This window comes from Leptidea sinapis, chromosome 12 (assembly GCF_905404315.1).
Source record: "Leptidea sinapis chromosome 12, ilLepSina1.1, whole genome shotgun sequence".
NCBI classification, from domain to species: Eukaryota; Metazoa; Arthropoda; class Insecta; order Lepidoptera; family Pieridae; genus Leptidea; species Leptidea sinapis.
Window position 1 is genome coordinate 3,375,212 of NC_066276.1, and position 72,089 is coordinate 3,447,300.

The following is a 72,089-nucleotide window of genomic DNA, read 5'->3' on the forward strand; positions in this document are numbered from 1 at the left end:
GTTGCAATATTATAATGTGGATTATGATCAGTCCGAGCAAAATTTCTGTACATATATTAATCAATAACTATCGTTAATAACTAGCTACAGTGCTCTTTAGACCGAAACACAGTAACGTCAGAAAGAGGGCGCCGTTGTGGTACCTATAATCTAGCAGGCATCCTATGCAAAGGAGCCTCCCACTTATAGTTCGTTGTAACTTTGATCGATGTTTTCATAATATAATGTATTTTTTTTAATTAAGTTATTTATGACGTATCAAATAAGTACTTATTAGATCTCGTCCAAACCAATTTTCGGTGGAATGGTACTGTATATTATATTTTTGTTAATTTTATCATTATCTTACCTTAGAAGTTACATGGGGAGGGGGGGGGGACTCATTTTATTTCGGAGGAGTCCCTTGCGCAAACCTCCAAAATTTATTGTGTTTTGACATACGGATGGAAAGCCAGACAGACATGACGAATCCATACGGGTTCTGTTCTTAGCCATTTGGCTACGGAATCCTAAAAAACATCAGTATGTGAAAGCTAAGCTGCTGATCCGTGGGCCGATGTTGCTGCTAGCGGTTTGGTGACAATTGATATATCGTAGATGGAATGTAGAACGTATGCGTTAGACAATAAAGATTTAAATATCAAAAAGCGAAAAAGTCTGAGTGGAACTTGTACAAAGAGGGTTCTCTACTCATGAAGCTACCAAAAATACTTCAAAGTTAACGTTTCAATGTTAAAAAATACAATACACTTTTAAAACCACTCACACTCACATAACAAATCACACACCTACAATAACACTACACACAAATAGTCACACACTTATACACATACATTCACACAGAATTACAAACACACATACATATATCACACATACATATATACTCCTCAAACGTAAGAGTCCTAACATATATGAGCAGGCGGTCCGAGGTTCGAGTCTCCTTCCGAGACGCCCCACGCCTGTAAGCTACATTTTCGGCCTCCAACGCCTCCGCGCGCCCTATAAAAGCCTTTAGGGCTATCAGCTCAGAGGAGGTTTTTAGTTGGTAGGTGCTTACACCCAAGCTCGACATATGGGCCCCGTTTCGGGGACTTCAATACGTAAATGTTTTTGCCTCCTCTCCAAAAAAAGAATGTCATTATTGTAGGCGGTAAAGATTATAATAAAGATTTAAATAAAACACTTTAAAGGATTAAAACGCGTGTAATTGTAACTGTGTCTATACATTAGATTTTTGCGTAAAAGTTACATTTTTATTTTAGTTAACCCGACGTTTCAAGACTTTTCCAGATCACGTTTTCAGGGGGACTGAACGAACTTTACACCCGTCATTATAAAGTGCAATCGTAAACGTATTCACTGTTGGTTTTTTAAGAAATTTTAGTTCAATTTTTTTGTGGTAGTTTACCAGTTAAGAGATTACTATTCATTTGCACAGGAAACTGACTAGATGGATACCAGAGCGGGACTTGTTTCTGCTGCAAAGCAATATAGTCAAAGTTGAACCTATATTGGTTTATTGTCCTGAACGTTTTAATAGATTCTTGACAAACGATTTGCTAAAGACATATTGATAAATAATAATTAGATAATTATTTATATTTATAATTTTTATTAACTATATTTAAACTAAGCTTACCGGTATTTACTTACATAATTAAGTTATCAAATTGTTTTCTCTAAAAGTCAATTTGTAAATTCTTATAAGAAACAAATTCTTTAACCGTTAACCGTTTTGATAACATAATTCATTTCTTGACAGAATATGGTAAGGATATTAAAACTCGCCAAAAAGGATTAAATTTATTGAATAAATATTTGAAAAACCTAATGAACTATTGTGTAGGTAATACATTTCTTAGACAATAGCTGAACTCTTAAATACTAAAAACATAAAACTTATTTTTTATTTTTCTCAACTATATGTTTCTATTATTTATTAGCAAATCAATATGTCGACCTTGAATTGCAAAATTTTCATCTCGACAGTCACCTTCGCAAGGAGTTCCATTACAGACATAAGTTGTGTGTAGATCTACATCTGCCTTTTCTTTCTGTATTTCTGTTACACTTCCTTCTATCAATTGTTGTATTTCTGATAAAGACCTGTCTTTTGTTTCTGGTAAATATTTATAAACTAATAGAACAAGAATACATGTCGCAAATCCAAAAACCAAAAAAACTATATACATTTGAGCATATCTAAATAAAAATGGTGCAATTTTTATAGTACTTCCAATTAAAATAGATAAAATAATTGAATTTAATGTGAAATAAATGCTTCTGTATTTAATTGGTGCCAATTCTCCGTAAATACATGGCACTAATACAATTGGACCGATGCTAATTACGGTTGAAAATATCGTGAGCAACGTTATAGTTAGATATTGATTCAAAGTAATAGTTGAGTATTTAACTAGATACAAATAACATGACAATATAAATAGACTCATAGCTCCTATTAAACTTGTATATATAAGTACTGCTTTCCTCTTAAAATATTTGGAAAGAGCGCAACCAACATACATTCCAAGGACAGCAAAAACATCTAATATTAACATTCCGTTATATGCAGCCTTTTCGGAAGTTGTTATTTTCTTAAATATTGGAATTGCATATGCAGAACATGCTAGTTTACCAGAACAAATAAGCAGAAGACTTGTCAAACTCGTAAACAGAATAGGCTTATAAATTGTTTTTCTTTTTATGATTTGTATAAATTTCATGAAAAAGTTGGTTTTCGATTCATTTCGATTAATATTTGATAGCTTAATTTTATGCAGTTTGATAAGACATAATAACTCGTTTTCAGAAACAGCATCTTGTCCATTCAGCCAACGATGTACTTTAATACATTCATCAAATCGTCCTTTACTGGCAAGCCACAGTGGAGATTCAGGGCAAAAGAAAATAGTGGAACTCATCGCGCAACATACCAACATAAGAATTACAATATTTTTCCAATAAAAAAATGTTCCAATTGCATTGGCGACTAAAACACCCCAAAAGTATGTTGCAACTTTCAGTGTCAGAAAAACTCCTCTATATTTAGGTGATGTATATTCCGTAAATATCATAACTGATATTGTTGAAATAGCGCCTGGAAGAATTCCAACTATTATTTGACCGCAGAGGATTTCGATAATAGTGGTGCTGTAGAATATTATAACGGTTCCAATCAATACTAAAGTCCATAAAAGAAACGCAGGTGCCCGTCTTCCAAAGTAGTAAGCCATTATTGGTAATATTATAGTCCATGGTATAGATGCATAGGCCGTAGCAGACGCTGAAATAAATGCCATGCCAAAATAACTGTTACACAATAATTGAAAAAATGATCTAACGTAAAACTATAAATAATGATAATCCATGCATAATATAAATAAAATTTAAACAACAATACTATGCTAATGGAGAATGAATATTTGATGCTTCATTTTAAGTTTAAACACTTGTACAAGAAAATTATTTTTTTAGTTATGTAAATATTATTAAATTATTAATCTATAAATAGAACACTTGCATAGAAAACACAACTTACTTAACCAAGACTCCATTTGTAAGGTAATAATTTCAGTTGTATTAGCCTCCTTTCGTATTTGTGGAATGAAAACAGTCGGGGATCCAAAATAAAGGCCATAGCAAAAATGTAATATTGTTTCCCCGGAACAAATGTAAAACTGAAAAAAATAATAATGGTAGTAATGTATGATGATCCGCTGGTGGCCGATCCGATTGACCAGCTCTTGCTACATAAGATTGTCCATCTTATTTTCCATTTTTTAATTTCATTTTATTATAAAATTAAATAAAAAAATTCTACCGTTCGATCAAATTAATAGGGCTGATTTTCTGTCGCGTAATTGTGAAATAGAAAAAGATGATTATATTGCATTTAGGCATAAGTTAGGGCTAGATACGAACATATATTTATTTCTATAAAGTTCTAATGAAGTCCATTCTAGATGACTGTGTACTAAAGTAGGAGCAGAGTATAAAAGTCAAGGTAGTTATGCTTATCCTGAGTTGTACACTAGAGAAACATTTCGAGATATAAAACTTAAGGCGATGCATTAGAAGCGTTCAAAGACGAGTAAATCACAAACAGACTACGACGCCTCAAAAGTTAAATACGCTGTTGAATTGACCTTTGTGAAATATACAAAAAAAAATTATAACATTAAAATTAAATCTCTGACTAAAAATGATAGAGAGGTCATAATAACTGTACAGCAAAGCATAGATGAACTTGCTGAGCACCTTAGATCGCTTTATATCCCATAGAATCTAATTTATATGTAAACTTAGCAATAAAAGGAACAAACTTTGAGAATGTAATATCAAGAATTCACATTGGACAGTTACAGCTTAGTGTCGTACAGAATTCGCTGACTTTGCACCGAGACTTCTCCGACTTATCGCAGACTACTTTCGTGACCGTCAACAATATACCCGGCTTGGCCTGTTCGAATCCCATCAATACCACACGCGATCTGGGGCTAGTCAGGGTTCGATACTGGGGCCTCTTCTGTCTCTCCTAATGATTAATGGGCCCCGTTTCGGGGTCTTTCATACGTAAATGTTTTAACCTCCTCTCCAAAAAAAGAATGTCATTATTGTAGGCGGTAAAGATTATAATAAAGATTTAAATAAAACACTTTAAAGTTCCCCAAATTTCCACTAAATATTCTATATGTGGCTTTATCATGGAATTATATACTAAATACCGCACCTTTTTTGGGAGGCATCGGGCCATTCCACGAAGTGCTCCTGTTAGGGATGTAAGTTTGCTCCGTACACTTTCTATATGCGGTTGACACTTTAATTGAGGATCAAGAATTAATCCCAAGTATTTCTCTTTGTTAACATTGTTAATAACTTGACTGTTTATAGTCAATGGGTTGTAATGACCAATTTCTTTATTTTTTGCAGCGAATATAATATAATTTGTTTTGCTTGTATTTATGGTTAGTAAATTTGTTTGCAACCATTCATGTAGAAGATCAAGGTCATGTTGTGCTTTTTTTACTATGGTATTTATTGATTGACCCGTGTAGAATAAACTTGTGTCATCAGCGTATAATGTTATATCTCCTTGTAAACCGATTTCATGAATATCATTTATGTAAATTAAAAATAATAACGGTCCAATAATCGTAATAATCTTATTTTTATAATTATTATTTAGTTACATAAATAATACGAAACTGCATTTAAAAGTACATATTAATAAATGTAATTTAATACACAAAAAATAAAAATAAAACGGTGTAAATCAAATAACGTAAGAAAGTTTCTTTCATGTTCAGATGTTTTTATTAAAATCGCGGCAAACGCTCGGTAACTGTTTCGTTTCTTAGCACGCGCGAACGAATACGAATTTATTTTTCAGTGTCTGCTAAAAGGCAGTTTCTGGAGTAAACTAGTGTGAATATTCCACGTACCAGCCACGGCAGCTGGATACGTGATGAGCATTATGATATCCTAACATACTGCTTCTAATAGTCATCATCAATTTAACATGTGGAAATAGAATCAAAGCGGTACAGAAACTTAAGAAATGTTTTATTATACATTCCTATCAAGTCTATCTATTTCTATATCTATCAATTCTGCAGTTATCACGATTACTTCTACGCCACCAGTAAAGAAGGGAGGCTGCTTTGGTAAGGATACCGGCTAGATTATGAGTACCACAACGGCGCCTATTTCTACCGTAAAGCAGTAATGTGTAATCATTAATGTGTTTCGGTCTGAAGGGCGCCGTAGCTAGTGAAAGTACTGGGCAAATCAAACTTAACATTTTCTGTCTCAAGGAGACGAGCGCAATTGCAGTACCACTCAGTTTTTTTTATTTGTTACACTTCAAATATGTCATTTTAGTAAAAATTCGTAATTTTCAAAATTTATACGTTTAATCAAAAGTAGCACGATGAAATAAGTTCGTCTCTGTGAAAAGTGTCATTTGAAGTTTTTATTCTTAATTATTAATAGTATTGATAAATATTTGTCATAAAATAACTTTTTTTTCCCCACCTCAATGAAAAGCTGTCTTTGTCCCTGGTACGAGATTTTCATCCAGATGGGGAAAAAAGTCGAATACGCACCACGTGAGATAAGTAGGCCACTGCCAACCGCGAATGTCACCCTCGTCTTCCGCTCGAGTTTCAATATTCCGCGGGTGAGAAGACCTTTTCTCCCTAGGTGCGTAATATACTATTCATCCTTTTAACTGATAAGTGAAGGTGATTTAATAATCGGATGTTACACTTGAACAATTATACAAACCATTATAGGACTGACTCTATTATTTTTAATTGTGCTTGAACATAAGGACATTTATTTCCTTACAAAGATTAAAACTCTTTAAAAGAATTCAAATTTTAAGAACCTCATAGTATTCGTCATTATAAATAATATTTAAAAATATATAATAAATAAATGGTATATTTATTTAATTATATCAACATACTCTGAAGTTGCAATATTATAATGTGGATTATGATCAGTCCGAGCAAAATTTCTGTACATATATTAATCTATAACTATCGTTAATAACTAGCTACAGTGCTCTTTAGACCGAAACACAGTAACGTCAGAAAGAGGGCGCCGTTGTGGTACCTATAATCTAGCAGGCATCCTATGCAAAGGAGCCTCCCACTTATAGTTCGTTGTAACTTTGATCGATGTTTTCATAATATAATGTATTTTTTTAATTAAGTTATTTATGACGTATCAAATAAGTACTTATTAGATCTCGTCCAAACCAATTTTCGGTGGAATGGTACTGTATATTATATTTTTGTTAATTTTATCATTATCTTACCTTAGAAGTTACATGGGGAGGGGGGGGGGGACTCATTTTATTTCGGAGGAGTCCCTTGCGCAAACCTCCAAAATTTATTGTGTTTTGACATACGGATGGAAAGCCAGACAGACATGACGAATCCATACGGGTTCTGTTCTTAGCCATTTGGCTACGGAATCCTAAAAAACATCAGTATGTGAAAGCTAAGCTGCTGATCCGTGGGCCGATGTTGCTGCTAGCGGTTTGGTGACAATTGATATATCGTAGATGGAATGTAGAACGTATGCGTTAGACATTAAAGATTTAAATATCAAAAAGCCAAAAATGTCTGAGTGGAACTTGTACAAAGAGGGTTCTCTACTCATGAAGCCACCAAAAATACTTCAAAGTTAACGTTTCAATGTTAAAAAAAACAATACACTTTTAAAACCACTCACACTCACATAACAAATCACACACCTACAATAACACTACACACAAATAGTCACACACTTATACACATACATTCACACAGAATTACGAACACACATACATATATCACCGCGCTCGCCGGCGAGAGCGAAGTCTCCTCAAACGTAAGAGTCCTAACATATATGATCAGGCGGTCCGAGGTTCGAGTCTCCTTCCGAGACGCCCCACGCCTGTAAGCTACATTTTCGGCCTCTAACGCCTCCGCGCGCCCTATAAAAGCCTTTAGGGCTATCAGCTCAGAGGAGGTTTTTAGTTGGTAGGTGCTTACACCCAAGCTCGACATATGGGCCCCGTTTCGGGGTCTTCAATACGTAAATGTTTTTGCCTCCTCTCCAAAAAAAGAATGTCATTATTGTAGGCGGTAAAGATTATAATAAAGATTTAAATAAAACACTTTAAAGGATTAAAACGCGTGTAATTGTAACTGTGTCTATACATTAGATTTTTGCGTAAAAGTTACAATTTTATTTTAGTTAACCCGACGTTTCAAGACCACGTTTTCAGGGGGACTGAACGAACTTTACACCCGTCATTATAAAGTGCAATCGTAAACGTATTCACTGTTGGTTTTTTAAGAAATTTTAGTTCAATTTTTTTGTAGTAGTTTACCAGTTAAGAGATTACTATTCATTTGCACAGGAAACCGACTAGATGGATACCAGAGCGGGACTTGTTTCTGCTGCAAAGCAATATAGTAAAAGTTGAACCTATATTGGTTTATTGTCGTGTAGTGTCTGAACGTTTTAATAGATTCTTGACAAACGATTTGCAAAAGACATATTGATGAATAATAATAAGATAATTATTTATATTTATAATTTTTATTAACTATATTTAAACTAAGCTTACCGGTATTTACTTACATAATTAAGTTATCAAATTGTTTTCTCTAAAAGTCTATTTGTAAATTCTTATAAGAAAAAAAATTCTTTAACCGTTAACCGTTTTGATAACATAATACATTTCTTGACAGAATATGGTAAGGATATTAAAACTCGCCAAAAAGGATTAAATTTATTGAATAAATATTTGAAAAACCTAATGAACTATTGTGTAGGTAATACATTTCTTAGACAATAGCTGAACTCTTAAATACTAAAAACATAAAACTTATTTTTTATTTTTCTCAACTATATGTTTCTATTATTTATTAGCAAATCAATATGTCGACCTTGAATTGCAAAATTTTCATCTCGACAGTCACCTTCGCAAGGAGTTCCATTACAGACATAAGTTGTGTGTAGATCTACATCTGCCTTTTCTTTCTGTATTTCTGTTACACTTCCTTCTATCAATTGTTGTATTTCTGATAAAGACCTGTCTTTTGTTTCTGGTAAATATTTATAAACTAATAGAACAAGAATACATGTCGCAAATCCAAAAACCAAAAAAACTATATACATTTGAGCATATCTAAATAAAAATGGTGCAATTTTTATAGTACTTCCAATTAAAATAGATAAAATAATTGAATTTAATGTGAAATAAATGCTTCTGTATTTAATTGGTGCCAATTCTCCGTAAATACATGGCACTAATACAATTGGACCGATGCTAATTACGGTTGAAAATATCGTGAGCAACGTAATAGTTAGATATTGATTCAAAGTAATAGTTGAGTATTTAACTAGATACAAATAACATGACAATATAAAAAGACTCATAGCTCCTATTAAACTTGTACATATAAGTACTGCCTTCCTCTTAAAATATTTGGAAAGAGCGCAACCAACATACATTCCAAGGACAGCAAAAACATCTAATATTAACATTCCGTTATATGCAGCCTTTTCGGAAGTTGTTATTTTCTTAAATATTGGAATTGCATATGCAGAACATGCTAGTTTACCAGAACAAATAAGCAGAAGACTTGTCAAACTCGTAAACAGAATAGGCTTATAAATTGTTTTTCTTTTTATGATTTGAATAAATTTCATGAAAAAGTTGGTTTTCGATTCATTTCGATTAATATTTGATAGCTTAATTTTATGCAGTTTGATAAGACATAATAACTCGTTTTCAGAAACAGCATCTTGTCCATTCAGCCAACGATGTACTTTAATACATTCATCAAATCGTCCTTTACTGGCAAGCCACAGTGGAGATTCAGGGCAAAAAAAGATTGTGGAACTCATCGCGCAACATACCAACATAAGAATTAAAATATTTTTCCAATAATAGAATGTTCCAATTGCATTGGCGACTAAAATACCCCAAAAGTAAGTTGCAACTTTCAGTGTTAGAAAAACTCCTCTATATTTAGGTGATGTATATTCCGTAAATATCATAACTGATATTGTTGAAATAGCGCCTGGAAGAATTCCAACTATTATTTGACCGCAGAGGATTTCGATAATAGTGGTGCTGTAGAATATTATAACGGTACCAATCAATACTAAAGTCCATAAAAGAAACGCAGGTGCCCGTCTTCCAAAGTAGTACGCCATTATTGGTAATATTATAGTCCATGGTATAGATGCATAGGCCGTAGCAGACGCTGAAATAAATGCCATGCCAAAATAACTGTTACACAATAATTGAAAAAAATATCTTACGTAAAACTATAAATAATGATAATCCATGCATAATATAAATAAAATTTAAACAACAATACTATGCTAATGGAGAATGAATATTTGATGCTTCATTTTAAGTTTAAACACTTGTACAAGAAAATTATTTTTTTAGTTATGTAAATATTATTAAATTCATAATCTATAAATAGAACACTTGCATAGAAAACACAACTTACTTAACCAAGACTCCATTTGTAAGGTAATAATTTCAGTTGTATTAGCCTCCTTTCGTATTTGTGGAATGAAAACAGTCGGGGATCCAAAATAAAGGCCATAGCAAAAATGTAATATTGTTTCCCCGGAACAAATGTAAAACTGAAAAAAATAATAATGGTAGTAATGTATGATGATCCGCTGGTGGCCGATCCGATTGACCAGCTACATAAGATTGTCCATCTTATTTTCCATTTTTTAATTTCATTTTATTATAAAATTAAATAAAATAATTCTACCGTTCGATCAAATTAATAGGGCTGATTTACTGTCGCGTAATTGTGAAATAGGAAAAGATGATTATATTGCATTTAGGCATAAGTTAGGGCTAGATACGAACATATATTTATTTCTATAAAGTTCTAATGAAGTCCATTTTAGATGACTGTGTACTAAAGTAGGAGCAGAGTATAAAAGTCAAGGTAGTTATGCTTATCCTGAGTTGTACACTAGAGAAACATTTCGAGATATAAAACTTAAGGCGATGCATTAGAAGCGTTCAAAGGCGAGTAAATCACAAACAGACTACGACGCCTCAAAAGTTAAATACGCTGTTGAATTGACCTTTGTGAAATATACAAAAAAAAATTATAACATTAAAATTAAATCTCTGACTAAAAATGATAGAGAGGTCATAATAACTGTACAGCAAAGCATAGATGAACTTGCTGAGCACCTTAGATCGCTTTATATCCCATAGAATCTAATTTATATGTAAACTTAGCAATAAAAGGAACAAACTTTGAGAATGTAATATCAAGAATTCACATTGGACAGTTACAGCTTAGTGTCGTACAGAATTCGCTGACTTTGCACCGAGACTTCTCCGACTTATCGCAGACTACTTTCGTGACCGTCAACAATATACCCGGCTTGGCCTGTTCGAATCCCATCAATACCACACGCGATCTGGGGCTAGTCAGGGTTCGATACTGGGGCCTCTTATGTCTCTCCTAATGATTAATGGGCCCCGTTTCGGGGTCTTTCATACGTAAATGTCGTTACCTCCTCTCCAAAAAAAGAATGTCATTATTGTAGGCGGTAAAGATTATAATAAAGATTTAAATAAAACACTTTAAAGGATTAAAAAGCGTGTAATTGTAACTGTGTCTTTACATTAGATTGCTGCAATAGAAGTAAATACCGGTAAGCTTAGTTTAAATATATATGATCTTCCAGATGTGCTTGATAATTCTCGGTGCCTCCTTTATGCTGATGACCTAAAACTCTTCAAAGAGATCAAGTCTGATTCAGATTGCATAGCACTCCAAAATGGGATGTTCCAGTGGAGCTCGAGGAACCGTATGGCATTTAATACGTCCAAATGCTATGCCATGACTTTCAGTCAAGTCAGGTGACCAATAGAGTTTGATTATAAAATTGGTTGTGATTCCATACCTCAACCAGAAACTATTAAAGACCTGGGTGTCACATTCGATCGAAAGTTAACCTTCCATGACCATATTACCACTCTGGCCAAGGAATCCTATAGAATTTTAGGCTTTGTTTTGAGGAATTCTGGGGATTTGACATCTGAACCGGTCATATGGCTTTTATTTGGTGCTTTAGTGCGCAGCAAGCTAGAAACAGCTATGTGTGTGTGGAATCCGCATGAAAGTACTTATGTATGTCCTTCTCGAAAAGGTACAAAAGCTTTTCTTAGTTACCTTTACAAACGTTGTATGGATTCTACCGCTATATGTATCCAACAAAATTTCTTCTGGGTACATAGGCTACAACTCCCTCAAGGTTAGGCGAAAACGACAACAGCTCACAGTTATGTGCAGAGTTCTCAGAGGGTATATAGATGCGACGAGTTTGCAAGTTGAGCTATGTAGAATCTTTGTACCGGACAATTACTGTTCGAGGCGCAGGCATAGATTATTCGCGAGTGCAACACATCGCACTGTGGCTCACACCAACTCACCTATACCGAGGTCTCTCTCTGCTCTCAACGCTCTTCTCGAAGCCAGCCCTGCTTGTGATTTATTTGCGGATGGATGGCAGACGATTTAAACAGAGTGCTTTTGTTTTTGTGAGAGGAATGGATGAACGGTATTTGGATGTTATTTAATTGTTAGTTAAATAACTGAAAATACATTAAACTTTGTATTTATTAACTATTATTTGTGTAATATGTTTAGTTTGTAATTTATTATTTACATTAATATTGTTATTGGCTTACGCCGTTTTATTAAATTATATATAAATAAAATAAAATATAAATGAAATGTAATGAACATGCAAAAGAAAACGTTTATTGAATTCTTAACATTGGATGACAATGGGTTAAGTTCATTCATACATTTAATTTGATAATAAAAATAAAATTATCATATTATAAATATTATCTTGCCAGTTCCAGCGAAGATTTGTAAGTCTGCAATCCAAATCGCATCTTAGCACAGGTACGATCCCAATCGTCAGATGCTCAACATAAGCTTAGACTGCAACGAAACACCATATGAAATCAATATATTTCTTGTGGTGTTTGGTGCCATATAGTAACAGTGGACAGGTTGATGTGGACCACTTTTATTTAAAAAAGAGATTTGAACTTCTTTGATTATAATTGCGTAACGCACTGATTGGACTATATTAATGTATTATTAGTATTAATAAGTATAATGCCATTTTCGCCAAAAATGGCATTTCAGTTCTCTAAGTATAACATCTTGTTTACCTTGTTGTTGATTGTTTGCCTTTTGATTTTTTTCTTGTTATATGATTAGGTTAGGAGTTTGCTTTTGTTGGGAATTTTAAATTTGATTCTTTATCATTCATTTCTGTCAAAAAACACAATACACATGCCAGGTGCAGGGGTATTCAACTTTTTTGATTTTAGGAGCCGAGAATAATATGTTTCCGTGGGCCGCGACACAACGTAAAATATGTAAGTCTATTATCTATAAATTCGTAAGTAAAATATAAAAACAGTTATAATGAATGTTTTCGTAGTATTTTTATTTTACCATTAAGAGCCTCGATATTTTCGACTTAGTTGCCCTTATAGCTAATGAATAAGTTTAAAAAATAATGAAATACTCAGGTTGAAATACATTGGTTAAAATTAAGTATGTTTAGGATAAGTAAGTCATTGTGTTCGCATCCATAATATGATTCTGTAAAAATCTGTAATATACTTCTATGTGCACCTTGGTATTGAGACGTTTAAGACCTTAGAATGTACATAGTATTATTTACGCACCTCAATAGGGCTACTGGAAACCCAAGCACTAGAAGCTATTTCGACCAACGGATCATTCTATTCAACGCGGTAATGCTGCCAGTATTCTTGGCAAATATATTTTTGAATTAATTTCTTGAAAAATATATTCTATTAGCTATAATGAATTGGTAAATGTATGTGTAGTTTATATATATAATATTAAAATATAAAAATCATACTTGTCTTAAAAATGGAAGCCAGGACACGTCTTTAATATGTTTCACGTGATTTCTTTCCATTGCAATACCAAAAATTGATTTCTTAAAATATAACTTCACATAGAAACGGTTTCCAGTTTCAACTGGTTATAAATACAATAAAAGACTGTACCATCCAAATGAATAAGTACATTTACAATTATTATCAAGTGTTGTTTGCAAGTAATTTAATGCTCACTATACTAATTACTTAATTATAATGATTACAATAAGTTTTAAATTTATTTATCTAAACCGGTCTGAGAAATGACTACTTAACATAGAAATGAATATTTTTGACTAGATTAGTGGTGGTTTAGGATTCTGTTTGATAAGAAATACTTCTTTTTTAAATAATTATTGTAAGGTAAGAAATTGTAAGCAAGCCTGCCCTTTCGGACATGCCCTAAAAGCAGACGATGAGCAATAAATACGTTTTCAATCTGACCATTACATAAAACTTTTGATAACAATTTTGGAAGTCTTGTGACTTGCTTAGAAACTCAAAGTACATGACGGCCAGTGAAAATCTCATAAATATCAGTCAAGCCTTCTCAGAGGTTAGGTTATCTATTGAGATGTGGGAGGCTCCTTTGCAAAGGATGCCGGCTAGATTATGGGTACCACAACTGCGCCTATTTCTGCCGTGAAACAGTAATGTGTAAAAATTACTGTGTTTCGGTCTGAAGGGCGCCATAGCTAGTGAAGTTACTGGGCAAATGAGACTTAACATCTTATGTCTCAAGGTGACGAGCGCAATTGTAGTGCCGCTCAGAATTTTTGGGTTTTTCAAGAATCCTGAGCGGCACTGCATTGTAATGGGCAGGGCGTATCAATTACCATCAGCTGAACGTCCTTTCCGTCTCGACCCTTATTGTTATTAAAAAAAAATTTTATTGGATCCCTAGGATAGCTCAGGCTATATTTATGATTCGAAAATTAAATCTTTTGTACAGATATCTTTCTTTTATGCGATGCGGTGATGGTGACCGTTTTCAGATGGAAATTTTTACTTAGATAATTTATACGTCCAGATAGAGGTCTCTTGCTGTTAGACAACCGATAAAAACAGACCAGAGGGGCTACCATCAACTTTTAATAAGCGATGCGATTCCGATGCAGTTCGATTTAGGTACCTAAACTGAATCGCTAAAATTCGTACCATGAAGTGCCTTTTACTGAATCGCGTCTGGATCTCTTAAGAAGAACGAACGAAATAAATTTGTCCATGGTGAGAAAGAGATGACACTGTTAGAGATGTCTCTCTTACTCGAACCAACGACTGGACCGAACCATATGCGTTGCGTTTCGAAACCTAAAATGATCGCTTTATAGCGTCAAATTATTTATCATTAAGCCTATGTATAGTATATAGTATGTTTTCACTATTTTTAAAAGTTATTAACAACACGATTCACTTTCCTCTAAGGAAGTAGGAACTTTTTCGAATCGCTCACTTTGACACATAAGCTATCCAGTTTAGGTTGAAATATTACCTCATGGTAAGAATGAATGACAGAACTAAATTAGATTGCGATTCAGTTGATATCATTTTTGACATTCAATTGACATCATTGCGCTTTAATCAGTTGATTTGACGTCAACCTAAATTAGATAGCTCTAATCACGTCGTGGTACGAAATAGCAAAGCAGTTAATTTTAGGTTGTCAATTGAATCGCAAAAAGAGTTCATGGTAGGCCCGCAGGAATAGTTTAGTGTGCGTGACAAGCTATATCTTACACTCGCGATTTGTATGTTACTTTTTTTTTATTTTTACTTATTTAGTTATGAACTACCAAAAGAATTAGATGTGATACATTAACATAAAATAAGTTTTAGGTGCTAGGGATACACATAATTATATTTATAGGCAGCTACAGCATGTACCTACACAAATACAAGTCGTACAATAAGTTAAAATTTATATAATAAGTAAAGGCTAAATAAAGTTATGTAAATGTTAAATTTATACATTATAGTTATATAGTTATAGTATATAAAAAATAAAAATACAAGAATAATAATAAAGAAAAAAAAAATATTCACAAATTTTGTATCTATTTGATATCTACCGTTGCAGAATCGAGTGTCTTAATTAATTAATTACTAATCACTTTGTGTTACACCGTCTATCTAGAGTCTAGATGCGGCCGTTCGCAATATACTATATACAGATAGAGATAAATTATTACCTTCTACTGTCAGTAATTAGCTGTCCATAATCTGAAGCTTTCCCAATATATCCAATAAGTCATTCTTATCGCCTTATATTGGGACGCGTGAATTGTAATTTCCATACAAACTTCTATCGCTGGTAAGCTAAAAGTACTTCCATTGACAGACAGCGTGTACGGATAAGGTGAGTTACCGTCGATAAGTTTATTGGGACAGAAAAGTCAACGATAGTTCCGATTTTCATCTCCAGTAAATGATCTAAGAATTTTTATTTTTAAGCCATCCATCCATGTCATTTTGATTTAGAAATAACACACGAAGGAGTTTATTTTACACTTTGCTTACGAAGACAATTTAAATTGTTTGTGGTGTGATGCTAGGTTTCGAAGGAACCAAGTAAAATAGCTCTTCGGCACTATCTCTGTTATATGTGCGAATTCTATGATGGTTTTGTAAGGAATTTTACTGCGAGTTTTGGTCGTAGATAAACACGTTGCTGTATATACTACTGGTCGAGATTATGTATTTATTTAATTATTAGTCTACCAGCGATTTTACATAAAAATATTTCTTAAACAATTAACAATTTAAATTACATGTGCAGGGTATGCAAAATCATTTAAAGGTAAACACTACATGCTAATTTCGCTTATAAATACATTATTACAAACCTAGAAGTGAGTTAAAAACTAAAACCAGCGAAAAAAATTATAAAAAATTTAAGGTCTGCAATAATCAATTGAGAATTGTTTAAAGGATAGTTAGGGAAACAAATAATAAGTGTTTTAATTACCTACAACTAAGTATATCAAAAATTTAAATCTAAGCTAAGTAATTATATAATAAAATAAAATGAACCAAACTAAAAAAAAAATATATTACCAATGTTATTACTAACAGAGCAAATTAATCTATCAAACCCATAACTGGCTGACTAGATTGCTGGTAACTAATTTACGAATAGTGTAAGGGGAATCAATATTTATATCAATAATTATTGAACTGAATTTATTATATACTTTACACAAGCGAGGGATAGTGCCAAAGACTGTTCTAGTGCGTGGAGGCATGACCGGAGTAATTGCAGTACAGGGATATCTGCGTGGTACTCGGAAATTAATTTTACGTAGTAAATTATTATATTGAGACACTTTAATAAGGATCTGTTATATACTACACTCAACAGTCATATAATACATGAGGCACACTAAAAGTTTTGCACTTCGAGCTAATCGGAACTATTTGAATTTTGAATGTTATATTATTTGAAACGTTGCAACCTTCTTAGTAATAAAAAAACAATTGGCAGGAAATCATATCTCAATTGTTTTTATCACACATCAAAATTCTACATACGCAACGAAAATGGAATTAAGTTGAAAAGATTTTAGAACAATGATTTTTTTATGATTTTAAAAGTTCTCTCTCTCCGCAAGACTGTGCACCTCGTCTTCAAAATGCTTTTGGGAGAGAAGCACCTTTTTATATGACGAATCGTGTAGGGCGGCCTTCAACTGCCGTCAACGAAAATAATGTGGATACTGTTAAGCAGCTAATTAGCAATTTAAATTGAAGAAAACCCGCGGATTGCCTATGAGACAATTCTTGACTTTGTTGTCGTTGGATATCTCATGGACTGACAGCGGAGCATTTTCCAATAAAAATGAATCATCGAAATCGGTTCTTGATATTGAGTAATTCGTAAATTTGTCACGCACATACTTAAAGAAAATTTAAGACATTTATGGTTTTCTCATGGATGCCATTGTCAGATAAATTTGTCGGACTAAATAAGATAGGGCCCACACGGGAAGCACCAGCTTTAAAATAAACCCAGTCAAAAGTACGACGCATTGAGATCCTCCTGCTTTTTCGAAGTCGGTTTAACCTTATGTAAATCTAGCTAGCTAATAATAACTAGCATTTTAGTAAATTTGCTGTAACTATACGAAAAGGCACACAAATAGTAATAGCACCAAAATGTAACGTTTTTTTTAAATAATTAAAATAATTTAATAATAATAATTTAATATATTAATAATTTAAATAATTATAAAATCCAAAGAATAACCAACCACAAGATTTTTTTAATGGAATACGAGGACAAACGAGCGTACGGGTCACCTGGTGTCAAGTGATCACCGAGGCCCACATTCTCTTGCAACACCAGAGGAATCAGAGGAGCATTGCGAGCTTTAAGGAAGGTGTACGCACTTTGTTTGAAAGTGTCGACCCATGTCGTATCGTCCCGGAAACACCGCACAAGGAAGCTCATTCCACAGCTTTGTAGTACGTGGAAGAAAGCTCCTTGAAAACCGCACTGTGGAGGACCGCCACACATCCAGAGGGTGGGGATGATATGCTAACTTGTGGCGTAACGTGCGAAAGTGGAATTCGGCGGCAGGAATCAGGTGAAACAGCTCTTCAAAACACTCCCCGTGATAAATGCGATAGAAGAGACACAATCTCTCCGCAACGCCAAGTTATCCAGCCGTTCACAGAGCACTGGGTCCCCGACAATTGGAACTGCTCTGAGTTGGACGCGGTCAAATGGATAACTAGAGGAGGCTTCAAGGCGTGTAAACCTGTCCTTTTCTGGCCATCATTGCGGTTATCATTATATCGTCATATCAGCTATCACAAAGGATAACCGAAGTAAATAATGTTCTCGCGCACGTAGTTGTAATCGTCACTCACAAAGATAGAACGTTGCACACCTTGTCTAAAGTATCGGTCGACATATGGTTGTCAAATGTCAAATATTATGGTAAGGTTAAGATATTTCATTTGTGACATAAATTATGATTTATCAATCTACTTAAAAATATTCTGATAGACATTTTACAACTGTAGTTCTACCAACTATAGGCAGATAAAATTATGTTTGTTTTTTACCTCCTGAGAAAATTAGAAAGATATAAATATTCTAATTAGTTATACATTTTATTTGATTATTTCAATTTAATTTACAAGAAAAACATGATTGTTGTTTTTATTTAATTCCTTTAGCATTTTCGTATTTATTTACCTTATTAACCTTGTCTGGACATCCACAAATATTCAAGAACAAAATTAGCCCAATCGGTCCAGCTGTTCTCGAGTTTTAGCGAGACTAACGAACAGCAATTACATATTACAATTATACAATTACAATACACATCGATATATAGATTATTAAATTTTGTATTTATATAAGTAATATTAAATGTAGAAGAATATAGTATTAGTCATGCCAGACAAACCTCTGTGATTTCAACTTCAACAAAATCACTCTTCTAAGACAATGATAGTTGGAGTTTCTTATTTTTGGTTAAAAATAAAAATATACTATCAATCTTTCGTAATTGTGAATATTTGATTTAGTCGACAAAAAGGGTATGATGTTTTTGTATTAATGAGTAAAAATAAAAGTTCCACTAGAATCTAGAGTGTTGATTCTTAAAACACTCTTGACTTGTGAAACATTTTGTTTTGTTAGCTTCGTCAATTAACCGCTAGGTCTTGGTATACGTAGCTAGTCACTGCTTGATCAATGACCGACAGAAATTCTTTGGCGATGGTTGATCAGCTGGCGATCTTCTGGTATACCACATGAATAGGCTGCGGCTGTCGAAAGCAAGGTAGAAGGCCTGGCAGTAAGTCACGATATCTAGACTAACTGTGACAGTAATATTAACACGAGGAACAAACATAAACTTTTTATGTCTACTAATTGCTTAAGTCGAGTTCATCATCCTCACCCTCATCATCAGCCGGAAGACGTCCACTGCTGCACAAAGACCTCCCCCGAAGATTTCTATGACGATCGGTCCTACGCTGCTCTCATCCAACGTATTCCGACGATCTTGACCAGTTCGTTGGTCCATCGTGTGGCCTACCAACACTGCGTCTTCCGGTACGTGGTCACCATTCGAGGACTTTACTGCCCCAAAGGTCACTGTCCTAACTATCTACCCTGCCCACTGCCACTTCTGTTTTGCAATTATTTGGGCTATGTCAGTGACTTTGGTTCTCCTACGGATCTCCTCATTCCTGTTTCGTCTTGCAGGGAAACTCGAGCATAGCCCTTTTCATTGCCCTCTGAGCGACCATGAAATTTCTCATAAGGTCTATAGTTAACGAATACGTCTGCGTTCGTAAGTCGAGTTAGTAAGTCTTTTATATGCTTTTACAATACGATCTCAGAAAATGTACAAAACAAATGTGTTACGAAATTTAAAATAATTTTTAAAAAACGTTTGTGTGGGAAAGGTTATTAAACGTTTAACGTTTAACTTAAACGTTTTTCTTAATGATACCACAGACTGGCAATGAAGCTGATGTCGGCAGGCTCTTTAATTATAAATGTTTAATGTACGATATTACATTGTAACCCATATTTTATAGAAAAAAATAGCCCGCTGAGTTTCTAGTGCCCGGTGTGAGGCAGTCTTTTTTGAATGAGTGGTAGTTTTTGACGTTCAATTAGTGATTTTGAATTCTAGTTTGAAAAAAATATTTGAATTTAAATAATATATCAAATATATATCAAAGGTAAAGTACAAGGCGCTCCTTTCGAAACTACTATCATTTGGGATTCGTGAGAGTTTATGCAAATGGACATCCAGCTACCTCACTGGACGCAGCATAAAGTCGTTTTCGATGGATATTGCTCGACAAAGCTTGGCAAAGCTGGAGTTACCCGTGGCTGTGTGCTTTATCCAACACTGCTTCTTCTGCAAATCAATGATATGTTGGATGCCTCTAACATGCATTGCTATGCAGATGACAGTACTGGAGATAGCGTATACGCAAGTCGTGTAAGTCTCACAGAAAGTCTCACAGAAAAACTCATGTTTACTATCCAGTCCTCCCATGAGTAGTCAAGGAATAGGGTAAAATAAACTTGTTCATATTACTTATACATATTCTATGTATATACCTAAATATAATATAAATTATACAACAGATTTTTGTACTCAAAACAGCCAAATTCCATTTTTACAACACTAGTTCAAGAAAGTGGTGTTTTTGCTGATATTAAACCAACAGCACACAAAAATTAACTAATTAAAAAAATATTATGCGATGGCCGATTGTCAAAATATATTATGACCGACACTATTTATTGTATGTACAACATTTAATGTTCTAATTACACTTTCATTAAAACAAAAATCCTCCGAATTCCACCTTCGCACGACACGTCACAAGTTAGGATATCATATCCTCACCATCTGGATGTGTGGCGGTCCTCCACAGTGCGGTTTTCAAGGACCTTTCTTCCACGTACTACAAAGCTGTGGAATGAGCTTCCTTGTGCGGTGTTTCCGGAACGATACGACATGGGTACCTTCAAAAAAAGGGCCAACACCTTCCTTAAAGGCCGGCAATGCTCCTGTGATTCCTCTGGTGTTGCAAGAGATTGTGGGCGGCGGTGATCACTTAACAACAGGTGACCCGTACGCTCGTTTATCCTACTATTGCATAAAAAAAATTACTTGTAAAGATTTTGTATGTTTGATCGACGAGTTTATATGTGTATGAGTGCATGTGTGTATATGCCTATGTTTTAAGTCGTTATCAACTACTTGATTACAATATACTTAAAATGAATTGCTCTTTGAGACAGGGGTACGGCAGACCACCGAATTCTGGGCATAAATAGAATGAATAATTGGGATATTAAAAAGGGCATGCCTTGTACGTTTATTCGGGACTCTTAATTGCATGATAAAGATTTAAGTTCGGGGTAGTCAATTTCGTTATTGCACAGGTAACACAGAAATAACATATCGAGTAAAGTTCGCCGGTGTTTTTAACCGACTTCAAAAGGGAGGAGATTCTTAATTCGATCAGTGTATCGATGTATGCACACCGTTTACTCAGAGATTTATGATCCGATTTACGTAATTCTTCTTTTGTTTGATGCGAAATACATGCCACTTGGTCCCATGAAAATTTTACATAGTTTGGCCCAGTAGTTTTCATTTTTTGAACATTTTTTATGAATATTTTTGTCTAACTGGGTGATATAATTGTTTTTTTTGTGTATGGCTTTTTTAAGAGTTTTCCTTCAGGTTGATGATATATTGTTATTATTAACTGCCACTTAAAAGTAAAAAAAAACTACGTTTAAAAAAACCGACATCAAAAACTGAAATGTATCAAATAACTTAAAATGTAATATAATTAATCTCTTATGCAAACCTTTACCTTTAATATTAATAACATACCATTATTTGTGTGTGCTACATATTTATAGCTTTGAAGTCGGTGCCAAGCCAAAGGTAATAGTAGGTACCTACACTCGCTACGCGTGACTGAGCGGGATAGCTTCATCTAGAACAAAACAACCCAAGCGGACAGACACGTAAGTAAGCTGACTATAATATAAGTTTTATTTTGTTTAGGGCTTGGCACCGACTTAAAACCTATCTAAAGATAGCAAATATAAATAATAATATGCTATTAATATTAAAGATAAAAGTTTGTATAAGAGGTGTATTATATTACATTTTTAGTTATTTAATACTTGTCAGTTTTTGAAGTCGGTTTTTTTAAACGTAGTTTTTTTATTGCATTTATTTATGGTGGCTACAGGATTCCAAATAACTAGAACCATAATGCCGAAGGCGATATTCTAATTTCGTCACTATATTATGTCCTATAATATGGGTTTCAGATATTACTGCAGTATTCTAAGACGCTACGAAAATATGCGAAGTAAAGAAAATTTATGTGCGTGAACATTAATGCTCGGGGAGGGTTTCTCCGACTCTGGTAGAGTCGTTACCCTCCTGGGGTAAAATCTTTTTAAGTTCCGCTGTCATATTAAAGTGGAGTAGGGGGAATGGACTCGTGTCCTCGACACTTACCTATGCGAAACATAGCGGCACTAGACCGCTATTTCACGCCGGTATTCTGTGCGATTGTGGTAAGTAACCCGGACGAGTCTGCTCCGATTGTGCTGACGTCATAAGACGGCAGCGTGACTCTCCCACTTTTAAAAAGCCCCTAGTCGCCTCTTACGACATCCTTGGGCCTGGGTCTCCCCTATTCTTTTTATGCCCCGGGGAAGCACAGGGTAAAAATAGAAGTAAACGAAATATAGTGTAAACATAGAACATAACAAAATATATGGAACACATAAGCCAGGATAAATAAGACAAGAGCTTAAAATTTAATTTTTGTAGTTCGCTACGCCCTGTGTGCTAAAAGGCATTACTGGCATTTATTTTCTCAAAATTAATTTAAATATTATACAGGCATAATAGCTATTGCTATAAAATAATCATTATCTTGTCCCAGACTGTCCGATCACTTAGATATTTAGCTTTGGAGTAGTAGGATTTACGTCAGAGCCATTTTGAATAGAACACAGAACAGTGACTGGGACTATATTATATAAGTGTCTACATTTTCCCCCTTAAAGCTTTTATGTATTTTATGAAGCCAACTAGAATTAGTTACAGGCAATCCCTTATTTATAGTGTTAAAATGTCTTAGGTAATAGGGTTTATTGTATCTAATTTGATTTGCAAAATTTCCTATGTAGGTAAGACAGACTATATTAGTACGAGTGAAGGAATAAGTATTTTTAAGCGATAAATTCTTTACGTCTGCTGAACATTTTATTTCAATTGAGCTGTTAGGGTGAAGTTAGCTCAAGTTCAGTTGAATATGTCGAATAAAAGCACATCAAAATATGGAATAGTGATTTGAATTTATCCAAAAAATATTTGAACAACATAACTATTGTTTATGTAAGGTCATACATTTCTTTGACAAAAGCTGAACTCTTAAATACTGCTAACATAAAACTTTTTTATTTTTCTCAGTTATCCGCTTCCGTTATCTATAAGCAATTCAATACGTTGATCTTGAATTGCAAAATTTTCACCTCGACAGACATCTTCGCCAGCAGTTCCATTAAAGACATTAGTTGTGTGTAGATCTACATCTGCCTTTACTTTCTGTATTTCGGTTACACTTCCTTCTATCAATCGTTGTATTTCTGATAAAGATCTGTCTTTTGTTTCTGGTAAATATTTATAAACTAATAGAACAACAATACATGTCGCAAATCCAAAATACAAAAACACAATATACATTTCAGCATAGCCAAATAAAAATGGTGCAATTTTTATAGTAGTACCCATTAAAATAGATAAAATGATTGAATTTAATGTAAAATAAATGCTTCTGTATTTAATTGGTGCTAATTCTCCGTGTATACATGGCACTAATACAATTGGACCGATGCTAATTAGGGTTGAAAATGTCGTGAGCAACGTAATAGTTAGATATTGATTTAAAATAATAATTGAGTATTTAACAAGATACAAATAACATGACAATATAAATAAACTCATAGCTCCCATTAAACTTGTACATATAAGTGCTGCTTTTCTCTTAATATATTTCGAAAGAGCACAACCAACATACATTCCAAGGACAGCAAAAATATCTAATATTAACAATCCGTTATATGCAGCCACTTCGGAAGTTGTTATTTCCTTAAATATTGGAATTGCATATGCAAAACAGGCTAGTTTACCAGTACAAATAAAAAGAAGACTTGTCAAACTCGCAAACAAAATAGGCTTATAAATTGTTTTTCTTTTTATTATTTGAAAAAATTTCATGAAAAAGTTTGTTTTCGATAGATTTCGATTTAAATTGGATTGTTTAACTTTATTTAGTTTGATAAGACATAATAATTCGTTTTCAGAAACAGCATCATGTCCATTCAGCCAACGATGTACTTTAATACATTCATCAAATCGTCCTTTACTAGCAAGCCACAGTGGAGATTCAGGGCAAAAGAAAATAGTGGAACTCATCGCGCAACATACCAACATAAGAATTACAATATTTTTCCAATAAAAGAATGTTCCAATTGCATTGGCGACTAAAACACCCCAAAAGTATGTTGCAACTTTCAGTGTTAGAAAAACTCCTCTATATTTAGGTGATGTATATTCCGTAAATATCATAACTGATATTGTTGAAACAGCGCCTGGAAGAATTCCAACTATTATCTGGCCGCAGAGGATTTCAATAATAGTGGTGCTGTAGAAAATTATAACGGTACCAATGAATACTAAAGTCCATAAAAGAAACGCAGGTGCCCGTCTTCCAAAGTAGTAAGCCATTATTGATAATATTATAGTCCATGGTATAGATGAATAGGCCGTAGTAGACGCTGAAATAAATGCCATGCCAAAATAACTGTTATTCAATAATTGAAAAAATATATAATATGTAAAACTATAAATGATGATAATCCATCCATAATATAAATAAAATTTAAACAACAATAATATGCTTATGTAGAATGAATATTTGATGCTTCATTTTCGAAAACTGTTTAAGCACTTTTACAAGAAAATTATTTGTTTAGTTATGTTATTATTATTGATTTAATAATTTATAATTAGAATTCTTGCATAGAAAACACAACTTACTTAACCAAGACTCCATTTCTAAGGTAATAACTTCAGTTTTATTAGCCTCCTTTCGTATTTGTGGTATGAAAACAGTCGGAGCTCCAAAATACAGGCCATAGCAAAAATGTAATATTGTTTCCCCGGAACAAATGTAAAACTGAAAATAAAATAATAGTAGTAGTGTATGATGAGCGCATGATGCGGTGACCGTAGACGCGCGCTATCGGCCGCTGCAGTTGTAGGCGCACTGTCTTATGCCCGATTGGCTAGCGCTTGCTACTTAAGATACAAGTAAGCATAAAATATAAAGTGTCGGTTGCGCAGTAGGTTGAACCGTTGACTCTCACCACGAGCCACCGATTCGATGCTGGCCTGCCACGTACCAATGCGTTTTCGGTTTTCGAATTCATATGAACGTTAATTCGATGCTTAACAAGGTCGGCAATGCTTAGGTGATTCCTCTGGTTGTTGTTTGGAAGTATGGGCTGCATTAATCACTTACCATCAGGTGATCCGTATGCTCGTCTGTCCACCGTTTTCTTTTTTTTAAATTTATTTTCATAATAAAATAAAAAAAAGAATTCCACCGTTTGATGAAATTTAAATAGGGCAGATTTTGCTCCACTAAATTGTTAAATAGGTAAAGATGAGTATATTGCATTATATGTGCAATTTAGGACCAGATCCGAACATGAAATTTTTCTATAAAGTTGTAATAAATTCCATTTAAGCTGACTCTGTAAGAGCAAAGGACAAACTCAAGGTATGCTTATTCTGAGTTGTACACTAAAGAAACCATTCGAGATATAAACTTCAGGCGATTTACACAAGCGTTCTAAGGCGAGAATACCACAGACAGAATACGATGCGTTAAAAGTTAAATACACTGTTAAATTTGCTTTTGATAATTAGTGTCGTGTGCGGTTAGAATTAAACGTAATAGAATCCAGTAATATTACAAAAGTACAAAAATTTTGTAAACAACATTACAATTAAATCTCTGACTAAAAATGATACAGAGGTGACTGAGTGCCGTACAGAGTTCGCTAACTCAAGGCGAAAAAATAATTGGCAGGGACAGAATCACATGTCTACTGTGACAGAATAACTACTTATATAACTATACTTGTTTGTGCACCTTGGTGTCGAGACATTTGGCCCTTGAGGGCCTGAGAATTTACAAAATACTATCTACGCGCTTCAATAGGGCTGCTGGAAATCTAAGCTCTAGCAGCTAATTCGACCAACGGATCATTCTATTCAACGCGCAAATGCTGGAAGAATTCTTGGTAAACTTCCCCGTATTAAAAGTTTTAATTTCAAATAATCACATGAAGTGCTGTAAATATATTTTGAAGCAGTGTTTAGTTTTGAATTAATTTCTTAAAAAATATATTGTATCAACTATAATGAATTGGTAAATGAGGAGTAGCTTATATTGAATTTATATAATAAAAAATAAATATGAAAAACATACTTGTCTTAAAAATGGAAGCCAGGACACGTCCTTAATCTCATTTACGTGATTGTTTTCCATTGCAATACCAAAAATTGATCTCTTAAAATATAACTTCACATAGAAATGGTTTCCAGTTTCAACTGGTTATAAAAACAATAATAGACTGTACCATCCAAATGACAAAGAACATTTACAATTACTATCAAGTGTTGCCTGCAAATATAATTAAATGCCCACTATACGAATTATTTAATTATATCGATTACCATAAGTTTTAAATTTATTTATCTAAACCGGTCTGAGAAATGACTACTTATCATAGAAGTGAATATTTTTGACTAGATTAGTGGTGGTTTAGGATGCTGTTTTATAAGAAATACTTCTTTTTTAAATAATTAGTGTAATTTATTCACATAGGTATAGTTGTAAGGGAAATCGTGAGCAAGCCTGCCCTTGCGTCCATGGCCTAAAAGCAGATAATCACCTATCAATACGTTAACAATCTGACCATTGTATAAAACTTTCATAAAAATTTTAGAAGTCTTGTAATTTGTTTAGAAACTCAAAGAAAAGGTTGCTTTAATTTAATGGGTCCCTAGGATGATCAAAGCGTTCCGAACTGCAGGAAGAACGGGCTGCTGTTAGGTATAAAAAGACATAAAAACATTTATTTTCACAAAATTGATTCATTTAAAATTCTTTTTGATGTCATTTTTTATACTATTACCGCTACCGAAACAAATAGCACTCTGATAAAGAAGAAGCGGCGCAAGAAACTCTTCCAGGATTCTTTTTTTTGCAGTCTTTTGAATAAAATAAACAATATTGTACTGTCATTTCTATTGCTATAAAATAATAATGATCTAGTCCCAGGCTCTCAATTATTTAGATATTCATCTGTTAATAAACATTTAAATTTATTTACAGATAATGCCAATAAACAGTGGCTGCGATTTTATTATAAAAGTGTATACAATTACCTTTAAAGCTATTATGTATATACGCTTAATAAGGAAGCCAACTAGAATTAGTAATAAGCAATCCCTTATCTCTTGTGTTATAAAAATTAAAATCACTATTAAGAACAAAAAAGTGTTTATAGCATTTATGTGTCCCTCTTGTTAATTCTGAAAACCAAAGTCATTCAAAAGGTAGGAAGTGATCAACAGTTGACATTGTTTACGTCAAGAACCTCTAACAATGCAATTATTAATGTTAGTTGATCATTCTAACTGCAAAAGTATCTAATTTCATTTACTGACATGCCTCTGAATATACTCCCGGTCTAGTTTATACCGGATATTACAGTCAACGTTTGCTACATTTCTCACTCGATATTCTTGATATGCATACGTATTGGGGTCTTTAATAAATAAACTTTAACTGACATTTCCTAAATTCTTTAGTTTTTTCAGACGAACGGTCTAGTCATGATATAATCAGCAATATTCAAATTACTCTTGATGAGGTAAGAAAATTACTAAAAACTCTTGATACATCAAAAGGCCCTGGTTGTGATAAAATTCCACCAGGTTTTCTGGTCGTTTGTTCTGCATCACTATCAGCGCCTATAACAACAATTTTAAATCGCTGCTTTCTTAAAGGATATTTCCCAAAAATATGGAACACTGCTAATATTATACCTATTCATAAAAATGGATCTAAAGCATCCGTTGAGAATCACAGGCTTATATCAATTCTTGGATTGGATGGATGGATGGATGAGGTTTTACTTGTACAATCGGTTGCAAGCTGTGGTCTTGGCTGGGCATCGTTCTGACCTGGTGGATGTTCATTCTGGAGTTCCGCAAGGGTCAATTTAAGGACCATTATTATATTTATCCTACTTATATTATATTGATTGACTGACTGTTTCCAGTTTGTTAAGTTTCTTATGTATACTGATGACATTAAAATTTACGCTCATATAAAGACTGAAATAGAATCAATAAACCTTCAGAACGATTAACTCAGACTGTGTGACTATTATCATAATAATCGTATTAGAGTCGATGCATCTAAATGTTTTCAAATCAACTTTACGCGAAAAATAAATAAAATTAGAATAGCAATAAAAATTACTTGATGATCCTTTAACACGAAGAAATAGCATTAAGAACTTATGAATATTGTTAGTTACAAAAATATCAATATCAGATCACATTGCTACAATAACTGAAAAAGCTTACAGTAATCTAGGTTTCATTATACGTGTAAGTCAACCTTTTTTAAGTTTAGAGTGCATAAATGTTCTTTACTCCTCATATTTTCGTAGCGTCTTAGAATACTGCAGTTATATCTGGAACCCATATTACAGTACATAATATAGTGACGAAATTAGAATATCGCCTTCGGCATTATGGTTCTAGTTATGGGGAATGCTGTAGCCACCATAACTTAATGTAATAAAAAAAACTACGTTTAAAAAAACCGACTTCTAAAACTGTAACGTCAAATAACTAAGACAGTAATATAATACACCTTTTATGCAAACCTATACCTTTAATATTAATAACATACTATTATTTACATGTGCTACCTATTGATAGGTTTTAAGTCGGACCAAGTTAACAAAACAATATGTTTCACAAGTCAAGAGTGTTTTAAGAATCAACACTCTGGATTCTAATGGGACTTGTTATAGATAACTCATGCAATGAATTAATACAAAAACATCATACGCTTTTGGTCGACCAAATAAATATTCACGATTACAAAATATTGATAATGTATTAGAAGTGTGATTTTGTTAAAGTTAAAACCACAGAGGTTTGTCCGGCATGACTACAACGCATTTAGGCATTTATTTCTCAAAACTGATACTATTATCGTCTACAATTAAGTATTATTTCTTATAAATACATAATTTAATAATAATATACTATAAAAATACTTAATAATAAATTTTACAAGAGCATTTTTGCTCATAGATAATGGCAAAGAATATGTAATAAAGTCAAAGTCAAATAAACTTTATTCAGTTATGCTTAATTTAAGCGCTTATGAAACGTCACTATAAAAATTTCTTTTAATTAGTAAATAAACCATTTGTTCGGAAAAAGTAGAGCACGTGAGAAGAACATAGAAGACACTCGTTTCAATCATAAAAGTATTTTACAATGTGAAATATACAAAATAAATTAGTTTGTAAGGCGCTGCATCAAATAAATGAATTGTGTTAGTTAAAAGCGTTTTAAATACCAAATATTTCATAAAAAGAAATAAAGAATAAACTGTATAAATATAAAGTATCCTATATTAGATGCATCAACCTTTAGAGCATGAATTAATTATTTGTGTAAGAATGCTTCGTGAACATGATGGTTGTGATAACTGTCACAATCAGTAACCGCAATAGTTCAAGTAGTTATGGTACGATCATACTAAACACAGTACACGTGTATATAAGTGGTGTTGCTATTTTTATTGCCTATAATATAGTTCTTGAATTAAAGTTTGTTTTTTCGTTAAAGCCAGATAAAAATCGCTTGATATTAACAATTAAAAGTAAAACATGCTAAATTTAAATTTAATCACTAACTCTGATAATTTTATTGCTTAATGGCATGTTAATTAGAATGGGGGATGGGTATTCATTTTCAATATATTTTACTTACCTGTTTTACTTAGTAATCATATACTGAGGCTCTATGGCTTAATCTTAATATATAATATAAACCCATTGTCCTGATGTTTGGGAGTGCAGTTTAGTGCACCTTGAGAGATAGGATAGTTTTTACTTCGATTTGGGACGCATAATTTTTTTTTACTGCACGGTTTGACAGTTCTGCTGTGTTACCATTTCATTGTAACAACAGTGAGCATATTTTACGAAATAATTCTTGATGTTTTCAAATATTATTAACAAATTCATAAAAAACAGTATTTTATTTATTATATACAGATTAACGTCTGTCGGGTCTGTTAGTATTTTATTTTATTTTTTAATATTGAAGTATTTAATATATCTTAATACAATTTTACACAAAATAACGATTGATAATTTGCTTCAAATATAAACCATTTGTGTTAAATAGACAAACACCTGCCTTTGTGTTAATGTGTCAAACAATCATGTCAATTAATTTAGTTAAACGTTAGCTAATTCAATTTTCTTGTCACAACAAACGAGTGAACACGAAAGACATTGTGCAAACAGTTGAACATGTAATGTTGGATAATTCTATACTTTCTTTTTAGAATTTTATTTCAGAGTTCTTGCATATTTTTTAGATTATTCAAATTTTTTTTGATTAATGCGAATGTCACACGTTAAAAAACAGTGTGTGTTCATGACTATACGGCTAAAGTGAAAACTTCATCTAGGCTTTTTTGGATTTTTCAAGAATCCTGAGTGGCTTTTACAGGGCAGGACGTATCAATTACCATCAGCTGAACGTCCTGCTCGTCTCGCCCCTTATTACCATAAAAAAACATGCAGCAACTGTTCACAAGTCGACGAATGTACCAGTTATCGTCGGCCATAGTCAGGAATAAACACAAAATACATTGTAAGATAAGAACGAGACACAATTGGTATTGTTCTATCACAGTGAGAGAAAAATCTTCTTAATATTTAAGTAGATTTTTCATTTTTTTTTGCTCCTTTGATTGTTCAAGGCACAGACTTACAATACAGAGAAAAAGATCTCAAGCAGAGATATAGCAAGATAGAAAAAGTAGGTAAGTTAATCTTTTGTTACTGTAACCGATTGTCATTGACAAGTCCTAACCACGATCGGGCCTTGGTATTAGATTCAAATTCAAGTAGTTTTATTCAAAATTGGATTGAAAATCACTTATTGAACGTCAAAAACTACCCATTCAAAATACACTGCCTCAGACCTGAGAAGAACGGGCGCAAGACATATTATTTTTTTTTTCAGAAGAGGAACACAAGCGAGCCTACGGGTCACCTGATGGTATGTGATCACCGCAGCCCATACTTGTAACACTAGAGGAATAACAGGATCGTTGGTGAACTTGTAAAAGGTCAACGTACATATGAATTCGAAAATCGAAAACACATTGGTTCGTGGTGGGCGAAGATTGCACCGGTTCAATCTTCGCTTGGTGGTGAGAGTTATTTATTGGCGCGTTGATTTTTAAATTTGTGACGGCATCAATTAATCTTCGATTTTTTAAGTCTACGATAAGTTGATGGTGGTTGAGAAAATCGGCACCTAATATTGATTTCGTGACGTCAGCTACAATAAACTTGAATTTGTATGGTCGACGGAGGTTGAGATCGAGTTCTAATGTTTTCTCACCATGAGTTGAAATTCTTGTGTTGTTTGCAGCGTACAATTTAAATGGTAGAGGCGTTGCCTTCAGGCCTAGTTTTCTTGGTAGGACGGATATATTAGCACCGGTATCTACTAAGAATGACATCTTTGTTTTCTTGTCTGTGACAAAAAGGCGGTATGAAGTGTGAAGGACGCCGGGTTCCGCCGCAGCTAACGTCCGTTCTAGTTTCCCGATGGCTCTTTCTTGAAGCTGCAGGGCGTAGTACAACGTCGTGCTTGACTACCAAATCGGCGATGGTAATAGCAGTAAAGTGTTGGTGAGCTATTGAGTGTGCGGGAATGGTGTTTTGACGAAGTTCTATTGCGAGATGAGGAGCGAAATCGGTGGCGATGATAGTGTTGAGATGGCCTTGACTTGAGTTCGGTGACTTCTAGTGATAGTTTTCGTATCTCGTTAATAAGGAATTGTGTGTGATCTACCTGATTTGACGTCGATGATTCTGGACCTGATGCTGGTGGCTGGCTGGAGACAGCTGGTGGCAGGCTGGAGACGGCTGGTAGCTGGCTGGAGACGGCTGCTACCTCCTGGATTTGCTCCATCATCGTGTCAGCAAGCAACGCTAGTTTCTCCAGCGTGGACTTCACGCTGAATGACTCGCTGACGGCGAGCACGGAGCGGACGTGGGCTGGCAGCAGCTTACTCCACATCATGCGGAGGGTGGAGTCAGTAACCTTGTCCCTTGCAAGGTTACGCATGCGTCGCAGTAGCTGTGAAGGCTTCTGGTCTCCAAGCTCCATCTCGGCGAGTAGCTTCTGGAACTTGCGGCTGTCGGATTCTTCATACACTGATATGAGACGTTCCTTGATTGCTGAATATTGTTTGTATCTCGGTATGTTAAATAGGAGATTTGTTCGATGTCAGCCTTTTCTAATTGGACGAGCACCATCTGTGTCAGTTGGGCTTGACTCCTCTTGAGATCATCGGTGGCGGCTTCAAAGCTGTGATACCACAATCACGGATTTTCCCGCCAAAATGGTGGTATCCGCATCGACAGTGAAATGGTGGAGATTTCTGTCGCGGTGGGCGCTGGGAGTGGCTGAGCCTGGTTTGTGTCTTCCATTTCTTCGTCGGGTTGATATTCCTCGAGCAGAGATTCGTCGAGCAGGAATTTGTCGTTTCGGCGAGCTGGTGAAGCTGTTCTTCGATGTGTAGCCGGGCAGAGGTTCGGTGTTCTTCTGTTCTGGCTTCCTTCCGTCGGCGTTCTTGTTCGGGCTTCCTTCCGTCGGTGTTCTTGTTCGGGGTCCTTCCGTCGGTGTTCTTGTTCGGATTCCTTCCGTCGGTGTTCTTGTTCGGGGTCCTTCCGTCGGTGTTCTTGTTCGGATTCCTTCCGTCGGTGTTCTTGTTCGGGGTCCTTCCGTCGGTGTTCTTGTTCGGATTCCTTCCGTCGGTGTTCTTGTTCGGGGTCCTTCCGTCGGTGTTCTTGTTCGGGGTCCTTCCGTCGGTGTTCTTGTTCGGATTCCTTCCGTCGGTGTTCTTGTTCGGGGTCCTTCCGTCGGTGTTCTTGTTCGGATTCCTTGCGTCGGTGTTCTTGTTCGGGTTCCTTCCGTCGGTGTTCTTGTTCCGAAATGTTGGTTCCGCTCAGAATGTTTGGGTTTTTCAAGTATCCTGAACGGCACTGCATTGTAATGGGCAGGGCGTATCAATTACCATCAGCTGTACGTCCTCGGCTCGTCCATCATTTTCATAAAAAAAAGCAGAATCCGTAACTACATACACCACTTATCCAGTCAAACATATTCACTTCTGTGATAAAGAGTCATTTCTCAGACCGGTTTAGATAAATAAATTTAAAACTTATTGTAATCGATATAATTAAATAATTAGTATAGTGGGCATTAAATAACTTGCAAGCAACACTTGGTAGTAATTGTAAATGTTATTTGTCTTTGGATAGTACAGTCTTTTATTGTATTTATAACCAGTTGAAACTGGAAACCGTTTCCATGTGAAGTTATATTTTAAGAGATCAATTTTTGGTATCGCAATGGAAAACAATCACGTAAATGAGATTAAGGACGTATCCTGGCTTCCATTTTTAAGACAAGTATGTTTTTCATATTTTATTATAATTATATAAACTATAATACCATATTTTTTTTTAAATCAAAACAAAACACAGCATTGAACTTTATTTACGGTACTTAATATGACTTCATGAAAATTAAACATTTATTAGGGGGAAGTGTACCAAGATTTTTGGCAGTATTCGCGTGTTGGATAGAATGATCCGTTGGTCGAAATAGCTACCAGCTTTTTTTGTCAAAGATTTAATTGTAATATTGTATACAAATTTTTACTTTTGTTGTATATAATATTCTTAAGTTACTGGATCCTCTATTAAGTTTGATTCTAACCGCTGACGATATTTATCAAACTCCAATTCAACAGCGTTTTTCACGTTTAACACCTCGTATTCTGTTTATGATTTACTCGCCTTAGAACCCTTGAGATGCATCACCTTAATTTTTATATTTCGAATGGTTTTTTTAGTGTACGACTCAGGATAAGCATACCTTGAGTTTGTCCTTTGCTCTTACACAGTCATCTAAAATGGAATTCATTAGAACCTTATGAAATATTTCAAGTTCATATCTAGTCCTAAATTATACCTATAATGCAATATAATCATCTTTTCCTGTTTTACAATTTAGCAACACAAAATCTGCGCTATTAAAATTTCAGCGAACTGAAGAATTTTTTATTATTTCATGTTTTTATAGAGGTGGACTGGTGAGTGATGATACGGTTCATCTGATGGTACGTGATTACCGCAGTCCATACTTTCATACAAAAACCGGAGGAATGACAAGTGCGTTGCTGAACTTGTTAAGTGTCGATTAAACGTTCATATGAAATCGAAAACCGAAAACACTTTGGCACGTGGCGAGGATCGAACCGATGGCTCCGTGGTGAGAGTCAACGGTTCAACCTAGGCTTTTTATATTTTATGCTTACATTTGTATCTTATGTAGCAAGAGCTGGCTAATCAGATCGGCCACCAGCGGATCATCATACACTATTGCTATTATTCTATTTTCAGTTTTACATTTGTTCCGGGGAAACAATATTACATTTTTGCTATGGCCTGTATTTTGGAGCGCCGACTGTTTTCATTCCACAAATACGAAAGGAGGCTAATACAACTGAAGTTATAACCTTACAAATGGAGTCTTGGTTAAGTTAGTTATGTTTTATGTTAAAGTTTTCTATTTATAGATTATTAATTTTATAAAAAATTACATAACAAATAATTTGCTTGTAAAAGTGTTTAAATCAAATATTCATTCTCCATTAGCATATTATTGTTGTTTAATTTTTATTTTTAAAATGCTTCGATGATGATCATTTATAGTGTTACATTAGATTAATTTTTTCAATAATTATATAACAGTTAATTTGGCATGGCATTTATTTCAGCGTCTACTATGTCCTATGCATCTATACCATGGACTATAATATTACCAATAATGGCTTACCACTTTGGAAGACGGGCACCTGCGTTTCTTTTATGGACTTTAGTATTGATTGGTACCGTTATAATATTCAACAGCACCACTGTTATAGAAATCCTCTGCGGCCAGATAATAGTTGGAATTCTTCCAGGCGCTGTTTCAACAATATCAGTTATGATATTTACGGAATATACATCACCTAAATATAGAGGAGTTTTTCTAACACTGAAAGTTGCAACATACTTTTGGGGTGTTTTAGTCGCCAATGCAATTGGAACATTCTTTTATTGGAAAAATATTATAATTCTTATGTTGGTATGTTGCGCGATGAGTTCCACTATTTTCTTTTGCCCTGAATCTCCAATGTGGCTTGCTAGTAAAGGACGATTTGATGAATGTATTAAAGTACATCATTGGCTGAATGGACATGATGCTGTTTCTGAAAACGAGTTATTATGTCTTATCAAACTAAATAAAAGTAAAATATCAGATATTAATCGAAATGAATTGAAAACAAACTTTTTCATGAAATTTATTCAAATCATAAAAAGAAACACAATTTATAAGCCTATTCTGTTTTCGAGTCTTACAAGTCTTCTATTTATTTGTTCTGGTAAACTAGCATGTTCTGCATATGCAATTCCAATATTTAACAAAATAACAACTTCTGAAGAGGCTGCATATAACGGAATGTTAATATTGGATGTTTTTTCTGTCCTTGGAATGTATGTTGGTTGCGCTCTTTCGAAATATTTTAAAAGGAAAGCCGTACTTATATGTACAAGTTTAATGGGAGCTATGAGTCTATTTATATTATCATGTTATTTGTATCTAGTTAAATACTCAATTGTTACTTTGAATCAATATCTAACTATTACGTTGCTCACGATATTTTCAACCGTAATTAGCATCGGTCCAATTGTATTAGTGCCATGTATACACGGAGAATTAGCACCAATTAAATACAGAAGCATTTATTTTATATTAAATTCAATTATTTTATCTATTTTAATTGGAACTACTATAAAAATCTTACCATTTTTATTAAGATATGGTGAAATTTATATTGTATTTTCGGTTTTTGGATTTATGACATGTGTTCTTGCTCTATTAGTTTATAAATATTTACCAGAAACAAAAGACAGGTCTTTATCAGAAATACAACAATTGATAGAAGGAAGTGTAACAGAAATACAGAAAGAAAAGGCAAATGTAGAACACACAACATATATCTTTAATGGAACTACTTGCGAAGGTGACTGTCGAAACGAAAATTTTTCAATTCAAGATCAACGTATTGATTTGCTAATAGATAATAGAAATGGATAGGTGAGAAAAAAAATGTTTTATATTAGTATTATTAAAAGTTCAGCTATTGTCTAAGAAATGTATGACCTTATCTAAACAATTGTTCATTATGTTGTTTAAATATATATTATTAAATAAAGTAAATTTATTTAAATTCTTAATATCCTTACCATAATCTGTCAAGAATGTACGATTTCATCAATGTCTTTAGCAATCGTACACCGAAAATCTATTTAAACCGTTCAGGACAGTAAACCAACATAGGTTGAACTTTTGTACCATTGCTTTGCAGCAGAAACAATTCCCACTCTGACATCCATTTAGTCGGAATCGTGTGCAAATGAATGGTAATCTCGTAACTGGTAGGTTTCCACAAAAAAAATGAACTGAAATGTCTTAAGAAACCAACAGTGAATATGTTTACGATCACACTTTATAATGACGGCTGTAAGTTGACAGAATCTGTATAAGAAACTACAAATTGTGTGTGTATGTACTTATACTTATTATATAAATATTCATTACTTATTTATTATCAATAATAAACATTTGAAATTTATCACCTTTTCTCTTTTTTTTATCATCTTTATTATAATATTTACCGCCTAGAATAATAGTGACAATAACATCTATTGTTTTTTTTTACAGTACAACGTTAACTTTGAAGTATTTTTGGTGGCTTAATTAATAGTGTGTACATGTTGCACTCAGACTTTTTCGCTGTTTGATATTTTAATATCAATTTAGTTTACTAAATTTAATTTCCTGACGCATACGTTTTCAATTACGTCTACGAGTCTCAATATATAAATTATAACCAAAACGCTGACAGCTTCTTCGTCTTGAGTCGACGGTCACTTCAAATACGGACAGCCCAAAAAGCCGCAACCGTAATAGCTCGGTCGATTGCCTCGTGTAGCTCGTCGATCGTGCTGGTTGTCGGGCTCAAATGTTAGTTGTTAATGTTAGTTGATCATTCTAACTGCAAAAGTATCTAATTTCATTTACTGACATGCCTCTAAATATACTCCCGGTCTAGTTTATACCGGATATTACAGTCAACGTTTGCTACATTTCTCACTCGATATTCTTGATATGCATACGTATTGGGGTCTTTAATAAATAAACTTTAACTGACATTTCCTAAATTCTTTAGTTTTTTCAGACGAACGGTCTAGTCATGATATAATCAGCAATATTCAAATTACTCTTGATGAGGTAAGAAAATTACTAAAAACTCTTGATACATCAAAAGGCCCTGGTTGTGATAAAATTCCACCAGGTTTTCTGGTCGCTTGTTCTGCATCACTATCAGCGCCTATAACAACAATTTTAAATCGCTGCTTTCTTAAAGGATATTTCCCAAAAATATGGAACACTGCTAATATTATACCTATTCATAAAAATGGATCTAAAGCATCCGTTGAGAATCACAGGCTTATATCAATTCTTGGATTGGATGGATGGATGGATGAGGTTTTACTTGTACAATCGGTTGCAAGCTGTGGTCTTGGCTGGGCATCGTTCTGACCTGGTGGATGTTCATTCTGGAGTTCCGCAAGGGTCAATTTAAGGACCATTATTATATTTATCCTACTTATATTATATTGATTGACTGACTGTTTCCAGTTTGTTAAGTTTCTTATGTATACTGATGATATTAAAATTTACGCTCATATAAAGACTGAAATAGAATCAATAAACCTTCAGAACGATTAACTCAGACTGTGTGACTATTATCATAATAATCGTATTAGAGTCGATGCATCTAAATGTTTTCAAATCAACTTTACGCGAAAAATAAATAAAATTAGAATAGCAATAAAAATTACTTGATGATCCTTTAACACGAAGAAATAGCATTAAGAACTTATGAATATTGTTAGTTACAAAAATATCAATATCAGATCACATTGCTACAATAACTGAAAAAGCTTACAGTAATCTAGGTTTCATTATACGTGTAAGTCAACCTTTTTTAAGTTTAGAGTGCATAAATGTTCTTTACTCCTTATATTTTCGTAGCGTCTTAGAATACTGCAGTTATATCTGGAACCCATATTACAGTACATAATATAGTGACGAAATTAGAATATCGCCTTCGGCATTATGGTTCTAGTTATGGGGAATGCTGTAGCCACCATAAATTAATGTAATAAAAAAAACTACGTTTAAAAAAACCGACTTCTAAAACTGTAACGTCAAATAACTAAGACTGTAATATAAAACACCTCTTATGCAAACCTATACCTTTAATATTAATAACATACTATTATTTACATGTGCTACCTATTGATAGGTTTTAAGTCGGACCAAGTTAACAAAACAATATGTTTCACAAGTCAAGAGTGTTTTAAGAATCAACACTCTGGATTCTAATGGGACTTGTTATAGATAACTCATGCAATGAATTAATACAAAAACATCATACGCTTTTGGTCGACCAAATAAATATTCACGATTACAAAATATTGATAATGTATTAGAAGTGTGATTTTGTTAAAGTTAAAACCACAGAGGTTTGTCCGGCATGACTAAAATGCATTTAGGCATTTATTTCTCAATATTTTATTTTTTAATATTGAAGTATTTAATATATCTTAATACAATTTTACACAAAATAACGATTGATAATTTGCTTCAAATATAAACCATTTGTGTTAAATAGACAAACACCCGCCTTTGTGTTAATGTGTCAAACAATCATGTCAATTAATTTAGTTAAACGTTAGCTAATTCAATTTTCTTGTCACAACAAACGAGTGAACACGAAAGACATTGTGCAAACAGTTGAACATGTAATGTTGGATAATTCTATACTTTCTTTTTAGAATTTTATTTCAGAGTTCTTGCATATTTTTTAGATTATTCAAATTTTTTTTGATTAATGCGAATGTCACACGTTAAAAAACAGTGTGTGTTCATGACTATACGGCTAAAGTGAAAACTTCATCTAGGCTTTTTTGGATTTTTCAAGAATCCTGAGTGGCTTTTACAGGGCAGGACGTATCAATTACCATCAGCTGAACGTCCTGCTCGTCTCGCCCCTTATTACCATAAAAAAACATGCAGCAACTGTTCACAAGTCGACGAATGTACCAGTTATCGTCGGCCATAGTCAGGAATAAACACAAAATACATTGTAAGATAATAACGAGACACAATTGGTATTGTTCTATCACAGTGAGAGAAAAATCTTCTTAATATTTAAGAAGATTTTTCATTTTTTTTTGCTCCTTTGATTGTTCAAGGCACAGACTTACAATACAGAGAAAAAGATCTCAAGCAGAGATATAGCAAGATAGAAAAAGTAGGTAAGTTAATCTTTTGTTACTGTAACCGATTGTCATTGACAAGTCCTAACCACGATCGGGCCTTGGTATTAGATTCAAATTCAAGTAGTTTTATTCAAAATTGGATTGAAAATCACTTATTGAACGTCAAAAACTACCCATTCAAAATACACTGCCTCAGACCTGAGAAGAACGGGCGCAAGACATATTATTTTTTTTTTCAGAAGAGGAACACAAGCGAGCCTACGGGTCACCTGATGGTATGTGATCACCGCAGCCCATACTTGTAACACTAGAGGAATAACAGGATCGTTGGTGAACTTGTAAAAGGTCAACGTACATATGAATTCGAAAATCGAAAACACATTGGTTCGTGGTGGGCGAAGATTGAACCGGTGGCTTGGTGGTGAGAGTCAACGGTTCAACCTATTGCGCCACCAACACTTTTGTGGATATATATGTCGGGGCGGAGTCGTTAACACGACGTCAAATCGAACTATCTCCGTCGCTGTCATCGCCACGTTGCATTCTTTAGGTTATTCTCAAGACTACACAATAGGTACGGACGGAAATAAATAAAAAGGTCTGTGAGTTCTGCCTGCAGCTCCACAGAAGGCCTCAAGACGACTGACTCCAACCTGTTGACTAGTTCTGTTATCAGTTATGATCGTCATCTTTGACGTCTAAAACTAAACGTCACTGTCGAACGACATTATTTTTAAATGAAAATAAGGGACGAGACGAACAGGACGTTCAGTTGATGGCAATTGATACGCCCTGCCCATTATAATGCAGTGCCGTTCAGGATGCTTGAAAAACCCAAAAATTCTGAGCGGCACTACAACTGCGCTTGTCACCTTGAAACATAAGATGTTAAGTCTCATTTGCACAGTAATTTCACTAACTACAGTGCCCTTCAGACCGAAACACAGTAATGTTTACACATAACTGCTTCACGGCAGAAATAGGCGCCGTTGTGGTACGCATAATCTAGCCGGCTTCCTGTGCAAAAGCCTCCCACTGGTGAATCCTACATGACATATTGTGGAAACAGCATTTGACGCCATTAAAGAACGACATCTATCGGGTTTTCTTTCTGTTATTCTTCATATAAAATTTTGCACTCGAACCCGGGACCTTTAGCTCAAAAGACAGGGTGAGTAACCTATGTGCTATGGGGTAGCAAATGGAAATAAAACAGTGAAAGGCGAATACAATTTGTCGTAAAACAATATAGACATATTGAGTATATTTAAAAAAAAAACTTATAAATGCAATTTAAATATGGTAAAGACTAGAATTTTATATATGTATTGAGCATATCAAATACCTTTGTATTACATATGCTTATTCAATAAAATACAATTGCTCGTTTTACAGTAAAAGTTCTTGTAATTCGTGAAGCATTCAGAGACAATTCGTTTTCTCATTGCGTTCTGCCGATCGGAATATCTATTGACTCTTTAAATATTATCTCAAACAACATCTGCTACATGGCTATATCCATAAAATATTAATGTTTAACATATAGACTTATGGCCTTTAAAATAACTATAATATTCAAATTCAAATATTTTTATTCAAAACTAGCTGACCCAGCAAACGTAGTATTGCCAAATAAAGTAAAAAGAAAAAATCAAGAATTAAAAATTTTGGGGTATAAAAATGTTTGGGTTCGCTGTTGAACAACACAACAATTTCAACTTATGGTGAGAAAACATTAGAACTCGATCTCTACCTCCGTCGACCATACAAGTGGAAGTTTATTGTAGCTGACGTCACGAAACCAATATTAGGTGCCGATTTTCTCAACCACCATCAACTTATCGTAGATTTAAAAAATCGAAGATTAATTGATGCCGTCACAAGTCTTAAAATCAACGCGCCAATAATATCTATCGACAAACGCTCAGTCTTTAGAGACTGAGCGTTTGTCGATTAAATAAAACAACTGCTTGACTGCGAGGAATATGTGGAAGATATATGGAAGATATTGTTTCCAGACAGATGATGGGTGAAGTCCTTGACTCTCGGCACTGGATAACGATTGGGTTTGGTTATGCTGTTCAATCGTCTATAATCACCACATACCCGTATATCTCCATTCTTCTTAGGTACTATATGGAGTGGTGAAGACCATGGACTTTTACTCGGTCTGCAGAGTCCTTGTTGCATCATGTTTTCGAATTCTTTCTTTACTATTTCATAACGATGAGGTGGAATGGGACGAGCTCGGCAATGTAATGGAGGTCCTTTGTTTCAATATAATGTTCCACGTCAATTTTTGGCGATAATTGCATCGATGTTAATCTCGTGGTACCGGGGAATTCGGCGAGTATCGCGTGGTACGGGGCCTGTATATCGATACTTCGTATTGTGGGTGAGGTCGTTGACATTATTGGCGCGTTGATTTTTAAATTTGTGACGGCATCAATTAATCTTCGATTTTTTAAGTCTACGATAAGTTGATGGTGGTTGAGAAAATCGGCACCTAATATTGATTTCGTGACGTCAGCTACAATAAACTTGAATTTGTATGGTCGACGGAGGTTGAGATCGAGTTCTAATGTTTTCTCACCATGAGTTGAAATTCTTGTGTTGTTTGCAGCGTACAATTTAAATGGTAGAGGCGTTGCCTTCAGGCCTAGTTTTCTTGGTAGGACGGATATATTAGCACCGGTATCTACTAAGAATGACATCTTTGTTTTCTTGTCTGTGACAAAAAGGCGGTATGAAGTGTGAAGGACGCCGGGTTCCGCCGCAGCTAACGTCCGTTCTAGTTTCCCGATGGCTCTTTCTTGAAGCTGCAGGGCGTAGTACAACGTCGTGCTTGACTACCAAATCGGCGATGGTAATAGCAGTAAAGTGTTGGTGAGCTATTGAGTGTGCGGGAATGGTGTTTTGACGAAGTTCTATTGCGAGATGAGGAGCGAAATCGGTGGCGATGATAGTGTTGAGATGGCCTTGACTTGAGTTCGGTGACTTCTAGTGATAGTTTTCGTATCTCGTTAATAAGGAATTGTGTGTGATCTACCTGATTTGACGTCGATGATTCTGGACCTGATGCTGGTGGCTGGCTGGAGACAGCTGGTGGCAGGCTGGAGACGGCTGGTAGCTGGCTGGAGACGGCTGCTACCTCCTGGATTTGCTCCATCATCGTGTCAGCAAGCAACGCTAGTTTCTCCAGCGTGGACTTCACGCTGAATGACTCGCTGACGGCGAGCACGGAGCGGACGTGGGCTGGCAGCAGCTTACTCCACATCATGCGGAGGGTGGAGTCAGTAACCTTGTCCCTTGCAAGGTTACGCATGCGTCGCAGTAGCTGTGAAGGCTTCTGGTCTCCAAGCTCCATCTCGGCGAGTAGCTTCTGGAACTTGCGGCTGTCGGATTCTTCATACACTGATATGAGACGTTCCTTGATTGCTGAATATTGTTTGTATCTCGGTATGTTAAATAGGAGATTTGTTCGATGTCAGCCTTTTCTAATTGGACGAGCACCATCTGTGTCAGTTGGGCTTGACTCCTCTTGAGATCATCGGTGGCGGCTTCAAAGCTGTGATACCACAATCACGGATTTTCCCGCCAAAATGGTGGTATCCGCATCGACAGTGAAATGGTGGAGATTTCTGTCGCGGTGGGCGCTGGGAGTGGCTGAGCCTGGTTTGTGTCTTCCATTTCTTCGTCGGGTTGATATTCCTCGAGCAGAGATTCGTCGAGCAGGAATTCGTCGTTTCGGCGAGCTGGTGAAGCTGTTCTTCGATGTGTAGCCGGGCAGAGGTTCGGTGTTCTTCTGTTCTGGCTTCCTTCCGTGGCGTTCTTGTTCGGGCTTCCTTCCGTCGGTGTTCTTGTTCGGGGTCCTTCCGTCGGTGTTCTTGTTCGGATTCCTTCCGTCGGTGTTCTTGTTCGGGGTCCTTCCGTCGGTGTTCTTGTTCGGATTCCTTCCGTCGGTGTTCTTGTTCGGGGTCCTTCCGTCGGTGTTCTTGTTCGGATTCCTTCCGTCGGTGTTCTTGTTCGGGGTCCTTCCGTCGGTGTTCTTGTTCGGGGTCCTTCCGTCGGTGTTCTTGTTCGGATTCCTTCCGTCGGTGTTCTTGTTCGGGGTCCTTCCGTCGGTGTTCTTGTTCGGATTCCTTGCGTCGGTGTTCTTGTTCGGGTTCCTTCCGTCGGTGTTCTTGTTCCGAAATGTTGGTTCCGCTCAGAATGTTTGGGTTTTTCAAGTATCCTGAACGGCACTGCATTGTAATGGGCAGGGCGTATCAATTACCATCAGCTGTACGTCCTCGGCTCGTCCATCATTTTCATAAAAAAAAGCAGAATCCGTAACTACATACACCACTTATCCAGTCAAACATATTCACTTCTGTGATAAAGAGTCATTTCTCAGACCGGTTTAGATAAATAAATTTAAAACTTATTGTAATCGATATAATTAAATAATTAGTATAGTGGGCATTAAATAACTTGCAAGCAACACTTGGTAGTAATTGTAAATGTTATTTGTCTTTGGATAGTACAGTCTTTTATTGTATTTATAACCAGTTGAAACTGGAAACCGTTTCCATGTGAAGTTATATTTTAAGAGATCAATTTTTGGTATCGCAATGGAAAACAATCACGTAAATGAGATTAAGGACGTATCCTGGCTTCCATTTTTAAGACAAGTATGTTTTTCATATTTTATTATAATTATATAAACTATAATACCATATTTTTTTTTAAATCAAAACAAAACACAGCATTGAACTTTATTTACGGTACTTAATATGACTTCATGAAAATTAAACATTTATTAGGGGGAAGTGTACCAAGATTTTTGGCAGTATTCGCGTGTTGGATAGAATGATCCGTTGGTCGAAATAGCTACCAGCTTTTTTTGTCAAAGATTTAATTGTAATATTGTATACAAATTTTTACTTTTGTTGTATATAATATTCTTAAGTTACTGGATCCTCTATTAAGTTTGATTCTAACCGCTGACGATATTTATCAAACTCCAATTCAACAGCGTTTTTCACGTTTAACACCTCGTATTCTGTTTATGATTTACTCGCCTTAGAACCCTTGAGATGCATCACCTTAATTTTTATATTTCGAATGGTTTTTTTAGTGTACGACTCAGGATAAGCATACCTTGAGTTTGTCCTTTGCTCTTACACAGTCATCTAAAATGGAATTCATTAGAACCTTATGAAATATTTCAAGTTCATATCTAGTCCTAAATTATACCTATAATGCAATATAATCATCTTTTCCTGTTTTACAATTTAGCAACACAAAATCTGCGCTATTAAAATTTCAGCGAACTGTAGAATTTTTTATTATTTCATGTTTTTATAGAGGTGGCCTGGTGAGTGATGATACGGTTCATCTGATGGTACGTGATTACCGCAGTCCATACTTTCATACAAAAACCGGAGGAATGACAAGTGCGTTGCTGAACTTGTTAAGTGTCGATTAAACGTTCATATGAAATCGAAAACCGAAAACACTTTGGCACGTGGCGAGGATCGAACCGATGGCTCCGTGGTGAGAGTCAACGGTTCAACCTAGGCTTTTTATATTTTATGCTTACATTTGTATCTTATGTAGCAAGAGCTGGCTAATCAGATCGGCCACCAGCGGATCATCATACACTATTGCTATTATTCTATTTTCAGTTTTACATTTGTTCCGGGGAAACAATATTACATTTTTGCTATGGCCTGTATTTTGGAGCGCCGACTGTTTTCATTCCACAAATACGAAAGGAGGCTAATACAACTGAAGTTATAACCTTACAAATGGAGTCTTGGTTAAGTTAGTTATGTTTTATGTTAAAGTTTTCTATTTATAGATTATTAATTTTATAAAAAATTACATAACAAATAATTTGCTTGTAAAAGTGTTTAAATCAAATATTCATTCTCCATTAGCATATTATTGTTGTTTAATTTTTATTTTTAAAATGCTTCGATGATGATCATTTATAGTGTTACATTAGATTAATTTTTTCAATAATTATATAACAGTTAATTTGGCATGGCATTTATTTCAGCGTCTACTATGTCCTATGCATCTATACCATGGACTATAATATTACCAATAATGGCTTACCACTTTGGAAGACGGGCACCTGCGTTTCTTTTATGGACTTTAGTATTGATTGGTACCGTTATAATATTCAACAGCACCACTGTTATAGAAATCCTCTGCGGCCAGATAATAGTTGGAATTCTTCCAGGCGCTGTTTCAACAATATCAGTTATGATATTTACGGAATATACATCACCTAAATATAGAGGAGTTTTTCTAACACTGAAAGTTGCAACATACTTTTGGGGTGTTTTAGTCGCCAATGCAATTGGAACATTCTTTTATTGGAAAAATATTATAATTCTTATGTTGGTATGTTGCGCGATGAGTTCCACTATTTTCTTTTGCCCTGAATCTCCAATGTGGCTTGCTAGTAAAGGACGATTTGATGAATGTATTAAAGTACATCATTGGCTGAATGGACATGATGCTGTTTCTGAAAACGAGTTATTATGTCTTATCAAACTAAATAAAAGTAAAATATCAGATATTAATCGAAATGAATTGAAAACAAACTTTTTCATGAAATTTATTCAAATCATAAAAAGAAACACAATTTATAAGCCTATTCTGTTTTCGAGTCTTACAAGTCTTCTATTTATTTGTTCTGGTAAACTAGCATGTTCTGCATATGCAATTCCAATATTTAACAAAATAACAACTTCTGAAGAGGCTGCATATAACGGAATGTTAATATTGGATGTTTTTTCTGTCCTTGGAATGTATGTTGGTTGCGCTCTTTCGAAATATTTTAAAAGGAAAGCCGTACTTATATGTACAAGTTTAATGGGAGCTATGAGTCTATTTATATTATCATGTTATTTGTATCTAGTTAAATACTCAATTGTTACTTTGAATCAATATCTAACTATTACGTTGCTCACGATATTTTCAACCGTAATTAGCATCGGTCCAATTGTATTAGTGCCATGTATACACGGAGAATTAGCACCAATTAAATACAGAAGCATTTATTTTATATTAAATTCAATTATTTTATCTATTTTAATTGGAACTACTATAAAAATCTTACCATTTTTATTAAGATATGGTGAAATGTATATTGTATTTTTTGGTTTTTGGATTTATGACATGTGTTCTTGCTCTATTAGTTTATAAATATTTACCAGAAACAAAAGACAGGTCTTTATCAGAAATACAACAATTGATAGAAGGAAGTGTAACAGAAATACAGAAAGAAAAGGCAAATGTAGAACACACAACATATATCTTTAATGGAACTACTTGCGAAGGTGACTGTCGAAACGAAAATTTTTCAATTCAAGATCAACGTATTGATTTGCTAATAGATAATAGAAATGGATAGGTGAGAAAAAAAATGTTTTATATTAGTATTATTAAAAGTTCAGCTATTGTCTAAGAAATGTATGACCTTATCTAAACAATAGTTCATTATGTTGTTTAAATATATATTATTAAATAAAGTAAATTTATTTAAATTCTTAATATCCTTACCATAATCTGTGAAGAATGTACGATTTCATCAATGTCTTTAGCAATCGTACGCCGAAAATCTATTTAAACCGTTCAGGACAGTAAACCAACATAGGTTGAACTTTTGTACCATTGCTTTGCAGCAGTAACAATTCCCACTCTAGCATCCATTTAGTCGGAATCGTGTGCAAATGAATGGTAATCTCGTAACTGGTAGGTTTCCACAAAAAAAAATGAACTAAAATGTCTTATGAAACCAACAGTGAATACGTTTACGATCACACTTTATAATGACGGCTGTAAGTTGACAGAATCTGTATAAGAAACTACAAATTGTGTGTGTATGTACTTATACTTATTATATAAATATTCATTATTTATTTATTATCAATAATAAACATTTGAAATTTATCACCTTTTCTCTTTTTTTTATCATCTTTATTATAATATTTACCGCCTAGAATAATAGTGACAACAACATCTATTGTTTTTTTTTACAGTACAACGTTAACTTTGAAGTATTTTTGGTGGCTCAATTAATAGTGTGTACATGTTGCACTCAGACTTTTTCGCTGTTTGATATTTTAATATCAATTTAGTTTACTAAATTTAATTTCCTGACGCATACGTTTTCAATTACGTCTACGAGTCTCAATATATAAATTATAACCAAAACGCTGACAGCTTCTTCGTCTTGAGTCGACGGTCACTTCAAATACGGACAGCCCAAAAAGCCGCAACCGTAATAGCTCGGTCGATTGCCTCGTGTAGCTCGTCGATCGTGCTGGTTGTCGGGCTCGCAGGGCACCCAGTCATGTGGGCAATGGTCTGTCTCGGATGTTCTCCGTATCATGTCCTGTGATGAAACCCCACCTCTTTAAGTTTGCCCTAGATTTCCCTAATCCTGCTCTGATGTGGTTGAGCGACTTCCAGACAGGCCAGCTGAGGTTGTATCTTTCGGATAGTCTCTCTTTCACGCTGATGTTCAGGTTTGAGGTGCTTAGCCGTGACCTCCACATAGCAAGACGTGTAAAGTAGTATCAGCGGACTGGTGGAGAGGGTATACGAGAGAGGTGGTATATCGGCCCACGTATCAGTATAGCTTCCACATACGGTTCTTGATAATTGTTGAATTATTGAAATTATTAACTTCGCCTTGATGAAGTTTTACGATACGAGTATATAAAAAAATAATAATAAGGAATACATTTTTTTTCAGTTTCCATAAAATAATAACATCATGTGATAATATTTGTATAGAAATTATTCTGGTAAATTTTACTCTGACAGATCATAAATTTTATAGTATTCTAACAAATAAAACAATAGGTTTCTGGTTACTTAATTATTAAAAAAATACGTGTGATTGAAGCTCAACATCTAAAAAATCTGTCAATCTTGAGCTGGGGCAATATTTACCCCGACAGCTCACTTTAAATAAAGTGCTAAGAATACGTAAAAAAGCTATCGCCAAAAAAATACTTATTCTTACACTCGTACCAAAATATTCCTTCTCCTACCTACATAGTAAATGTATATGCATATCAAATTAGGTACAACAAAACACACATTTTCTACGTAAGACACCCATCAGACAAAGTACCAAAGTATTTTACCAAATAATCTCTTTTCAAGTCTTTAGGTTCCCCAATAAATAGTATTAAAGTAGAGCTGTTAGTAATGTTTCGGTATAGAAACATTTTTTTTCAGTATGTAGTCCAATTTGTGTTAAGTGATCACCGCCGCCCACAATCTATTGCAACACCATAGGAATCACAGGAGCGTTGCCGGCCTTTAAGGAAGGAGTACGCGCTTTTTTTGAAGATACCCATGTAGTATCGTCCCGGAAACACCACACAAGGAAGCTCATTCCACAGCTTTGTAGTACGTTGAAGAAAGCTCCTTGAAAACCGCACTGTGGAGGACCGCCACACATCCAGATGATGGGGATGATATCTAACTTGTGGCGTGTCGTGCGAAGGTGGAATTCAGCGGCAGGAATCAGGTTAAACAGCTCTTCGGACACTCCCCGTGATAAATGCGGTAGAAGACACAAGTTAAAAGAGACAAAAAAAATTTTGGAATTAACAAAAAAGATTTGATATGAAATATTGTTTATTTAAACATTTCTTCAAATGGAGCAAAGCGCAGAGCCATATACAATATAAAAAAAAAATTAGGTGATTATAACATAATGATACGAATAATCCAAAGACAAAGTAAAGCACAAGTAAATGAAATACAGTGTAATTATCTGACTGCATTCTTATTTTCACTCTGGCTAAAGACATGTAATATTAAAATCTAATTTGTGTGTGGTCGCCACATTGCTCCGCTTAAGTCAGGTTAAATTAGACACGAGCTTAAAATTTAATTTCTTTGTAGACCGCTACGCCCTGTGTGTGTTGTTATGCTTATTTTGATATTATGCTAAATATATAGCAACTAAGTGTTTTTTGTTTGAAATTGTTATCTCCTTTAGTGGGGAATTGTTAGCGAAAATTTTTAACACAATAGTTGCAGTCTATGCCCATCCGGTCAAAAATACTGTTACAAGGAAAAGTAAACAAAATATTACATTTGAATTTGGAATCTGTCATTTTTATATGATTCTACTTTGAGTTTACTCATTTTGGCGCCAATTTGTACAATATTTTGCAATATTCAAAATGGAGTGGCGTGATAAATAGAACCGAATCGCTGTGATTGCATTCCACAAAGTAATAATGGAGCCAAATGCGATTTTTAAAAGGTAGGTAAAGGTAATATTAGTAAAATGTTTGTGTACCGGGCTACTAATAGGTACAATGGGACCTCATCTGTTTGTGACAGAAAAAGACCTGGCCGTCCACGTAGTGTTCGTACGAAAAAGGTGGTCCGGGAGCAGTAAAGGAAAGAATTCGAAGAAATCCTGTCCGAAAGCAAAAGATTTTATCTGAGAAGATGAAGATAGCACCTAGAACCATGTCGCGTATTTTTAAAGATGACTTAGGACTTGGAGCCCATAAAGGAAGTACTGGTCATTTACGTTACGCACGTTATGTAACGTTACCTTACCAACAATATTGACTCATCTGCGTCAAATCAATAAAATAAAAAGATATGAAAAATGGATGCCTCATGATTTGACTGATCTGCAGAAAGAAACGCGTGTTGAAACTTTTTGAATCCATAGAGAAATGAAGAAATATTGGATCGAATTGATACAAAGATGATGAAAAGAGGATTCTTTACAACAACCCCAGGTCAAACGCCGCAACAGCGCCCTAAGATAAGATAAGATAAACTTTATTTGCATTGAATAGGTTTCATTACAAGATGGTATAGTACAAATCTTTACAGTTTGCTATTCAGCTCTATACAAAGCATGCAAATGTCAGTGATTTACAATTATTTATAAAGCTAAAGCAAAGCTTACCAGAAAAAAAGGAATGGTAACTGTTTGGTGGTCTCAGCATGGTGTTATTCACTATAGCTTTCTCAGAACTGGTTAAGGCGAGGTTTTCCCAACACTTTAGGTAAAAATTGCGCGAACGCTAGATTCGATAGGTACGCATGGACACGGGCGCGGGCATGGCTGAGAACGAACCGAGCGATGCGGGTCAACGACCGCCGCCCCAGAAGGACCGCGTAATATTTTTTAAAACTTACAGTTGTGCTAGAGTACGGAATTACTGTGATAATATTTTTTATGCATTTTTGAAGTAAATCTTTTTTATCGACGTATGAGAGAAATGTAATATTACGGACACGACACGATATCCATATTGCTGAAATCATAATTTTGTGCGGCGGCCATCTTGGATTTCAAAAATGATCACAAAATCGTTCTCTGCACCCTCGAGAACCTCGGACACGATATCCATATTGCTGAAATCATAATTTTGTGCGGCGGCCATCTTGGATTTCAAAAATGATCACAAAATCGTTCTCTGCACCCTCGAGAACCTCGGACACAATATCCATATTGCTGAAATCATAATTATGAGCGGCGGCCATCTTTGAATTCAAAAATGATCACAGAATCGTTCTCTGCACCCTCGAGAACCTCGGACACGATATCCATATTGCTGAAACCATAATTTTGTGCGGCGGCCATCTTGGATTTCAAATATGATCACACAATCGTTCTCTGCACCCTTGAGAACCTCGGACACGATATCCTTATTGCTGAAATCATAATTTTGGGCGGCGGCCATCTTGGATTTCAAAAATGATCCCAAAATCGTTCTCTGCACCCTCGAGAACCTCGGACACGATATCCATATTGCTGAAATCATAATTTTGTGCGGCGGCCTTCTTGGATTTCAAAAATGATCAGACAATCGTTCTCTGCACCCTCGAGAACCTCGGACACGATATCCATATTGCTGAAATCATAATTTTGTGCGGCGGCCATCTTGGATTTCAAAAATGATCACAAAATCGTTCTCTGCACCCTCGAGAACCTCGGACACGATATCCATATTGCTGAAATAATAATTATGAGCGGCGGCCATCTTTGAATTCAAAAATGATCACAAAATCGTTATCTGCACCCTCGAAAACCTCGGACACGATATCCATATTGCTGAAATCATAATTTTGTGCGGCGGTCATCTTGGATTTATCTAACTTCCCTAAAGTACATATATACAAAAATCTCGCGTGGCATAATTCATAAAGCGTATTGATAAATCCCACAGTGAAAACTTATAAATACTAATAAACTATCAAATAAAATAAGTTTTGTGTTTATAGCTATCATAGTTATATGATAATATAAACAATTCAAATAAAAAAGACTATTTCTCAAAAAATAAATCTATATAGATTTTTTTTTCGTAATCGTGTTTTCGAAACAGCGATAATTTAGATAAAGATATGAAGATAAACATGTCAAAAAATTGGAACCGTAGTATTTGTAGAAGTATTTTAAGGAGATTTTTAAAAATGTTACTTTTTAGGACTATAGCGCCTTAAGCAATAACGGCAGATGTCTACTGTGCTGAACTCAGAACAATAATAGAATAACTAACAGTAAAACAGTCTCCGGTTAATTTAATGTATTTAGTTTTCTTGCTGCAATGGACTGCCATTTTTTTCATGGTTTGGACAATTTTCTACGTGATGAAAAGTTTTCTTCTTAGGAGGCAGTACAAAATGCTTTCACTCAGTTTTTTTCGAATCTAAATCACCACAGTTCTATCGCAAAGGCATAAATAACCTTCCTATTAGATGGCAGCAATGTGTAGATAATAATGGTTATTATTTTGATTAAATAAATATGTCAACTGTCATTTCGTCGGCAATTTCATATTTTAACCCCTAATATATATATCGGCGCAAATACTACAATACGAATTGAAAACACGTGCACGTGCACCGAGCCCCATAAATACGGCTGCATTTCAAAACACGTAGAGTAGCACGTGCGCCGGGTCCTATAAATACAGCCGCACGGTCGACACGTTGGGTCAGTCGTGCTCGGGCTGTCGTATGGTACGGACCTCTCTGGGACGTCGTAACGCTGCCCGTTGAATAAACGAAAGTAATAAAATACTTACTCCTGTTGTTTTCTTTGGAAGAACCAATGAGTGATCTTTGTTAATTTGAATTGTGATGTCAACAGTAATGACGTCACACCTTTTAAAAACAATACAGAGGTTCTTTCCTCGTCATATATTAATATGCCTTAATCTTATAACATATTTTCGAGTCACTAGGGTAGTTTCTGTAATATTGGCCTTCATCGTTCTATAAAATGGTGTAATTCAAAACATTTTTGGCTTAATGTATAGGAATTTGGTAAATATACTATAATATATATAATATAAATCAAAAGGCAATAACCCCAAATAAAATACATTTAGAGAGATCGTAGCTAAACCTTCGCGGTATCGCTTTAGACTATACCATTCCGTTGATTAAATTATCCACCATTTCTCGTGCCACTATTTTGTATAACAATGGATCCAATCCGTCGTTTCTTATCTTGATTTCGTCGAGTCACATAAATTGAAGTTATAAATTTCTGAGTAGATTTTTCTTCTTTACTTATTTCTTTACGAAGTTTTTAAATAATTATATTAAGGTATGTATCACAATACATGTGTCGGGCTCCCTCGGGAATTCTTAAAAAATATGTCACTTTCTGTGTGATGGGACACAATATGAATAAACATACATATTTTTAATTGGAGTCCACCTCAATTATTTATTTTAAACATAACATATCTTATAACTATATTTACAATACTATGACTACATTAAATTAAAACTGTCAAAATGGGGAATTGTACCAAGAATACTGGTAGTATTTCAACGTTGAATAGCTAGGCTGATTCGTTGACCGAAATAGCTACCAGTGCTTTGGTTTTCAGTAGCCTGTTGAGGCGCGAAGATAGTACTTTGTACATTCTACGCGCACCTGGGCTCAACGGGCCAAGTGTCTCGACACCAAACGGCACAATGATGTAAAACTCATTGAGACCCACATATTTGCGATGTTTTCTGTCTTCGGCAGTCGAAGCAGCAACCCCAGCACCAACTGACGTAACTTGGACATGAGAAGGAGCCAGAGTCGCGTCCCTCACTAGCGCCCTTCCCACCACATTTACCTCATCTAGTTCAGTATATAGCAAACAAAGAATAACTAAATGTTCAGTATTCGTCACGGGCAGTGTTATTATCAAAACAATATGTCAACGCGAAAATGTTGCCAGTATTCTTGGTACGCTTCCCCGTAATGATAGTTTTAATTTTATGTGGTCATGGTATTGACACGAAAGTGGTTCAGAGACTGGAAATAAATACTCCACTTATAGGAACGAGTCTTTATTAACGTTCACTTTTACTTCTCTGCTCTGCCGCTGTTCTTCTTGTCGATGGCGGTACCTTCAACAGATCACACCGCACCGAACACTAGTTCTCTTATGTCTTCTTCTCCTGGATCACTTTCCACTTTTCACTACTTATTATTTTCTTCCTTCTTTTCCTTTTCATATTCGAGTCTGAACTAGAACTGCCATAGGCCTTAAGTACGGCTTATATACCCCCGGATCTGTTCTATTTTCAAAATGATTCTCTTCCATTCTATCTTTAAATTTAAATTGTACTAGATTTTTTTTAACTATTTTTATCCAGCTTACACATTTTTCATCACTTTTTCTCTGTTCGATTTGATCCTTAACCTACTAGAAATTTCCTTTTATCTGACAAAACCCATTAAAATCCTAAAACACTGGTAGGTGTATCGATCCCGGGTCTACAGCGTTTGAAGTAAACACTTTTCCGCTGAGCTACGAGCCTCAATCAATGCCTTGAAGTTTGACAACTCTCGTCATGTACGTCGAAGCGTTGCTACGCGACAGTATCGTAAATTCTTTTTTGAACAGAAATAAATATTTGATAAATTGTTTTTAAAATCTATGTTCCTTTATTTGTCAGTACGAAACACTTCGGTGCATGGGTCTGAAGGTTTTATTCTTAAAATTTGTGTGCGAATTTTTATCGTGCATTCAGTACACAAGTTGGATGATTGTGAAGTTACGACTTACTGATACGAACTCTTTGAAACAATGTTGTACATTCTCAAGAAGTCGTAACAAGATTTTCTCAGCGCACCCTAAGCTTTGTTCCTGGAAATCCGATGCTATGACATAATGGCGAAATTTTTAATTCTTTATTATTACCTTACCTTTAAGTTGTAAATAGCTACTTTTCAAAATTGTGCGTGACGGCTAAATACGATACTGTGAAGAAGTAATTAAAAAAGTCTCAATTTCAATGAAAACTAATTTTGAAAAATAAATACACGCTTAATTCAACTATTTTTCAAATCACGTTTGTATTGATCGTCATAATCTACCACCCATTCGAAATAGTACGCCTCAGACCTGAAACGAACCATCAACAACAAATTATCACATTATTCCATGATATCGTTAATGCGCCAGATAATACGGATCGAAATTTGAATAATATTTTCTTTATGGAAAAGGAGGACATACGAGCGTATGGGTCACCTGGTCTAGAATGATCGCCGCAGTCCACATTGTTGTAGTTGTCCAGCGTTGCCGGCCTTTAACGGCCGTGAACGCGCTTTTTTTGGAGGGACCCATGTCGTATCGTCTTGAAAACACCACACCAGGAAGCTTATTCCTCAGCTTTGTAGTACGTGGAAGAAAGCTCCTTGAAAATCGCACTGTGGAGGAACGCCACACATCCAGATGGTAGGAATGATATCTTAATTTGTGGCATGTTGTGCGAAGGTGCAATTTGGCGGCAGGAGTTAGGTGAAACAGCTTTCCGGAACGTTCCCCGTGATAAATGCGAGATAGAAATAGAACACACACAATGAAGCGACGTCTCTACGCAGCGTCAAGTGATTCAGCCGTTCACAGAGCATTGGGTCCCCAACGTTGCACGCGGTCAAATGGATCGGAGCTAGGGTGCGCCAGACCAGAGATGACAGCAATACTCCATGTGTGGTCGGACCTCTGTTTTGTAGGGAGCTAGAATGTGGGCCGGCTTGAAGTATTGCCCTCCAGATGACCGCGGAATCGGCAATTGCTCGAGATTTCGAGAGCCAATATTCCGATACCAGATGCGGTGTTGTCGGTGAGCTGCAGTGATACGATAAATGAAATAATGTAAACGCGCAAACTTGGGTCTTCTGGGGATTAAATTGGAGAAGGTTCAATTTACCGCATTCCGCAACCTTCTCAATAGAGCACTAGACAGAAGACACAAGTTTCTCCAAGAACTGGTGGATTTCTCGAGAGAGACCTGCATGGCCCGTGTTTACGGCATCACCAGTGCTCTGCATAGAAGTGTATGTTGGAGGTGTCAAAAATATTATCATTGATATGCAGAAGAAACAGTGTAGGAGCACACAGCCTTGGAACAATTCTTTGGGAAGCCCAAATGATGGAAGTTTTGCTAGATGTGCTTTGTGCAATACAGGATCAAAGGCCTTCGCTATCTCCTGGCTAACTGCCACGCCTTCTCGTAGTAAAATTAAAAAAAAAATCACAGTATTTACTTTGTCGCGATTTTGTTGTATTATGTACAAGATTTTTTTTTCTTTTAAAGTTAGTATAACGCAGATTTAAAATCTGTTCATAAGCATAATAAAAAATATTTAATTGAAAAATAACGAGTTACACTCCGGGAGTGCCGGCAGAAGTGAGAACTTTAATATTAACGTTGTGCATTTTTGTATAGCTAGGGAATAATGTCGCACGAATTGCTTTATTTCTCAGTATGAAAGTACTAGCATGTATGTGGTAAAATGTTATTCAAATTCAAATTCAAATATTTTTATTCAAAATAGGATGTGAATCGAAAAGCGAAAGTGGAGGTTGGTTTACAATACCCGGAGAAGTGTGAGTCCCCACAGACTGAGAAATTGATTTTCAGTTACTCTTTTTGCCAGAAGGGCCTGGAGAAAACTGACAGTTACAATTTTTATACATTTTAGAGATTGAATTAAAACACTCTGTGTTATAGGTACTTAACTCAATCAATTCATCCATAGCCGTTATGTGATCTTGTATGTCTTTTTGAGAAATCTCATATTGTTCAGATACATGATCCAGACTTTTTTGTAATGTTAATAGCTCAGACTGAAGAGAGCTCACACTTTCCTTATAATCCCTTCTAATGTTTTCCAAATCTACACAGAATTCTTCAGTCTGTAATTTTAGCTGATTTCTTTCCCGGTATAGTTTAGAAAATTTTGCACTTGAGATTTTATTTTTGTTTACAATCTTATTGTGTTTTTTAATGAATTTTTGCAACCTAACATATTTCTTAAATTTATTTTTATTTATATGAATTGGGTGGAAAGCCACAGAGCCCACACTAACATTAGTTGCTTTATTAATGGATATTTGGGCTGGTAACACTAAATCAGGGGCCTTTCCAACCAACTCATTAAACAGGCACTGGGTTTGAGAAGTCTTGGAACTTTGATCTGATGTTTTAAGGGAGTTAATAAAAACCTCAGCTTCATAAAGCTGGGATTTTAGTTTTACCACTAGATCTAAAGTTTCCTCGTATTCTCCTCTATACTGCTCAAACCCATTGACCATTGCACGCATGTGTTTGTTTTCTTCTAATAACTTCGAGTTTACTGTGTGCAATTGACACATTTCAGTTTTTAAATTTTTATTTTTATTAACAATCTCAATAACCTCAATTTCATTGTCGTCCCTTTCTTTAAGAAGCTAAATACAATATTCATTTAATGTGCATAAATAATAATTTATATTACATAAAAATGTTTAAAACATCTATTATTCCCATTAAAAAGTATATCTCTCAGAAAAATCAACTTTCATCCATAGTTTGAACGACTATCTTATGAATTTTCGATCAGGTCACGTGTCCTGACGCGAGTTCAACATTTTAAACCCATCCCAAGAAAAGTGCTCAACGCCTCTAAAGAAGTTTTCACTTCAAAAATGTATTGGAGTATATAATATAGTAATGATAATGATGACACAGCGTAAATAATTGATAGTATATAGACTAAACAATGTGTTCACAAAATATAAAACTAAAAACAAAATTTTATGAACGATGCGGGGACTCGAACCCACGACCTCCCGCGTTTTGTGCGAGCGCTCTTTCCAAGTGAGCCAACCGATGGAGTGACGTATCGTTTATAAAAATATCCAAAATATCCAAATTAATTATTTCACTGCTTAGTTTATTACAGGTGGTGCTAGCTCGCAAGATATAACTACCGGAGTAATAGTTATATCTTGCGAGCTAGCACCACCTGTTAGTTATATCTTCATATTCTTCTTCTATCAACTGTCAAAGCAATGAAACAATGTATCATGAAAACATTATTTGAATCCTAACCTGTAAATATCAAGTGTGCTTATTATTAGATTATAATTTTACATGTTTACTCTTTATAATTTTGCTTCTTACTTCTTCTATTGTCTATTAGTGAATATCTGTAATTAGCTCTAAGTTTCTATTGTATTTTTATTGTGTGTAAATAGCTGTTGATATTCCTTGAAATAAATAAATAAATAAAATCTTGTATGCTTTGTTCAACTCTCAGGTTGTGGCTTCATCTCAACTTCATCGACATCTCAAGTCAATTTCAAGCAACTATAAATTAGATCCTGTAGATGAAGCCCCAACCTGAGAAAAGAAATTCCAGTTTCGGTTCCCGTTTTAGCTCTCGTTCCCAACATATTATATGAAACTTTTTTCGAAGAAGGTTGCTTTGGCAAACTAAACCTACTATTGGTATAGTTATAGCTCATCGACGTGAATTTTAGTTTTTCACGAATCCCACCACAGAATTTTCCAAGACAAAATGTAGCCTATGTCCTTTTCCAAGCTCTAGTCTATCGCTGTACCAAATTTCATCAAAATCGGTTCAGTACCTCCGGCGTAAAAGCGTAACAAACAAACTTACATTCACATTTATAATATTAGTTGGGATTAAACCGTTTTATATCTTGTCGTGTTACTTAATTCGTTCGTTAGTATGTGTTGATAAAATCTTTCAAGCCGTATAAGAATCATTTTCTCTTACATTATAAAGCTGAGTTCAGTATTCAGATGACAATAAAAGTTGGATTTATTCGACATGACTACTGCACTCAAGTTCCTAATGCAAGAACTCCGGTAGAAGATATTTTTATTGAAGCCGGATGGTATTGAAAAGAAATAAACGGGTTTACTGGGAAAAAAGAATATTGATCAAAAGTTTTAACTATGGGATAAAATAATAAAATATGAAATTATTAAATGCTTACCGCAAACTAAAGTGAGAGAAAGAGAAGTTTATAATAAATTGTAACTTAAAATTAGAGAATTGTATACTTTTAAAATTTAAAAATAAAAGCTTTATTTTTGAATTATTTCATTTAATACTCATATTCAAAAATATAAGGAAACTAAGAAAATAATGAAAAACATAAAAATCCCTAATAATGAAAACAAATGAAATATTAAAACTGTTTTATAAGAATTTTTAATTTGTTGATTTGTTATCAATATTTTTTGATTGAACAATAAATTATTTTATGTTAGAACCAGACGAAGAGTGCTTTACGGACTTTATCTTACTGGACTGGAAAATTTCTTACCAGTGGGAGGTTTCTTTGCGCAAGATGACGGCTAGATTATGGGTACCACAACGGCGCCTTTATCTGCCGTGAAGCAGTAATGTTTAAGCTTTATTGTGCTTCGGTCTGAAGAGCGCCGCAGCTAGTCAATTTACTAGGCAAATGAGACTTAACATCTTATGTCTCAACGTGACGAGCGCAATTATTGTAGTGCCCATAAGAATTTTTGAGATTTTTCATGAATCCTGAGCGGCACTGTATTGTAATGGGTAGGGCGTATCATCATTACCATCATCTAAATGTTATGCTCGTCTCGTCCATTATTTTCATAAAAAAAAAAAAAATTATACGTCTAGTTTGTCTTTTGCTGTTAGACAACCGATAAAAACAGGCTAGCAATATTAGCTAAGTGTGCGTGACAAGGTACGTCTTACACTCGGGATTTGTATGACTCTTTGTGTTAGTGTGCGTGAATTGGTCAAAATAGAAATTAGTTCTAAATTAAATTTTTTCGATGTTTTCACAGCTCGTCATAGTCTATATAGATGTATAAATGACTTTAGTTACTGGAATTACAAAGCCATGGTAAAACAACAGTAACAAAGAGATCCACAGAAAATTACATCGTAAAAAGTGAACCCACGAAAGCACACTATAAAATAAAATGAAATTACTTCCTTATTTTCATTTTCGCTAAGGACATGTAATATTAAAATATAATTTGTGTGGTTGCCACATTGCGCTGCTTAACTCAGGTTGAATTAGACACGAGCTTAAAATTTAATTTCATTGCAGCTACGCCCTGTGTGTGTTGCTATGCCTAATTTGATATGAGATGGTAAATACCATTGAACTTGTGACACTGTTACCATTACCGAAACCTCTATATATAAGTGTGTGCGTATATTGTATGTGTACTTACATAGGTACACATGCATGTGTTAATTTTTTTGAGATGTTATAAAACCATTGATCACGCGACACTTTTACCGTTAAGGCCACCACTGCATATAAGTACGTGTTCAGGCGTCTTAAAACGTGCCCGGCGATACTTCAAAACGCGTCAATATTTTTCTAACATTACCCACAATGTTGTGGTTGGATCTGTCACATTGATTTTATAGACACGTATTGGTGGTTGCTCGCATCATTCTTTATGAGAAACTTCTATTGTAATTAACGAGTACTTACATTAAACCGTTTTTTACAATTTATTCGGTATAATCATTTTAAATAAGTACTCCAGTGTACGAGTAACGTACATACATAGAACCTACCTACAATTAGAAAATTTTGCTTAAACTAAAAGCTCAAATCCTTTAGGGCAATTCGTACCCAAGCTTTCTTATCATCTATTCACAATTTAAAATATTTTTCTTTAGAAGAAAAATTTTGTAGCTCAAACCAACGGTAACTTTTATCAATACAATTACTAAACTAAGTTTTATTTGAAAAAGCTCAACTAAAACCTTTCCGGTGTCACTTTAGATTATACAATCACGTTGATTAAATTGCCCGCCATTTCTCGTGCCACTCATTTGCTTAACAATGTATCCAATTCGTCGTTTCTTATCTTGAATTTGTTGAGTCACACCCGTCCACATAAATTGTGCTCGTAAATTTCGTCCTTTAAGAGTTTTTAGTTTATTTTTAAGAAAAATTTGCAGCAATTTTTCTATACAAATGTCTAGACTGTTTTTTAACCCTAGATTAATAGGTATTATTTTCAAATAAGATCAATATCTTTTTTTATAAAAATAAAATAAGTAAGTTTAGCTGGTGGTAATTGATACACGCTGCCCATTACAATGCAGTGCCCCTCAGCATCCTTGAAAGACCCCAAAGTTCTTGGGTGAAACTGGACTCGTCAACTTGAGACAAAAGATGTGAAGTCTCTTTTACCCAGTAATTTCAAATGTCAAAAAGTATAACCCATTCGACAAAGTATGCCTCAGATCTAAGACGAACGGGCGCAAGAAACTCAGTGGCAATTAACAACTATATTTTTATTAAGTTATAGTTTGTGGTAAAAAGTCTGCAACCTAACAAAATCTTGTTTCCAACTGCCTTTAAATTTAACGCCGTTATATATATATCGGTGACTTGAAAAGGTTACTGAGATTAAGCCGAATCGTATTAAAAGAATATAGAAAAGTAAAATTTTTGTTCTGTGGAGCTGTGGTTCGTCTTACACATCTTAAACCACTCGGCAAAAAATTTAAACAGAGTTTAGCTGGGAGTTGCTATAATGCATCCGCCATATAGCCATGACCTTCACATTTTAACTTGTTATGAAATTTCTACGGCAACGGGAGGATTCATTGCCTAAAAGATGGCAAAAGCTCATCGAAAGAAAATGGCATATATACACTTCAAACAAACGTTAGTACAATTTAAAATAATATCTTTAATTTTAATGAAAAAACTTTTGTTAAAAATGTAGAAGAAACTTTTTCTTCAGCCGTATAGACTTCTCACTAAAATTTTTAAATAAATGGAATCAATGATACACACAAAGAGCCTTATTCGTCAACTAGTTCTTACACTAGATAACCATAATATATAAATACTCGTACTAGCTGACCCAGCAAACGTTGTATTGCCGATATTAAAATCGCGATACAAAAGTAACTGTTGATCGTAGATGGGTGAAAATTTGAAGTTGTATGTATTTTTTAATGCTGACTCATTATCAAATAAATTTAAAAATGTAAAAAAAAAATATAAAAAAAAATTTCGTGTGAACTGTAATTAAACCACCCTTAACATTTAGGGGGATGAAAAATAGATGTTGTCCGATTCTCAGACCTACCCCGTATGCACTCAAAATTTCATGAGAATCGGTCAAGTTTCGGAGGAGTTCAATGTTTAACACCATGACACGAGAATTTTATATGTTAGATAATTAATTCTCCAATTGACTTGACAACTGACAAGAGAAACCATGATTGCAAGGCAGCGACAAAATATTACACGACATAAAACATCAAATAAAAAAAGAATAAATTAAAATAAATAAAGTGTTATTTCTTCCTTATTTTCACTTTCTCTAAAGCCATGCAATATTAAAATGTAATTTGTGTGGTCGCCACATTGCTCCGCTTAAGTCAGGTTAAATTAGACACGAGTCTTAAATTTAATTTCTTTGCAGACCCTCTGTGTGTTTTGTTGTGCTTAATTTGATTTTTATTAAAATATGAAGAGTTTTCACATGTTTGTTTTAGGAAAATATTATAAAACAATAATGGAATGGAGTGTTAAGGAAAACAGAATTGCAGTGATTGCCTTGCACAAGGCAGGTATGGAGTCATCGCGTCAGTCAAAACATTGCAAGAGCCGAGTATTAGTATTTGTATGTTCGTATATCTTACTGTTAAAGAACGTGGTGGCCCCATGCTCTTACAGTATTCGCTGAAATCCTATGAGCAACCAAAAAATATAAAATTATGACTATCAATGAAGATTCTCACTAGAACTCTCGCATTAAGAAGACCAGAAGCTTGGTGTTTATAGTCAATATACAAGACATGCCATAAAACAATCTGTAAAGTTCTAGAGTACAGAAATATTGTATGTACCCTTTTTTATGCCAATACCGGATAAGACGAGCAGGACGTTCAACTGATGGTAATTGATAAACCCAGCCCATTGCAATGCAGTGCCGCTCAGGTCTCTTGAAAAACCCAAAAACTCTGAGCGGCAGTACAATTGCGCTCATCACCCTGAGACATAAGTTGTCAAGTCTCATTTTCCCAGTAATTTCACTCGCTACGACGCCCTTCAGACCGAAACATAGTAATGCTTACACATTACTGCTTCACGGCAGAAATAGGCACCGTTTTGGTACCCATAATCTAGCCGGCATCCTGTGCAAAGGAGCTTCCCACTGGTAAACTTCCCTACTATACTTAGCCACGTTTAGTGTGGATTTTAGGGTAATCTACTCCAAGTTATATTCATTCTGAAAATGTAGTCAATTGTAGTTAACGGTATGATCGCCATTACTAAAAATATTTGTTAATTTTGGTACTAAATCACATTGTTCCGTTATTTGTTAACCTAAATAAATAAATAAAGTAAAACACCGTACGTCACGAGATTGAGACGGCGCATCTGATTTTTTTTTCTTTACGTAGATGCACACATCTCGGCTGAGTCACGTAGCGTATGTAAAATACAGAGGTTCCAATATTTATTATAATAATAATAAATCTTTAGTGCAGGCATAAAATTCCATATCACAATATTTAGTCGTACAGATAAATAAAATTATACAACTATTTGATTCAATTACATATTATAAGTAATAACAAAATTTAAAAAAGAAAACAAAGCTATTTTCTATTTGTATCCCGATGTGTCAAGATCCAATGAGCTATACAACTATACAAATATAGAATTGTCATCCTATCATTATGTATGTAATTTGTAAGTTTTAAAACAGAAGAAATAGTGCAATGGCATGTTACGAATACTAGAGAAGTAAAATTTACGATTGAAAAGTCTATTTTCATTTTGTGAAAAGAAATATGAAATACACATTGTTAGTTCAGAGTTTATATTAATCTCAAACGTCAAAACTGAAAGTATGTTCCAACTCAATACAAGAACTAGGGTAACCATGCTTTATATACGTAATTGTACTTAGAAAACATTTTGATGATAGGTCACTTTAGATAATAATTATCTGTTGATAAAATTTATTACATTGAGTGGTTGCACCAAATAGTTTCATTGCGTAATGAAAGGGCTAACTTGGATGGCAACGTCATTTGCAAAGCTACTGCGAAGAGTGTACGTCGCCTTTTTTTTTTGGAGAGGAGGAAAACATGTTTACGTAGTGAAGGCCCCGACATATAAACTAAAAACCTCCTCTGTGCTGATAGCTATGTATGTGTGTTTGTCAATTATGTGTGAATGTATGTGTATAAGTGTGTGACTCTTTGTGTGTAGTGTTATTGCAGGTGTGTGATTTGTGATGTGAGTGTGAGTGGTGGCTCACGCCGCTACTCTGTCTCTTACACTTTTGATTCAATATTTAGAGCTTTTCATAATTTATATTGATTGAAAAGAAGTCTGTGGTGTAATAAAGTGTAAGACGTCCTTGCGGGGGCCTGCAGAAGATATCAAGGTTAGCCCCTGCAATTTTACTGCATTGAGCTGAATAGTATTACAAGGAGGTGAACCCTTCGAGCCGTTTCATACAGTCCACTGAAATAATCAGTAAGATTACCAACCGTGATCATTAAGAATTTAAAAACTATTACATATATACACGAGAGAGGATGGGGTAGTAGTCAAATATCAGTACTCTATTTAATTTATTAGTTGAATGTTCGATTTTTCCGTTAAAAATATCAGAAGACCATAAGCGTCGGTGGCCCAGTAGGGGAAAGGCATAGTTTTGATTCCCGCTCACTGTGTTTTCAGATTTCGAATTCATATTTTTTACTTTTAATCGACGCGTTTTCGGGAATGCTCTTGTGATTACTTCTAATATTACAGTGTACTAATATGGCAGTTGGCTGCATATTATGGAAGGATCGTCGTTGCGACATTTGGTTGAGGTCTTTGTCCAGCAGTGGACGTCTTCGGGCTGAAATGATGGTGAGTACGGGCAGTAGCTTGCCGTATTTGTGCTGGTTTCCTCTTTCACACAAAAAGTTAATTAAGATGGTCTCGCGGACGGACCTGTTTTGGTACGATATGGTCGCGTTGGAGAGGCCGCGCGACCGTCACTTAGATACGAACGGACTGGTTAACGTAACGTTGTAATAACTTTGTAAATTGTACTTCACGAAATAAATAAATTAATTACCGTCTTCTTTTCAATTACCCGCCAAGTTTTCCCTTTTAAGAAGACCGGGGCACTGGGTGCCTCCAAAAGTATCTAGGAGTAAAAGTACTAATTGACGATTTGACTATAGTTACTATATATGTGATTTTTTCCAAACGAGACAATCGCAATTTGACGTTTGAGTTTGTTTTGTTGCATTACTTTACATATTATATTATTAATTTAAATGATTTGTAAAACTTCTTTCTTCTGATAAGCATTATAAACATAAGATTCAATACGAAAAGATTATTTTTCGACATTCATAAGTAGCATTTCCGTGACATACATGAATAAAGTGATTTTGATTTGATTTGATTTTGATTTATTCTATAAATATTTTATCCTATTAAGTAAAAAATCATACACACTGTACTTTCTGATATTTTGCACCGCTCAGACAAAGGAAAGCCTCACTATCTATTGATATTTGGAACACACGTCAGATAGCGTTACTCACTTCGCTGCAAACACGGGAGATTCGGTAACCGGAATATTTACTCGCAGTGCTCGCTCGGAATGATCGCGTTTTATATTTTCATTTTGAACCATAACAATGAAATGTAATCTTTTGTCAAAGGGAAGTGCTTAATACTTTTTATGCATACATGCAATGTAAATACGTGAGGTATATATGATACGAAATATATTAATTTTTGTCAACCTTGGAATTTTTAGGAGTTTTTCATGGAGGAGGAGTACTAATGAGGACGTATTCGTGTCACTTGATGATACTTATCATCAAGTGATCACTTGATCAAGTGATCACTTGATCACCATGGCCAATAGTACCAGTGGGTGGCTCCTTTGCACAGGATGCCGGCTAGATTATGGGTAACGGCGCCTATTTCTGCCATGAAGCAGTAATGTGTAAACATTATTGTGTTTCGGTCTGAAGGGCGCCGTAGCTAGTGAATTCAATGCGCAAATGAGACTTGACATCTTATGTCTCAAGGTGACGAGCGCAATTGTAGTGCCGCTTAGAATTCTTGGGTTTTCAAGAATCCTGAGCGGCACTGCATTGTTATGGGCAGGGCGTACCAATAACCATCAGCTGAACGTCCTGCTCGTCTCGTCCCTTACTGTCATACAAAAAAAGTCTCTTGTAGCATCAGAGGAATCACGATAGCGCTCCCGACCTCACAACGCGTCGAATAAACATACATACGAAAACCGGAAATACATTAGTGCGTGATGAATGAGAACCGAGACTTTTTTTATGAAAAATGGGACGACATGAGCAGGACGTTCAGCTGATAGTAATTGATACGCCCTGCCATGCAGTGCCGCGCAGGATTCTTGAAAAACCCAAAAATTCTGATCGGTACTACAATTGCGCTCGTCTCCTTGAGACAACATGTTAAGTCTAATTTACACTTCCCGTATTGTAAATATAGTTATAAGATTTGTTTTTTTTTTTAATAAATATAATATTTTTGTTAAACGATGAAAAGTAACGTTGTAAATGTTGATTTAATAGTGTGACAATGAATTTCTTGCCACTTCTTCTCATTTAAGCCGAAGCTTTTCCGAAGTGGTAGTAAGTGTAAAAAGGAAAATAATTATACTTTTAATCCAAACAATGCAAATCGAAATATTATGGTTAAAAATTGTAATGACGACCATAAGAATTTTAAATTAATACGACATATACTTATGTGTATATAATAATAATATTGACACACTTTTTACACAAATTATCTTGCCCCAAGTTAAGCATATATAGCCTGTGTTATAGGTAACAAGACAATGATATATTTAATACAATATATATAAAAACTTGAACATACATAAATTCAAATAAACATACATAAATACATTTAAACATACATGACTCGGAAACAAACATCCATATTTATCACATAAATGCTTGCACCTACCGGGATTCGAACCCGGGACGAACCCTCTAGCTTAGTAGGTAGGATCGCTAACCACTCGGCTATACAGGTCGTCAAGTGTATATCACCGTAACAGTGTCTATATAGTAAGTAGTCTCTTAAAAAGACCTAAAGGTTGAAATAAATATCTTTGAAAGCAAAACCATTACTGCTCGAGCATCGAACTTTGAGTTATTTAGCCTCATTCGTCGACGAAAATTGCGATGACTTTACAACAATGGTAGCTAAAAGCAAAATTCAAGGCAATGTTTGATTAAGCGATCAAAGATTGTACTGAATATTCGCTTTATCAGAACAAGCAAATAAGTTACATCTCGTTTGATGATAAGGATCTACATGGAAAAACGCGATTTGATCACGCAACGAAAAAGTTAGGCGTGGCTTACACTTTCTTTAGCTTGTTTACTGTTCAGTAGATATGGCTTGTGTAATGAAAATTATTAATTATATTGTATAAAAATACGCAGTTATTTATATACTTTTTAGTGCATATTATATCTATTGTTTTGGAATAATGTTTTTGAAGTCGGTTGTGTTTTTGTTGAAAATTTTTGATTTTTAGTGAATTTGACGTACACTAACTAAGAATTTCTCTAAATATGTGCAGATATACAATTTTTTATGCAGCAATGAACGTCAGCGCTTAATTGAAGAGTTCCGTTACTTTGCCATGGATTCCGTAATAAGAAGTATATCCTTTCCAATAAAAAAAGAATTATCAAAATCGGTTCACCCAGTCGAAAATTTCTAGGTAACAAACATAAAAAAAAATACCGACGAATTGAGAACCTCCTCTTTTTTTGAAATCGGTTAACAAAGTCAAAACCATAGATCATTTATAAGTCTAGATAGACTATGACAGTTGTGAAAATGTCGTAAAAAATAGACTTTAGAACTAATCTCTATTTTGAGCAATTCATGCACACTAACACAAAGTGTCATACAAATCGCGAGTGTAAGACTCGTCACCTTGAGACATAAGTTGTTAAGTCTCATTTTCCCAGTAATTTCACTAGCTATGGCGCCCTTCAGAGCGAAACACAGTCTGTAATTCTTACACATTACTGCTTTGCGGTAGAAATAGGCGCCGTGTGATGCCCATAATCTAGCCGGCATCCGGTGCAAAGGAGCCTTCCACTGGTAAACTCGCAGTGTGAGCTACAACTCGCAATCGATCTTCACCGTTATTGTTCCATGATAACGCCTAAACTCGCATGACTCCTTTTTCACGCATTTTGTTTGTAACGCACTTTAAACTGCCAGATTTCGTTCAAACTTGGTAGATTTATCGAGGACCGATGACAATTCATTAATTTGATAAAATTATTACATTTTTCAATTTGCAAAAATCAGATTTTTGTAAATTAATATAATTTTCATATATCGTATATTAATTTTTAAATTTCTACCATTAGATTACACTGCTTACATTACACTGGCCTTCAAAAGTAAGTATCACACTTTAAAAATTGGGATAACGTTTTAAGTTCACAAGATATACTTTTGAAATAAAAAGGACTCCAAAGAGAATTTAATTTTGTACATAAAAACTTTATCGACAATAAACCTTCTTTTAAGGATTGGCTGAAAAAAACTTCAAAAACAAAACCATTCCTTTTTCAAAGTGGACGTTTCCGAATTACAATTTTACCATTCACATTTTTCTTTCTGTTTTAATTTTTTTTCAAGATCGATGGGTCTTGGTTTAAAAATTTATGCTAAAAAGCACATAACATTTATTTATCATGCCTCTTTCAGTTGAAGTTGCTTGGATCATGGCTTTTCTGGAACTAGGCATCAGTATGCGTCGCACTGCAAGAATGGTGGGTGTGACGGTACGAATGGTCCAGAAGGTAAAGCGAAGGTACGAAGAGACTGGACACCATCTGAGGAGACCTTGTAATGGCAGACCCAGGTGTACCAGTGCCCGAGAAGATCGTTATATTATTTCCACTTTGTTAAGAAATCGCCACCAAAATGCAGTTGTAGTCCAGCAACAGCTACTTCAGACCCGGAGGGACTACATTAGTGACAGTACAGTGAGAAGAAGACTTGCTGAAGCAAATTTGAAACCCCGATGACCAGCGAATGGCCCAAAACTCGAGAGACAGCATCGAGTAGCGAGACTGCGATACGCCCGTGAACACATGCAGTGGGATGAAGAAGAATGGTCAAGAATTTTGTTTGCAGATGAGTCTCGATTCTCCCCTTACACATCTTATGGAAGGCGAAGTGTTTACAGACGACCTGGTGAGCGATACCTTCAAGCCTGCATCTCAGAAAGAGTCCAATAAGGTGGAGGCAGTGTACATGTATGGGCTGGCATATCTTCAGAAGGTCGCACAGAGCTAGTAGCCATAGAAAATGGCACCCTCAAAGATATGCTCAAAAGATTCTCAATGAGTATGCAGGGCCGTATTTAGCAAATATGGGTGATGGATCGATGCTGATGCATGATAATGCCCGGCCTCACACGGCTCATATCGTACAAGAGTATATTCGGTATCAGCGTGATGGCTTGGCCATCATGATCTCAACCCGATTGAACACGCCTGGGATGAGCTTGGGAGGCTAGTCAGAAATAGCATACCACCACCTACTACCCTCAGTGCACTAAAGCAGGCCCTGGTAGAAGAATGGGAGAATATTCCCCAACATCGGCTCCGAAACCTAGTGTTCAGTATGCCGAACCGGCTCGAAGCTGTAATCAGAGCTCGAGGAGGCAATACCAGTTATTAAAAATTAAATAACAAGTAATACATTTTAGTTGAATTTTTAACACTAAACTAAAAATGTATATTTTCATTGTTTTATCATTTTTAAGTTAAAAATGTTACTAATGTATAATTTTAGTTTCTAAGAATTAAAGCCTATAAAATTTGCAACAAAACGTTTTTAATCTTAAATCTCTACCTTCTATAGTTAAGAAAAAAAATTCATTTGAAAAGTGTGATACTTACTTTTGCAGGCCAGTGTATTTAACCGATTTATCTAATATTAGGAAATATTTTGAATATCTAAGAGAAAATTTACTTCAACAATGGAAGTAACAGTTTAAAAAATATCGCTTTATAAATAAACCAAACTAAAAGCGTATTTTTAGTTTCTTAACTGTTATATTTTATAGCATTTTAAATCTAAAACATATTTAGATAACCTACAACAACCGTCGTACTCGCCCGACCTAGCTCCAATCCATTACCACTTCTACAGTAATTTTTAACATAGAAAAACACTTTATTAGAAGGATTGTAGAATTCCTACTGTTGAGTTTAGGTCCCTAAAGATGACAGAAATGTATATATAACGATTTAATACTTTAATTAAAGAAATATGTTATATTATATATAAACTAGCTAACCTAGCAAAAGTTGTATTGCCGATATTAAAATCGCGATACAAAATTAACTGTTGATCGTAGACGGGTGAAAATTTGAAATTGTATGTTTTTTTAATGCTGACTCATAATCAAACAAATTTGAAAAAAAATGTTAAAACAATTAAAAAAAAAATTCGTGTTGTCCGATTCTCAGACCTACCCAATATGCACTGAAAATTTCATGAGAATCGGTCAAGCCGTTTCGGAGAAGTTCAAAGGAGCTTAACACCATGACACAAGAATTTATGTTTAAAATTTTCTGTACGCTTTTAAAATATAAACGATTTTGAATTTAATCAACTATAGGTTATATAACAGACCTCATTATCGTTAGTCTTGATAATAAAGGTCTTAATGGAAAAAGCATAAAATCGTTGAGTTTGGGTTTTTATGGTTCTTTGGTCGGAATTTTACATATTTTTCATTTCCCATAGAGTTACATTGAAAATGAGGTTCCTCCTCTATATTTTTTTGTTTTTAACATTTAAACTTCCATTGCATATGCTTAATCAGACATGTGTATGGGCAGGAGACACGCGAGAAACCAGTGGGTCGTCACAAGAACATAAAAAAGATTAAATGAATTTAAATTAGTACTATGTACCTACGATCAGAGAAACCACAAAATGTTTCATATAAAGCGCCCCTTACAGGATTTGTCTGTAACAGATGTTACATTACGACTACATTAAGTCTTGTCTCTTAGATTAATGAGTCTTGGGAATAACTGCTTTGACTAAATACTTTCGGGACACGAAATACTCCTGTTATTTATAACAAATATATATTTATTATAAATATTCAACAAATTACATCAATGGCGACAGTTTTAAAATTTGTTGGCTGCTGATGTATTTTAATTTGAAAAATCCATTGATCGATGGCAAAACACGCGATTTTCGTCTTGCCCCATGTGTGTCGTGTGGCATGTTCATCGAAATAATAATTATTTATTTGACCAACAAATAAACCAAAATCAATATAAATATCCTTATTATTGAAGTTTGTGGTTTTCAGCCATCAAACCTGGCGTTTTCTCAGGTGTTAGGAACGATACATAGTCAATTGAAGATGAACTGCAAATGTATTTATGTAGCAAGTCAGAGTTTCAAATGTAGTACAATAATTTTGAATGGATAAGCCTTGAATTTGAAACTTGATCTATATCTTGTTGTATGGTAACTAAAGTAGAATATATTTATATTTATTTCCAAAAGTGGAACTTTTGTCTTGGGAAAGTTGTCTAAGGAGCCAAAATTAAATCTATTGTTCCCGAAATTGAGCGTGGGTTCGATTCCCCACACCACACCTGACAACGTTTTTATTACATTATATTTTTGAACAAGTAAAATATTTTATAAAGAATTGTTTTATTTTTCTTTCAATTACTATGCTGATATTAACAAAATATTTTGTGAATAACAGTTTTACTTGCATTGCGATATCATATTT

General features: G+C 34.8%; 3 protein-coding genes across 12 annotated transcripts; 2 read left to right on the plus strand and 1 right to left on the minus strand.

The window, feature by feature from the left end:
- Window positions 1-1,183: 1,183 nt before the first annotated feature.
- On the minus strand, window positions 1,184-32,325 carry LOC126967043 (facilitated trehalose transporter Tret1-like). Of its 10 annotated transcripts, none has more exons than XM_050811364.1 (4): window positions 26,579-26,762; window positions 25,120-25,258; window positions 3,542-3,680; window positions 1,184-3,286 (listed from the first exon to the last, which is right to left on the minus strand). In XM_050811364.1, the coding sequence occupies exons 3-4, from the start codon at window positions 3,555-3,557 to the stop codon at window positions 1,920-1,922; spliced, it is 1,383 nt and encodes a 460-aa protein (XP_050667321.1). In that variant the 5' UTR covers window positions 3,558-3,680; window positions 25,120-25,258; window positions 26,579-26,762; the 3' UTR covers window positions 1,184-1,919. The 10 variants fall into 10 exon arrangements, with proteins under 10 accessions (XP_050667321.1, XP_050667317.1, XP_050667314.1 ...); XM_050811354.1 differs by lacking the exons at window positions 1,184-3,286; window positions 3,542-3,680; window positions 26,579-26,762 and adding exons at window positions 8,281-9,590; window positions 9,666-9,776; window positions 32,287-32,325; XM_050811363.1 differs by lacking the exons at window positions 1,184-3,286; window positions 3,542-3,680 and adding exons at window positions 8,281-9,776; window positions 10,032-10,170.
- A 1,382-nt stretch (window positions 32,326-33,707) lies between these two features.
- Window positions 33,708-37,186, plus strand: LOC126967049 (facilitated trehalose transporter Tret1-like). Its single transcript, XM_050811374.1, has 3 exons — window positions 33,708-33,911; window positions 34,908-35,046; window positions 35,285-37,186. Exons 1-3 carry the CDS (start codon window positions 33,852-33,854, stop codon window positions 36,646-36,648), a joined length of 1,563 nt encoding a protein of 520 aa, XP_050667331.1. The 5' UTR covers window positions 33,708-33,851; the 3' UTR covers window positions 36,649-37,186.
- Window positions 37,187-44,378: 7,192 nt separating this feature from the next.
- On the plus strand, window positions 44,379-47,955 carry LOC126967317 (facilitated trehalose transporter Tret1-like). The gene is made up of 5 exons (XM_050811779.1): window positions 44,379-44,578; window positions 45,575-45,713; window positions 45,952-47,040; window positions 47,102-47,242; window positions 47,945-47,955. Exons 1-5 carry the CDS (start codon window positions 44,519-44,521, stop codon window positions 47,953-47,955), a joined length of 1,440 nt encoding a protein of 479 aa, XP_050667736.1. The 5' UTR covers window positions 44,379-44,518.
- The last annotated feature ends 24,134 nt before the right edge of the window (window positions 47,956-72,089 follow it).

Bases quoted from the DNA above. Each gene is read 5' to 3' on its own strand.
- LOC126967043 (XM_050811360.1), bottom strand. From the start codon at position 26,638: ATGGAAAACAATCACGTAAATGAGATTAAGGACGTGTCCTGGCTTCCA. The intron at 3,681-26,578 runs GTATGTTTTTCA...TATTTTTTTCAG, and splicing joins GGCTTCCATTTTTAAGACAA to TTTTACATTTGTTCCGGGGA. The intron at 3,287-3,541 runs GTAAGTTGTGTT...CATTTATTTCAG, and splicing joins ACAAATGGAGTCTTGGTTAA to CGTCTGCTACGGCCTATGCA.
- LOC126967049 (XM_050811374.1), top strand. From the start codon at position 33,852: ATGGAAAACAATCACGTAAATGAGATTAAGGACGTATCCTGGCTTCCA. The intron at 33,912-34,907 runs GTATGTTTTTCA...TTCTATTTTCAG, and splicing joins GGCTTCCATTTTTAAGACAA to TTTTACATTTGTTCCGGGGA. The intron at 35,047-35,284 runs GTTAGTTATGTT...CATTTATTTCAG, and splicing joins ACAAATGGAGTCTTGGTTAA to CGTCTACTATGTCCTATGCA.
- LOC126967317 (XM_050811779.1), top strand. From the start codon at position 44,519: ATGGAAAACAATCACGTAAATGAGATTAAGGACGTATCCTGGCTTCCA. The intron at 44,579-45,574 runs GTATGTTTTTCA...TTCTATTTTCAG, and splicing joins GGCTTCCATTTTTAAGACAA to TTTTACATTTGTTCCGGGGA. The intron at 45,714-45,951 runs GTTAGTTATGTT...CATTTATTTCAG, and splicing joins ACAAATGGAGTCTTGGTTAA to CGTCTACTATGTCCTATGCA.